Consider the following 72,089-nt stretch of genomic DNA (forward strand, 5'->3'; position numbering starts at 1 on the left):
GATAGAGCTCAAAGACACCTCAAAGTTCTTTGGGTTTCCATCGCTTCTGGCCTATCAACATTTGTCGAGCCAGTAGAAACTCCACAGATCATCCCTCTGTGACAATCAGTTTCTCCTACCATGCTGATTTTCTTTCCCTTGTGCCCACATCTTCATCACTCTATCAGCTCCTGCTACCTGAAACATATGATGTTCGTATGGTTGCAGTTTTTATAGTAGTTTGTGTTCTGTAGTTTCGTCAGCTTAGTTTGGTATTGGCTATCCTATTCACACTTTCTTGGAGCCCTTTTGAATTGGTAAGCATTACCATATGTAATGCCCATTTATCAGGCTTGCGCGCAGTGCTGAGGCTTGAAATGGCTGTGTGGCCATTTTAGAGTCAGGAAAAAATCATGCCTCCTCTCAGTCACTCTGTGTCTATGCCCTGTCTGGCTCAGGAGGCTCTAGCAGCTCCATTGGCCAAGCGGCTCTCAGTCAGTGATTATGTGTACCTCTTCTGTGGCAAATCAGTAAGAGGGCTTATTCAGGGATATTCCATGTTTGCGTCTATGTCTCTCCTAAACTAGAAGTGTCTCATATGGAGCACGAGCTTGGTTGCTGTAAAAACAGTTGAAGCAATTTTACCCATCGTGCCTTTCTCACCATACTTTGTTAGTATCCTGCCCAGTTTAGGAACCATACCAGGGGAGAATTAGGAAAGAGCTTTGCAAGTGTAGTGTCCCTACCAACTGAGAAGGGGTTTGGTGGGAACGTGGAAGAGCACACTGACACACCCTACCAATTCCTCCTCGAGGTCTCACGCTCTCCCTTTTAACTTTATTGTACTGGTGCTGCGTCTGTCAGCATTTGGCTCTCTTTAGTCTCCGGTCAGGACTGTTTCACTGTCCATACACTCTGCTTTGTTGGACACACCTGTCGATTTGTGGTATTAGCGACACACCTGTCAATTTGTGGTATTAGCGGAAAGAGTGTTTGTGTCTCTCTGCCCTCTCATGCCACCATTTAGTTCTCTCTTCTTCCCAGCGGTTTCTCCAGTCGGCAGACAGACCTTCCCATGTCTGTCTTCGGCATGCTTTGGTTTAAGCACTTTTGTGTTGGGGTGTCTCCTCAAGCCTTCTTGGATATCCCTCCTCAGACTTACAAGCAGAGTACAGACTTCCTCCAGTTGGCCTCCCACTCTGCGCACCTCGGGCACCTCCTCGAGCATGTTACCAGCAGCCAGGCAAAGCAGTGCTCTAACCGAGTCACCAGCCTCCCTGCTCTTACTCGTCACAATACCAGCCAGGTACTTATCTTCTGTAGTTATATTACAATAGCATATGTTGGAGGAGTCTAGTTGTATGTCAACTGATAGAGGGGTACTGGGATTTTGAGGACAGTGAAAAGGGAGTTCCTCATTGGAAAGGGAGTCCTTATCCCCAAGGTGAGTGTTTCTCCGTATGACATACTGCTTACTGCCACTGCTAGGGGGAATGTTGCACAGCAGACTTACCTCTCTAGCCTCACAGGGAGAGCCCCCCCCCACCCTTGGGAGAAGTGAATTAATCCCACAATTCATCACAGTATGTAATAGCAGTGCCTGGCAAATACCTTTATACCAGCCAAAATGTTTGGCTTTGCCACTGCTTGTTATCAACACGAATTCAGTGAAGGACACACATAGTGCTTATAAATTGAATTACTTATTTAACAATTAAGTTATTAACTTTCGGAAGACTGCTTTAAAAAAACACTGGCAGGTACTTTGAGTGTACAGTTTGATGGTACGGCTTGATTAAAGTGAGGTCAAAGCGTTCCCATGAGGAGCTGTTTTGGGGGGAGAGGGGCAGGCACTGGGTGGGAATGGGCATAAGGATTAGCATGACCATGGTCATTCAGTGGGTGGGCAAATAACCAGACATCACCGGCAAGCTGTGTGTCCCTCCTCATATTCCATTTCTCCCTATCTGTAAACTAATGCAATAGTTTCCGATTAAAGGGGTCAGAAGCAACACCTAATAGCCCGAACTAAAAACGCATTGTAGAATCACTATAAAGTGAGTGAGAGAATGTGGGCATACTATGGGGAGACTGGGCCATGCATAACTGCTTCAGGTCAAGGATCTTATGGTTCTTTCATTCCAAAAGGTTTCTTGGACATAAGAGTAAGTGCCAATGATTGCTTTTAGCAGCACGTTGCAGCTGTTCTGTAATCAAGTTCTCTAATGTAGTCATTTAAAATTAGTTGCAAACATGAACCAGTGTACATTCCACCATTTAAGTAGAAAACATAATAATAATAATAATAATAATAATAATAATTTGGCATTTATATAGCGCTACGAACCCTTAGGTATCTGAGCGCTGCTTATTATTACCCACGGTGTGTGGTGCTCATTTATCGATCTCGGAAGGATGAAACGCTGAGTTTGGCGCTGCATCCCTGCGTTCGCAGGCTCTGCACTGATGTCAAAGCGAGCGCTCTACTCGCTGTGCCACTTGACCGGCACATGGCCCTCTAAAGGCTGAGTTATACAAAATAAATATGAAACTCTTAACACGATTCACACACTGGCCACACAGAATACTGACTCTATTGAATCGGACATAGAAAACAAATCAAATATGCAACAGGACCTTTTATGACATGGGAAAATCTAAATGGGCCATGACCAGTAAAGGTGTAGAATATGTTCTCATATCCTTAAAGCATTAAGATGCATTTTAGTCTAAAACAAACATCACACAAGTCCTAAACATATGTTTGCAATTGAGGCATTTTATTAAGTTAAGAATATACAATTGTCACAATATATCCACTCACTTGGACAGCATTAACAAGTGATCCAAGTCAGCACTTTTTAAAATCAAAGCAAAACACTAGCACAATCAAAGTGCATTATTAGCATTTTTCAGAACACTGGCGAGTTTATCAATGATTGTAGTAAGACCACGGCTGCTGCAAGGTTTCCCCTCCCCCAAAATCCAAGGCTGTCGTAATGAGGTGCTAAACTCCTCTCAGCCCAGGAGCATCTTAATGACAATTGCGACTGAAAGTGACCTCTCCTTTGAAAACACGGCCATGAATGGCGGGCGGGCCAAAAGAACATGGAACAAGCATTTGGAAAGGGAAATGCAACATGCCCGTGGAAAACCTTCCTGCATTTAGTTTGCTCTAAAAGTGTTCTATTTTGATTTAAATCGAAACATATTTTACAGTATTGTGATGGTCTTCTAAAGCGAATCACACTTTATTTGTTAAAGTTAAGCAACACTTTAAAAGAATGGTTTCACTTTTAATCTCTCATTAGGGTCATTTTTCCTACCAAACCAATTATTTAGCAAACAGTAAAAACAGGTATACACCTTTTATTTAAAGCATACTTTATTCCTACGTGATGGCAACTGTGTATTTAACCATTTACTGACAAGTTTGAATCCATTTTGTGGACTAATGCCCTACAAAGGATTTATACAGAAAGAGGAAAGCCCCTTTGCATTTTGACTGCACTTTGTTAATACTTCTCAATTTTATAGCACAACTAAGGTTGTGTGTTACCGAGCCAAAGGCTATTTGCAGGCCAAAGTACAGCTGGCTGAAATGTGAATGGAGCGTGGGTCGATGTAGCAGTTTGGTGGCATTCGTAGCAATTGCCATTATTTGGAATTTCTTCCGGTTTTATGCCAAATTACATGTTTTGTTGCTGAAACTACTAAAATCTCTCTTCATGTGTGGAGCTGTAATTACCTCCACTGAAATGAGTTACCAAAAGTGGTACTACATATGAAGGTATTAGTACGTGCTGTAATAACACATTTTCCCAATGGAGTTCGATAGGACCTGCATGTGGTAACAATATTCAAGAATGGCAGCATTTTGAGAAAAAATATATACAAAATTACAGTGAGACCCATTGTTCTAAAAATGAATTCCCTCAAAATGATAAATTCATTCATCACTATAAGCTGTCACCTTTTCCATTCATTTCATTTTGCTGACAATACAGGCATATGCCATAAACAAATGTATTAGCAATAGACATAAAACATGCACAATAGTTTCAAAGCTCAAAATGCATTAAGATCTAATACAAAAATAATGTACAAAATCGTTATTAAAACCTAAGACATGCTTCAAAATTCATAGTGCTCAAGTTAGGTAACACATAATAAAAGCTTGAATATTGAAATAATATAGCTTTTTAGACCTGCAGCGAGGGCCGTACCGGGCGTTATGAGCCCTGAAGACCGAGTTAATGGCCCGAGCGAAGCGTATGTATGTATGTACGATGTATGTGAGTTCTCCCCGGACTGAGGCAGTATTGCTAGAGTAAAGTTGGATTATTATCTGCTGGAGTTTCACAGGTGCCCCTCTTTTATTCTGGGAGCACCGATTACAAGCTTCCCATCGCGGGACCCAGATCGCACGCCTGGTAAAACCAGGCGTGCCTTCCAGGTCCCGCGAGGTGAAGAGGGAGGCAACAACGGGCCCGATGTAATCTGGCCGTTATTACCTCCCTCCCCATTCCCATTGAGCCCTATGAGGGCTTGAATGGTAATGGGGAAGGGTTCCTGCTTGGAGGACTTACTGGGTCCTCCTATCTCGGATTAACCCGGTAAATCCCCATTGCAGGAACCCGGTAATGGAGTCCGGAACGGTGGCAGCCATGGAGCTAATAGCTCCATGGCTACCGCCGTTCTCGTGATGAGGCCCAAAGTGTTTTATGGACAGGACCAGTTTATCGTAGACAGAAAAGATGTCTATATCATCGGATTCCATCAGAGACAGATATTCCAGGTCAGGCAAGATAGTATCGTAGATGTGTGTTCTTAATTGCACCAAGTCAAGATCGGACCTTGTTATCTGCTGTTTATATTGGCCCTAGATGTGGACAGAGTAACTGGGATTACTGCAGAGATCACTCTCATACTCGCCCAGATTAGGCAGCTTCAAAACAATGACTTCGGATCACTCCCCCATTTGTTCAGGAATCCAAAATCGTTTGCACTGCCCCATAATTTCATTCACAACAAGATGTAGTCTATGTGTGAGGTGCTTCTATTTCCTTCAAAAGTTGGTTTTGCCAGCTGGTCCTTTCTAAAGCGACCATTACAAGCCCTATGTCCCATGTCAAGAAGTGTAGTGGTACAACTGAGAGCCATCGGGTGGGCTCTAACCAGCAATGGTGGCTCCAAAGGAGGTATTTCCCATACCTCATCCAAATCGTCTCACGCCCCCTCTAGATCTAGCAGTCCAATATGACTCTGAGATTATGATTATTAATAATCCCATTTTCTATCAAAAATTGAGTGGTGATCCAACTGAAGGCTTCAGCAAAGAAATAAGTGCCATCTGTTTATCTGCTCGTGAGGCAGAAGTGATCAGTGAAAACAATTTTAATTTTTGACTGCCAAGGGCACCCGTTGTTTTGCATCTTACCAAAAATACATAAGGATCCCAATCATCCTCCGGGTCGCCCAATAGTGTCTTTATGTAGCTCCATTTTGGAACCATTGGGTCAATTTTTAAGATTATTTCCTGAAACCCTTGGCAGCCAACACGGATACGTTTCTAGCGGACACCACAGATGCCATTAAACATCTAGAAAATGTACCTTTTAATCCTGATTCCGAGATGCTTATCACGCTGGATGTAGAAGCCCTCTACTCTAACATACCTCAATTAGAGTCATTATACATCATGAAACATTTCTTGGAGAGTCGACCTGAGGTACAGCATATTCCTAGTGAATTTTTGATCCAACTGCTAGAAATAGCTCTCACCAGGAATTATTTTCACTTTAAAAACTCTTACTACCTACAAGTTAAGGGTACAACAATGGGGGCAGCCTTTGCCCCAATTTTACTACCGTATATAGGTGGCAATTCGAGAGTACTTTCATTTTACACAATTCCAATCCTTTCGCTGCAGCCAATCACTTATACAAGCGCTATATCGATGATATAGTAATTGTGTGGGACACTTCCAAGGGTGATTTTACTTCCTTCCTCCCCTGGATTAATGCTTTGAATCCCAATCTCAAGTTTACCATGTACAACGGCAATATTTCCCTGCCATTTTTGGAATTAGTCATCAAGATTGATGTGGACCATATTATTGTAGACCTATTTCGAAAAGACACAGATCGTAATACCATTTTGCGATTCGATTGTTTTCATCCCCATGCTCTCAAGGAGAGCATTCCATATGGACAGTTTTTGAGAGATAGGCACAATTGCTCCAAAACTAGTGACTACTCTACTCAAGAGGGCATAATTTCTGATAGACTCTTGGCCATAGGTCATCCTTCCTACCTGTTGAAATGGGCACGAAAGAGAGCCAGAAATCAACATCGTGATGTGCTACTCTCCAAGAATAAATAGACTGATATCATCAATCAGCGTATTGTGTATGCCACCACTTTCAATACACATCATAAAGATATCCAGAAAATGATTCACAGACACTGGCATCTCCTTCAGCTTAATAATCTTGAATTAAAGCAACCCTTGTTTACATTTAAAAAAGGCAAACATTTTAAAAATTGGCTGTGCCAGGCCGATTGAGGTAAACCTGCTTCCGTTCAGTCCAACATTCGTTCTCAGTGGGGCCTTCCACCAATAATGGGACATTTCCCATGTGGATTTTGCAGTTCATGCAATTCCACTTCTGCTTGTTCCACTGTTACTATCAATGGGAGAGTGTGGTAGCTCAAACACCACACCACGTGTAATTTCACCAACATGATCTACGTTATTGTTTGTCCATGTGAAAAATCTTACATAGGTAAAACATCCAGACTCATTAAAATTAGGATTTCTGAACACAAATCTAGAATCTGCACTAGGGCTAGCAGTTCAACACTAGTGGCCCATTTTATGGAACATTCACATAACTATGATGAGTTCAAATGGTGGGTACTCGAACGAGTAGTGGGCACAGATCACCTTAATACCGCAGCTAGACTTTCCCAACGGGAACAATGGTGGATGTACCAGACTGATAGTTACCGTAGGGGTCTCAACCATCAGGAAGAGTGGCTTCATTATGTTGCTTGAACCTATGTTCCTCTTTTGGTAGAGTCTAGCATTGGTTTACTCTATTTTTTATAAGAAGGTTTCCATTGTTGGACTCAGGGCTAGGTCAAGGCACTCAATCAGGGGCTTAGCTCACTATTTGATATTATGGGTGCACTTCTTCACGCTACTCTTCTATATTTCTTGCTCATATCCTCATTCATAGATATATAGACATTTAATCTAGGGATTGGCTATTTCAAAAGTAATATCTTTTGCGCTGCAATGTTCATATGAGGGTAGTCTCCAGTATAGTTTCTTTTTGGGAGATAAACAGAATGTTTTCCCCCTGATTAGGGTGTGCATCAATGTTCCCTCTAAGCTGTGTGCATGTGCGCATGCCCAACTTCCTTCTGGGTGCCGCTCAGTAGAATTTCAGCTGCACACACAGACAATCCCACCTATTCAAAAAGATTTAATAATGCACAAGGCACAGCAGGTAACTAAAATTTTCTTTTTTTTTTTAAATTAAGCTAAATTATATGAACTAGTATTGATATTTTGGTCTAGCTTATTTATATTGCACTAATATGCAAGCTTGACCTTAAAAACCCACAAACCCTAAAAGTAGAATACATCCACAATAGGTTAAAAACTAATATGAAAATGTTACTGCATGAACACAAGATATAGTTAAGAGATGTCTGCACACATTAACCAAATTATCTCCCCTCTCTACCCATGACTCCTATGCTTGGCTCTACCTATACCGTATGACTTGAACTTCCGCCCCAGGCCTCATTCAGATGTTACCAGACAACCTTGACTCTGCCTACCTTGGCTCTGCAAGAGGGTTACCAAACTTGTACATACATCCACTTGTTTTATGTTTCTTTTAATATGAATGACGTTTAGGAACAAGAATGTGTTACTCGTGGTGCCTTTGCAAAAGCATCACCCAGACTATGTAACCCCAATGCCAGCTCAAATATCAGATACTGAGTGTAAGTAACCAGACTACCTGAATGTGCAACCTCATCCCATGATTCCTATTCATTGTACATATTTCACACAAGCACTTTGAAGCACCCCCCGACCCCCATTTGCAAGTTAATGCATTCTAAAATTCAAATATTAATTTGCCCACTAAGGATTTTGAGTAGGCAAATGTCATGTCTACTTTATAAACGGAGAGCTTTCAATATCATTTACGTGGTCTGCAAGGGATAATGGGTATGAACTATGCCTGCCATTATTCGTATATAGTATTAAGGCAATGGATATTCAGATTACTAAAATACAATCTGCCACCTTTCCAGGTTTTCTAAGTTTCATGGGGCATAGACCTTAAAAAATGATATGCTAACTCGCTGCTATACAAAAACAGTTTCACTGAGCATTTTTATAATCCTACCCAACAATTTAAAGGTGTGGTATGCTGCAAACAATCTTGTACACATTTCATAGTAATTGTGCACTTACAGATTCATGGCATTTTCTTAAACTTCACATAATAGCATGGTGAGGATTTAAATATATTTTGCATTACAAAGTATTGTGGGTATGCAAATATCCCAATTAGTGTGTCACTGCTACAGTCCCTCACTTTTTACAGAGCCCTGTCAACTGGTTTTGGAGGCTAGCACAGGAGCCGGGTGGTATGGGATAGAGATGGAAGGGCACAGGAGAACACTCCTTTGGGGTGGAAAACAAATCCGCAATGTTCAAAAACTAAATCAGACGTTTTAGCAGTGAAGGATTTTTTTTTTTCTGAAGAATAGGATACTCTAGGAACAGTCTACGAAACTGTGCCTTTGGTTTCTTTCTCTGCTCAGCTGCTCAGGGCTTTTCAATATGATAATCTGTTTGTGTTTATTGCCTCTAGCATCCCCGTGTATCTTGTCCAACTGATAGCAGCAAATTTCATAAGAGGAATCCCTAATTTAACAAGAAAGCACTCAATCTGTTGTACCTACAAACATTGCTGCTATTGACTTAAAAGGCAAATGTATGTGATTTTCTTCAACAATGCTCCAGACAAAACCTCAGTATATAATATTTTCCTTCATGCACGGTATATTCACACAGAATGATACTATATAGTCTGTGTGACACGGTTCTCTTTTTCACTGAATTTTATCCACTGGGACTTAAATGTTTACTGACATTTAGACTGCATATAGTACTGGGTAATTATGCAGCTAGTTAGGCATGGTCCTTAGTAGTCTGAGACCACAGCCTATACGGAGTTTATTGCTCAGCACTTTGCATTGTCTATCACCATCAGGACTCATTATGCCTTTTGGGGCATTTGTGTGTTGGTTTGTTTTTGTTCTTAGAACGAGAGTTTCTGTGAACGTACAAGAAGTTCCACACAGATGGATGAAAATTCTTACAAATGCGACATTGCCATTCGTGATCCTACTGTCCTGGTTTCCATTTTTGGGCAGAGGATGAATTTGTTGCAATTTACCAACAGGGTATGTAATTTGGCCCAGTCATTGTTCTGGTCGTGTGTCCTGTCTATGCGCTTAGTATTCATAGGGAGAGTAGAGAGGTCTCAATTAAGTTGTGCTCTCTCCTCTCTTTTCCATGTCTCCACAGACTGACTCTTTCGAGTATCTGGTATTTGTCCCGTGTGGCTAGAAGAGTGATCCTCACCTACCATCCACATGCGGGTTCTATAAGGTGACATTTTTGAGCAAGCCTTTTCTCATTTAGATTTCTTTAGGGAACTATTTGGTGATTCTTTTAATGAGGGCACTAACCAAGTCTGTTATGACAGCTGAATTTCACACTTTGTCCAAACGGGCACACCATACAGATATGGGCCTCGGGTGTCCAAGCCACCAAGGAAAACAGTGAACCCCATGCATTTCCCAAAAGAGGACACCCGTGGGAATCCACAGAGGGTCTGTCTTGCGCAAATTGCCCCAGTTTTTATTAGCCACAATCCCCGACAAAGTGTGATATTTGGTAGGGAAAAAACACAATGTTCACTTTGTCTGGGGTTCTGGGTAATAAATTCTGGGCGGCTTTGCGCAAGTCAGACCTCTGTGCATTCCCACGGAACAGGCCAGCGCTGTCACAAGGTCCTTTCTGCTCTGGGTATTTCTCTTCCTCTGTGTTGTGATGGTTCTCTGGCAGGATAGCAGCAGCAGCATGTGTGATGGGTCCCCAAAGTTCCTTTTGGATGGGCAGCTTATGCCAGGTGCAGCCCAGCATTTATGGCAGTCTGGGGGCAGAGGCCCAAACCAATGCTCCACCCAGGCTGCATCTGTCGGGAGTCTCGGAGGCCTGTCTTGGCAGGGGGCAGGCCTTACATCATTACACAGCGCTCCCCTCTCCACTGGAGAGCGGCACACCTGACAGAGGAGGGCGAGAGGGGGGAGCAATGTCTGGGAGCGTTACCCGCTCACAGAGCCATGTGGAGCCAGGCCACGGCAGTAACAGGAGTGCCAGAAGGCAGTGGTGGGTTCTGGCACTCCCCAACCACTCTTTCAGCTCAGGCCCGCAGAGGTGAAAAAGAACTAGCAAAGGTGCAGGGAGGAGTGCTGCTCAACCCTCCTCAGTGGAGGTTCAGACCAACTGTCTTCAAGGTGTTGTGCTCATGCTGCAAACCTTTTCCTTTTTTAAATAATCCCTTTGTGGCATCACGTGCGGATGTCTTTTACTCTAATTTGTTGCATGCTTCTCCCCATTAAAATATCCTCAACCTTGAGAATAGCCATGGCCTGAGTTATAAATCTAGCTAGCTAGCAACTTGCTGCACACACCCACCACTTCCCACCCGACCTGAGACTGGGTGATCTACTCCTCACTGTTTCCTCCCCTGATTGGAGATCCCTTTCCCACCCTCCCCCTCCGAATACCCTAACAACAATAATAATAATATAAAAATAATTGAGCCTTGATTTCGATCTACAGTCTACCTGCCACAGTACCCCTGAACTCGTAGACACCTACACTAAAGAAGAAAGAATGGAAAACTGAGGATCAGGCAATGGGAAACTCACATTGGACCCCTGGTGAATCCTAAATTCGTTTCATGACAGTCCTGCTCTCTGTGGTTGCTGGATGAAGATCAGCCGGGGCCTCATCTAGGGTTTCTTCCTGACCCGGTGATCAACCCTGTACCATGTCCGGCTCCCTATATTCCAGTGGAGAATTGGTAGGGGTTCCCTGCCACATCCAACTTAGCAGGAGCAATGGGATCAGGATTAGTCTCGAAAGAACACTCTCAGATTCGGGTTCACGTCCTCTTCTCTCACTACCGGTGTCAGCTCAAACTCATCCTGGACTTGGAGCAGATGGTTCCGGTGCAAGGTCTTGATGTTTCTTGGCTGTCCTCATACCCACAGTCAGTAGACAGGCAGCACTACTAATTGATGCTGAATGTTGAATGGTTGAGACTCCCACTTGTTACTCAGCTCGTTCTGTCCACTCTTTCCCGGGCTGTGGATCAACACACAATCACCAGGTGGAAGACTTGCATCAATGTGCAAGATTCAAGGCAACTGAGGATCCGTGTAGCCCAGAATTGGTTTGAGGATTCGAGGAGCTCAAGTAGTGAGGATCCGCTTCAGCTCCTTAAATGCCTCCTGGCATTAGTCGGTCCACCTATCATCAAAGGGCTCATGTGGATGGTGTAAATGGTCTGAAGAGTTGATGGTAGTCCTGTGGCTCCTCTGGTTATGCAGGTATCCTTTGATGAGGTCCACAAGCGGTTGCACGATGTTGGCATATCCCACAACAAATCTCCAGAAGCACTTAAAGAATTCAATGAAACTCTGTAACTCCTTCAAGTTCTGAGGTCTTGACCAGGTGAGGAGGGCTTCCGTCATGGCGGGATCTACAGGAATGCTGTCTGCAGAGATGATGTTTCTGCTGTATTTGATGCTTGTCCAGCACTGTTTTTCCTGCACTGTTGTGCACTTGTTCACACTGACGTTTAGCCCTTGCTCCCTTAGGCAGTAATTCTGCCAAAAATGCCCCATAGAGTCCAATGGACTCTGAAAAAATGGGAACACACTCCGCCACCACCACGTGTAATCCACCGGTAAATCTGCCAGACCAAGTGGTGGTAATGGTAAGTCCAGTGGATTTACAGACAGAATCTCGCCCAACTCGTAATGACCCCTATTGTCAGGTGAGATTTCGTTCAATTTCTGATTTGGCCGTGTACTAAGCAGGGCTTGATGTAACATTACCATTACATGATTTCATGTTAACATAAAACACACTCAGCCCTATACATACTTTCTTAAATGATTTCAACATCTTCACAAAATCTCTCTTTTACTTTCTTGAAGCATTATATATCTGTAAGGCATTTAATGTCAAAGAGCCCACATACGAAATGTTTAATATCATAATACATCTTCTTTAAGGAGACTTCAATATAATCACACACTATCCATGTGAGGACTTCAATATCATCACATATCAACCCTGTGGGTACCTCAAAATCAGCACACACTATCCATGTGAGGACTTAAATATCAACACATATCAACCCTGTGGGGACCTCAACATCAGCACACACCATCCATGTGAGGACTTAAATATCATCACATATCAACCCTGTGGGGACCTCACCATCAGCACACACCACCCATGTGAGGACTTAAATATCATCACATATCAACCCTGTGGGGACCTCACCATCAGCACACACCACCCATTTGAGGACTCAAATATCATCACATATCAACCCTGTGGGGACCTCAACATCAGCACACACCATCCATGTGAGGACTTAAATATCATCACATATCAACCCTGTGGGGACCTCACCATCAGCACACACCATCCATGTGAGGACTTAAATATCATCACATATCAACCCTGTGGGGACCTCACCATCAACATACACCATTCATGTGAGGACTTCAATATCATCACATGTCATCCATGTGGGTACCTCAACATCAGCACACACCATCCATTTGAGGACTTAAATATCATCACATTCCATCCCCGTGGGGACCTCACCATCAGCACACACCATCCATGTGAGGACTTCAATATCATCACATATCATCCCATTGGGGACCTCACCATCAGCACACACCATCCATGTGAGGACTTCAATATCATCACATATCATCCCTGTGGGGACTTCGCCATCAGCACACACCATCCATGTGAGGACTTAAATATCATCACACATCAACCCTGTGGGGACCTCAACATTAGCACACACCATCCATTTGAGGACTTAAATATCATAATATATCATCCCTGTGGGGACCTCAACATCAGCACACACCATTCAGTTGGAGGATTCAATATCATTGCATACCATTTCTATGGGACCTTGAGCATAATTACATACTATTCTTATGTGGCCTTCTGTACAATGACACACCATCCCTGTGAGGACCACTATGTCATCAAACAACATCCCAGTGGGGACCTCAACAGGACCCCACACCATCCTTTTGGTGGACTCAGTACCATCATATCAGCTCTATCGGGACTTCAGCATCATTACACACTATTCATATTCACTTACCCGTGTATGGCCAATTGGGTGCTTCTGTGGCTTCATTTCCATCACCTGAATGCATTTTCCTTCACCTTTTGGGTATTTTTGGTGAAATTGGCCACTATTTTTAGCAGTGTTTCGTTCGGTATTTTAACCTGAAGATGGGATGGAATTAGCATTTTTATTTCCAGCGCTAATTCCACTGGACGATTTAGCCCCGGGGGAATTATCACTGGTTTTCATTACTTATTCCTCCAGCGCTAATTTCTTCAGGGTTAATTCCACCAGAGGAATTAGCGTCCATTTTCAATAACCCTTATATCAGCAGATTGATCAAAGTGGCGGCAATTCCATTACTGCCACTTTTTCCCCTTAGAGATCAACTTGTAATGAAACCAAATGAGTATCAATTAAACATCAACCTTGTGAATTTATTTTTAATAATCAGACAAAATGTGATGCCAACATTCAATTAATTCACATATCAGACTATAGACAAGATGACATCAGTCCACATAATGTGTTGTCTTGACAGTGTAGAATTCAATTTCATCACACACCACCCCTATGGGGACTTCAACAAAATCACAGAAAAATAAGGAAGTAAAGTAAGTCACATTGTGATTCGTTTGTTACAAAAGTAGCCAATGCTTGAAATGAATCTGGAAGTGTGTTGTGTGTTGTGCAATCAATGAGGGAAGACTTACATTGCATATCAATTATATCCAATTCTGCAAACATACAAAATACACAAAAAAACAGCGTAATTTCATGATTTTACAATTAAATGCAGAGTTCAGGCCATTTAAAACATAATTGTATTCGTGTATAAATGGTTCCCATGAATCTGCTGTCTGCTGCCTAAGCTTGTAGGGCATCCGATTTATCATGTGTGTTTAAATTCCTGCCCGTGTGTTGATGACTGCAATACCACACCCAGCCTGCGGGGGCAGAGCTGAGTAAAAAATCAACACAGGTCCCCACAAGGCCATTTTTTTAAAAGTTATAAAAATTGGCACAGGTGACTTTTAAGTTGTTTTAAATCATTTGGAAGGCACTGCCATGTGGGGACTTGGGTTTAGGTCCCCACAGTGAAATCAAGTCCCCACAGCGTGTGTGTGTTTTCATACCCAAGTCCCCACAAGGATAGTAACACACACACACACACACACACACACACACACACACACACACACACACACACACACACACGTGTACAGGACCATTCATTTTGCATTAATTCTCAGATCCATGCATACACTCATCAGCATTCATTTTTTATTCACTTTTACATTCCCAAACACGCATCAACATTCCTAGGGCATCATTAATTCTTCATTAATTTTCACATTCACATGCACACATCAGCATTCATACGACATTCATTCTTCACTCACTTTCACATTCACATACATGCATCAACATTCATACACGGTCCATTTTTCATTAATTCTCACCATTACACACATAGATCAACATTAATAATTCATGCATTCTTCAATCACTCTCTATTCACCCACACACATCAACAGTCATACAGCATTCATTCTTCATTCACTTTCACATTCTCACACACACACATCAGCATTCATATGTCATTGTTCATACTTTACTCACTCTCCTTTCACACAAAAAACTCTCCCCCTCACAACCTACGATCATCCTCGGCTCACTTCCTTGCCATCTCTCGTGCCCTTTGCGCTCCCTCTTGTTTCTGCTCTTTTCCTTACCTCATTCCCTTAGTCTGGAACGCTCTTCCACTCTGCATTACTACTACACTATCTCTATTTAAATCCAATTTCCTAGCTCTCCTAATTTCTGAAGAACCACTTGTATAGCATTTTACTCCACCACATCTCCCTGATCTCCTCTCCCCCACCTCTCTGTGACAACCCCACAGCACTTATACCTCACATCTTCTTCCTAAAACGTAGCACTTCTTCCACTATTCCGATCCCATATCATGCTCTACTGTCCTGGTCTCTGGTTCATGTTTCTAACTCCCCTGTCTCATCTCATCTTATATCCACATCCTCTCAACCATTGTTAAGGACACTGGCCCTCCGTAAATCAATGTTAAAAAATGTTAGAAGCATTCTTGTTGCAAAAATGCATTGTTCTCCCAGTCATAAATGGAATAAATAAATATTGCATTCATTCTTCATTCACTCTAACATTCATACAAACACACACACACACACACATCAGCATCATTCATTCCTTATTCACTCTCACATTCACACACACACACACATCAGCATTCATACAGCATCATTCCTTCTTCATTCACTTTCCATTCACACACATGCATCGGCATTCATTCAACATTCACTCTTCATTCACTCTCACATTCACACACATTAGCATATCTAAGGCATCAATCATTCTTCATTTATTCTCGGATTCACACATCATCAGCATTTATACAGCATTCATTCTTCATTCACTCTCACTTTCCCATACACGCGTCAGCATTTATAAGGCATAATTAATTCTTCATTTACTCTTACATTCACATACCCGCATCAGCATTCATACAGCATTATTCATACCTTATTCACTCGCTATTCGCACACATGCATCATACATTCTTATGACATTCATTCTTTCACATTCATGCATACAAGCATCAACATTCATATGGGACTGTTCATTCTTCATTCACACTCCATTCACACACACGCATCAGCATTCATATAACATTAATGTTTCATTCACTCTCGCTTTCCTACACACGTGCCAGCATTTATAAGACATCATTCATTCTTAATTTACTCTCACATTCACACACCCACATCAGCATTCATGCACCATCCTTCATACTTCATTCACTCACCATTCGCACACACGCATCTGCGTTCAATGACATCAATAATTCTTCATCCATTCCAACATTCACACACACACACAGAAATCTGCATTCATACAGGACCAATTCATTTTGCATTCATACTCAGATCCATGCCCACACTTGCAGAGGAGGAGCCAAGTACCTCTACCAGGAGTTCTGCCCCTATCCTGCCTATATGTTGGCAACCGGAAATTGCGACATGCGCAAAGCCCATAATGGTGCCTATATCGTGAAAGGTCTTTGAAACAAGGTATCCATTGAGAAAACCCTATATGTATCCACTTAGAAATGACGATCATCTGAAGGAAATTCTGGAAGAAGTGTGAAAACGAATGAAAGAAAAGACTGGTGATGTCACATGAAGTAGAGGTGACAAACCCAGAAGAGATGCAAATAAAGTAAGAATATAGATCTTATAGAAGCTAATGACGAAGTAGTGAAGTAAGCAAACATTTTGGGAGTCAAATGAAGATTACACATGCGAAGAATCACTGAAGAAAATGCAAAACCATTTTACAATTGTACAGACGCAGTAACGCAAGTAGACGAAGTAATCATAAGGCTGGGTACGTAGTGAAAAGATTGCTACGATGCGCCAATGTATGTATATATATATATAGGAATGTATAGAATCTGGATGTTCCACAGCAAACTTTAGCAAACTTGGACCCTGTGAATGGAAGTGTGGCACAGCAGAATAGGATAGCTGGCAGCAAAGGAAGATTTGAGAAAGGCCTGCCTGTCCCAGTGTCAAGAGTTGGGGCCGCCGAGAGCCCTGCCATGTACTCAAGAAAATGCAGTAACGTGAGAAGCAAGCTGAGTTCCTATTTGAGGTGGACCGAAAGTCACTGAGGGTGCCAAGATTTCTTCATTTATTAGTATTTAATACAACAAAGAGCTCAAAACCGTGGTCTCCAGCCACATGGTCAGATGAAAATAGACCTGGGGTGAGCTACACCGAGGCTAGGAGATAAGGCAATGCCACACTCCCTTTTATTCACAGGCATAGTGAGCCTCTGCAAGGCCAAGTTCAAAGGAGTTAATTGAATGGTAGACCGCAGCAGTGATGATGGATGTTGGGCTAATTGGGTGGAAAGGCATGACCAGGCCAAACCCCCGGCACGGAAGATGACTTGCACTTGGGATGGACTTAAGTGTCCACCTGATCTTAGAGATCCAATCACATCCCAGTATCCCATAGAAAGTATATGTAGATGTTCCCCGTTGACCAATCACAATTTCCCGTAGGTTTTCTTATTTGCCATGTAGTGTGATGTCATGTATGATGAATATTTAGTATAAAGGCACTGTTTTTTATGAAATATGTTGAAATAATTCTGTGTGGCATCCGTTGATGTCCGTTGTACTCCCTGTTTTAAAGACTTGTTATTAAAACAGCTTTGACTTTTGCCAAACGTCCTGAGTCGGTCTAATTATTGATGTATGAGTAAGATCTGCATCCCGATCCATCTCAGATTCTGTTACCTTGTCTTAAAGGACCCGGTCCATGGGTTCACTTGGTAGCAGAGAGAGGAGGGTTATCGAGACCCATCGAACAGTAAGCACTTAGAGATTGCGGACCATCAGGCGTCCTCCACCATCTAGCTGGAAGAATGCAAGGTTTCCTGTGGAGAGCGGCCGATATAGAAAACCTGCAAGTAAAGAAGATACAGGTGGGACGGGCCCCTCTGTCCCAAAATCCCTCCTGGTTTCCACAGGCTCTGAGCGGACCGAAGGGAAAATTGGCCAGTTGGAGGAGGAGACTATCCTGAGTGTCAAGAGCCTAAACACAAATGGTGAGTGGATTGAGGAGAGTGGAAAATAAAGTGGGGACAGAGGATTGTGGTTATAGTAAAGATTAACAGGGGGTTGATTGAGTAAATCTATGACGAGGAGTGTCTAGCTAAGCCCAGTGTCCTATGCTTAAAGAGCGTCTAGAAGGAGTTGTCTCAAAATCCAAGTGGGTAAACTAGGCTGCACACAGATAGATGTGTGAGAGGAGGCAATTCAAACTCCTATTGGAGTAGTTAAGAGCACTGAGGAAGTACATGCTGAAAAGTTGACTCATTTGTCTATTTATGTATTTTTATGTATTAGAGAAAGTGAAGTGTCGAAGACTGAAAAATTCATTATCTACTTGTTTTAGTCATTGTTGGCGCCGACCAAAATAAGTAGATTGGAGTAAAATTGATAACTATAAGCTTTGAGTGACAACTATTAGTGCACACTCATATTTATTGTTTTTCTCAAACGTATTTTGTGTAAATTAACAGTAAGTATCGACAGTCAATTGAAACTTGTCGAAATGGGGGATGTAACTCTACTGATGCATGTGTGCAAGCAGCTGACAAAACATGCACCCAAGCTTAAACAGTACAATGCGGAATGGGTTAAGGGTACCACAGATAAAATGTTCATCCCATTACCACAAGGGGGATCACTGTCAAAAGCAGTTTTATAGCAAATGACCACATACTTGCACGCTGCGTACACAGGGAAGAAATTGGAGAAAAGGTTAGCCAGTTTAGAGCTTTGGAAGATGTACCAGGAGGAACGAGAAGATCTGCCGCCTGAAGATTGGATGCTTAATCAGTGCAGGGAGGAAGGTGTCGAGCCTTCTGCTCCCCCTACCGCGCCTGAATTAAATGGCAATAGTACAAAAGATGAAGGATTGTATCCATTAAGGGAATTAAAAGCATTGATAGGATATAGTAATCTGATGCATGAACCACCTGCTTATAGCAGTGATGAGATTCCTGAAAGAGAAAGGGCTAAATGAAAGGAGGAGGCCTTTAAGGTCCTACAAGATAAAGAGGAGAAAAGTGAACGACCTAATGTATCCATATATATAGAACGAGAGATTAAGAGATGGAAAGGAGAAAGGGATAAAACTGATGAGGTTAAGCTCGTACAGAACGAATGGATGGGTGGACAGATATTGCTCAAGCTTGATGTGAAGAGCATCAAGGAAGAAAGGCAAGGGAAAGATCAAGAGGAACAAGATAGAAAAGACAGGCATTGAGAGAAATGATTGAAAGAAGATGACCATAAAAGGAATAGTAATTAAAGGTGAGAGCAAATGTACCAGGAGGAGCTACTCAGAAAGGAAGAAAGGGCAGCAGAGCAGAGAACGTATCACAACAGACAGAGAGCAATCGCAGAACAGGAGAGGCTAGAAAAGAAGAGAGAAGAGGAAGAAGAACAAAATTGATGAGATGAAAGAATGCAAAGATGAAGAGACGACTAAGTGCATAGAGCAAACAAAAGAAGGCAAGAGAAAAGACAGGCGGAGGACAGATTTAGATGGGAGGTGGAGAAGCAAAGGGAATTAGATGAAGAAATGGAATGAAAAAGGAGACAGAGGGCACACAACATTGATTGCATTGAGAAGGAGCTGATGGAACTGAATCCAGTAATATCATGGGGCAACATAGAGAAGTTCCTCCCATCGCAAGGAGCAATGCATGGACCGTCTAGGGTAAACCTAGATGAGAATTTTGAGGTAGGAAGCATCGGATATAGGATTGATAAAGCTTATCAGGAGATGAGGACAAAAAGTAAATTGAGAGGCAAGGGAAAAGAAGATCGATCCACAGGTGTCTAGTCACAAGGCGTGAAGGAAGCTGTTTCATCTCGAGCATAGAGCCTTGTCTTTGGACAGGCTGACTTTAAACAGACATGAGAAAGATGAAAGCCATACTAGTTGGGGACTAGATATGTCAGACGAAGACAGAGAAACCTTCTGTGAGGTAGAGGGAGAAAGTGCATGTGGTCCCTAAAGATGTCTGCAGGCGGACAAGGAAGTGCGATGGTCAGATTTAGACCAACCTAAAGATAGGAAGCCACACCCCATGGCGTACCCAGACTGACCTAAACGACGATCGCATAGTGAGAGGGTGGAATTGCCACCATATGTGAGCAGGTTGAGGTCATTTTCAGGTAGAAGGCAATCAGGAACCATTGTCCCCTCTATGAGTAGGCAGACGATGAGAGTGGATTTGGGTTCACACAATTTCCCTTTATTGGAGAAAGGAGGGGCCAGATCGCTGTATATCCCTTGGCCCCAAATGGACAAGGGTCATTTAAGATGCAAACTCCCTAGTTTAACGGCAGGTGTGGGAAAATGGATTTATGAGCTAGAAAATATGACCGGGGGAAATACGTTAGCCACACAGGATATTAAGGGTCTCCTAGCAGCCATTCTTGGGGAAAGAGCTGATGATATTTGGACGAGAGCAGGTTATTCGAGTTTTACAGTAAAAACACAGCGCATGACGGAGCACTATTTAATAATTGCAGGGCGGCTGTTTGGAAAGCGCTTAGGGTACAGTATCCTGATACGTCAGTTATGGGTGCAATTATGGCACGCAAGATGAAAGATGACGAGGAACCGCTTTCTTAAATTAAAAATGTTCAGGAACGGTGCGCCTTGGAAACTCGAGAGCCTTGGGGGAAATCAGTGCCAGTATTTTACCACATTTTGTGTCAGAACAGGTACAGAGACAGCTCAAGAAGTTAGTGGGAATGGAAGCAAAGCCATGGGCAGAAATACAGTTGACTATTTCGCATCATTGCTGTATGCCATAGAAGGAGCGGTACTGACAAGCGGAGAAGGGTTTGGAACGCAGTAAGCAATGGGTATGTCACAGGCGAGTAATCAATGACCAAGGAGGGAATGGGTTTATGCCGAGAGGCAGAGTTACAGGGTTCAGAGGAAGAGGTGGTTTCCAGAACAATCAGCATGACTTTCAAAATAATCAAGGCAGGCTTCAGAATATGCAGAATGATAACCAGAGTATGCAAGCAGGGCAATTGAGAAGATTCACTCCTATATGTTGGACATGTGGCATGACAGGGCACATTGCACAAACATGTGGGAGCCAAGGATATGTGCAGAATGGGCAATTCCCAAGAGGGGGATAGCTTATCCTCCAGCATATAGCTCACAAAATAGGGACAGGTTTGCCCAAGATCAGACAGTGAATCAAGCACAAGTGCCGCAAATGCAACAGGCTTTGCAACCATAGCAAGCACCATTGAATCTGCTGCAAGGGCTGTCACAGCACGCACCCATGCAGATACAGCAGAGTGCAAACACAGGGCAGTTGTTGACTCCTAGAGTAGGGGGTGTCACTATCGTGGGAGGAAGTCCTTTTACAGGCACGGGAATAAGTATGTATCCACAATAGGACAGCTCACGGGGTGACTTGATGTGTTCAGTACACCAAATCCTCAAGAGGAACCAAGGGTTGATGTTACCAAACGAGGCAAATCTTTTTCTTTTTTGATAGATACTGGGGCAACTCACTCATGTATATGAGCGCGAACATTTTCATTATCGGGATATGACATGAATGCGCAAGGCTTCTCTGGAGCTACAAATAGAGTTCCTTTTACTGATGAATTACCAGTCTCTATACGAGAGTGTGATATGTCTGTACTTTTATTGTATTCAAGGCAGACACCAGTTAATATTCTGGGCCGAGACTTAATGATGAAGCTAAATATGACGATTTCTTCACTGATGAAGGCATAGTGTGTTCCAAGCCAGGGATACATTATTTAAATGTGAGTAAATTCATCATGGTTTTTACAGGGCAGATAGCTCTGCGAGGAATGCCATTAGAACCAGAAGTTTTACTTAATGTGGTGTGCATTTTGTTAACATGGCTACCTGGCTTTGTGGGTAAGATTATGCCGATACCTGATGAATTTTTGTTCAGGCCACAGATACCAATGGATGAAGAGGGGTGGCAGATTTTTCCCTTACAGCTGCAGGCAGCCATAGTGTAAGCCATAGTGCTTGAAGGATTGATGACGAGGGCAGGCCATGGAGAACGGTAATTGCCACTGGTGAAGGGTATGGATTGACTGACGTCACAGATCTGTCAAACGATTAATTAATATTAGAGATGAGTATTACACATTGGATCAGAATAGCAGAATAGAGAGAAGGGAGATCCCACCGCGAATGGTGATAATGCAGCAGGGCCCCGCATTTTTCGATGAAGACATGGAAAAAGTGCCAACATCTTTAGGGACTACAGGTCCTTATGACGTAGGCCTATTGAGGGGAGTGGAAGAAGTTAAGATTAATTTGGAATCAGGAGAAATTTTATCTCGAGCAAGACAGTACCCAATGTCTCGAGAGGCAGATGAAGGTATTTTTAAGACTGTATCAGCTATGATGGAACAGGGCATCTTAGTGATGTCAGAGACACCATGTAATACTGCTGTGTACCCCGTGAAAAACTTGAAGGGGGGGTCTTGGCATTTAATTCAGGACATGAGACCAATTAACCAGATTGTAGAGTCAGAGTTTCCTCTACTTTCAAATACTTCAACGATTTTATGTAGTATTCCTACTGAGGCACGATATTTCACAGTGATTGACTTGAAAAATGTGTTTTTCTCAATCCCGTTGCATAAGGATTCTCAAGATTTTACGTTATTTTATGCTCTGCCAGACTACGCTGAAAAGCATTTGTTTATCTCAAGGGTATTGTGAGTCTCCATTGATCTTTCATAGGGACCTACAGATGGACCTGAGCAATATTGATTTGCCAAGCGTTGTGCTGCAGTACGCAGATGATATTTTAGTTTGTAGCATGACAGAAGATAGTGTAGACAAGATTTGATTCGGCTAATGACTAGTTTACCAGACAAAAGTTACAAGGTAGACAAGGAGAAATTACAATATTGCCCGGAAGAGGTGTTGTACATAGGTCAGTTAATCTCACATGAGGGAAAAAAGGTTACACCTGAAAGAGCTGAGGCGATCATGAAAACACTAAAACTGCACACAATGGAAATGCAGTACTTTTTGGGATTGTGTAACTATGTTAGAGCCTGGGTATTTGATTATAGTTCATACACAAGATCCCTTTGGCAGGCTTTAACAAAGGCCAAAGTGAATAAGAAAATAGAATGGACCGAGGAAATGGAGGAAGGGTTTGAGGAATTGAAAAAAATTATTTTTACGGTCCAGTTTTAGGAATTCCCATTTATTCTGAGTTCTTCCTGTTTTCACACATGAATGGAACAGTCATGAAAGCAGTGCTTACACAGAGAACTGCACTTAGATATAAACCTTTGGCATTTTATAGTGGGATTCTAGATCCAGTTATGGGAGGACACTTTCTGTGAGAACAATCGCTGGCTGCAGCCGTGTTCGCAATTGAGAAGTCTACAAATATCTTGATGGGGTATTCCATTACTTTATTTGTTGAGCATGCTTTGTTTGCTGTTTTAGAGATACCTAAGGGTACACTGACATCTCAGAGGGCTTCTGCATATGAGGTAGTTATATCGATATAGTAATTTAAAATAGTCAGGAGTAAAATAGTGATCCCTGCCAGGTTTGTGGTTCTATGACGAGATCCCAAGGGTAAAGGAAAATGCTCTAGCAGGGGGAGGATCTCTTTATTGACAGGTCATCTAAAAGTGAACACACTGATGCAGAAAGGCATTCAGGTTCAGCTGTGCTAAGGCACAGAGCAAATGGGGAATTTGAAGTGGTAGTAAGTGCAAGACTACCGTCTCACTTTTCGGTACAGGCTGTAGAATTTGTGGTGCTTATTGTTGCACTTGAGAATCACAGAGGGCAGGAACTGATGGGGTACAGTGACTCTGCCTATGTGACATCAAGGGCGCACGCAGGGCTTGCATGTTGGAAAAAGAGGGGCCAGCTCCGAGCGGATGGCACTACAGTGCAAGACGCTGCATTATTGGACAGGCTTATTAAAGCACTACAACTCCCAGAAGCCATTGCAATAGTTAAATGTGCAGCAAATACTAAGAGAGCTGACTTTATCTCATGCAGAAACAAAGCCGCAGATGAAGAGGCCAAAAGGATGCACATTCGCCTGATTTGTTTAGTTTTGATACTCTTAATGCAAACAAAAAAATGGTTGCGATTATGAAGGAAGTGCTCTACAGGAAGAAAAAGAGCTATGGACACGGAGAGGGTGTTCTTTATCCCCCTCTGAAGCATTGTGGTGACAGGACAGCACTGGTAAACAGTTGATGCCTGTAGACTTATTGAGGGTAGCATTAGAACAGCTACACTACCCTGGGCATGTAACTAAGGAAAGCCTTGCAGCAGCTATTATGGAGGATTGGGTTGTAACAAATTTGTTAGAACACGTTGCTTTTTATGTAGTAAATTGAATCGTATGTCAAATGTTTGCTGCTGGGCACACATTGCAAACAATTAGAGGAGTGATTCCTCGACCGAATCGTCCTTTTCAACATTTACATATCGATTATGTTGTCATGCTTCAAGTATGTAATGGATACAGTGGTTGAAGTGTACAAAAAGAAGTAGTGGAACTATGTTCCCTGCTGGCCTGCACCCACTCCTCACAAACCCCATCACCACATCCCCTCCCACACACAATACAAACCCCCAAACACTTGCACCTGCTGTTTAAAGGAACATTCAGTGCAGTGCATTGAAAGTCCAAGTTTCAATTTCTTCCTACACTTTTGTTTTAAAATGAAACAATTCCGGAATGGTTTCTTTGTAAAATAAAAGTATAGGAGCTGTAAAAGGTAATTTAAAAAAGTAGAGGAGCACCGCTCCCGACCGGTCCCGCTCACTTCGACCACTGAATGGATGGAGGTATATGATAGTGGTGGTGTGTCCCTTTTTGAGATGGATTGAAGCAGGTCCATGTACACAGCCTGATGCCACTTGCACTGCAACGTTTTTAGTCCAAGAAGTATTTCCTAGATGGGGAGCATGTGAGGTGCTAAGATCCAACAATGGACCCCATTTTGTAAAAGAAGTATTTCAGCAAAGTGGCCTCGGAAGCAGCCCGTTGTGCCTAGATTCTCTGGTGAACTGTTTCCTGATTTCTCCTGCTCCTGCTTTCACAGGACTCAATTGGATTGGATGTTTTTTTGACACGCCTACTGCTACGTGCCCTCTATTTAAAGTCACGCTTGTGCGCCCCAGCGCGCACGCCCCAGCGAAGTGGCCTCGGAAGTGGCCTGTTGTGCCTGGAGTCTGTGGTGAACTGATTCTTGATTTCTCCTGCTTTCACAGGACTCAATTGGATTAGATGCTTTTTGGTGAACACAATTAATATAGTGTCTACACTTATACTTCATGAAATACTTACGTTTGACACTATTTTTCTTGTCTAAACATTTATTTTGTTTGCATTTTACTAGGACACGCCTACTTCTACGTGCCTTCTGTTTGTGGCTTGTTGTGCCTGTTTGGCCTGGGGGGCGTGGGGCGTAATGTTTTAGTATTACTTTGTAATCTGATGTTTGCCTCGGTAACTGCTAAGCAGCTCACTAAAGGGCCCACTGTAGGTCTCTGAAGCGGATGACAATTGCGTACTCCTTTTACTATGGGTGAATAAACCGAGTAACAGAAGTGAAACACCCCTTTTTGTCTCTGTTCAATAGCTAATTTAATCAAAAGAATAGTGATGTGCCCGGTCCTGGTGTTTCTAAAGCGGTGCTATATGTGTGAATATATGTGTAACCATCGGTTTAGAGCTGGAAACTAATTGGGAAATGTCGCGCAAAAATGGCAAGGTGAAACAAAGCACTGCAGCAGTGCCATCAGCACTGATGACTGGACGCATGAGTGTTGCTTGAGAAGCTGCCTTGCCGCTACCGGGCTCATCCGATACTGATGAGAACTTAATCGAATGCGCACAACTGTGCTCACGCGGATGGGTGGTTTTAGCACCACCCATCATAGAGGATAAATTGGAAGAGTCGCTTGAAACCTCTCAATCCTTATTCGGGGAGGAGTGCCACATTGAATGTGATAAACACGGTAATAGAAATTTCGCAAATGTTATCATGACGAAGGATCTCAATTCAAGTTACCTATTTGCCAACACTCCCCCAATTTTTTGTACAGGGGAGATAACCCTGTTGGGTTTATCACAACATTTAGACCCAATATCAAGTTACTCAGCAGAATACGTTAACAATAGTATCGGGGTAAAGGCGTTAGGCACTGAGGAGGCTGTAAGCACAAATATTAACATCTAGATGCTTACTGAATGAAAAAAGCATTCTAGACTGCTAAATGAAATTGTGATGGCACTAACTTCTTTGCCTGAGCTGTGTAGGAAAGTTGTTGAAAGTACGCAGGCGGATGCTAATTCTAACGTAATTCCACCATCTCAGGTTCATGAAGTTTTATGGCAATATAGATAACACTATAGCATCAGTATTTTTGGTTAAGAATGCACACAACAACTTGGAAACCACTAATGTTGTGCTAACCAACACTGATAGTTCTAAAGAGGTACAATCAATTCGGAATGCATCATTGAAGAGGTAATCTCAAAGTACGAGGAACCAGCGCAATTTAATGTTGAATTATCTAAAAAGAATAAAAACCTAAGACAGAAACAAGCATGTGCGGCGAAAGCTTCCTGCATGTCCTCGCACAAGTTCATGCAAACTATGGATCTGCGCGATGCTATGATGGATTGTCAGAAAGATAAGGATGTCATTGTGGTTTCTGAAAATTCTTGTAAGAGCAGTAAAACTATTAAGCCATTGACTGGAAAAACACTTCCCACAAGAAATGATGTTGAGAATAGAGCTACGCAATGTGAGTACTCAGATGGTACTCTAAGGTTGTCCGACGCACTTAAACACAAAGAAACATACATAAGGATTGACAGTCATTTGAAATCAATGGAACGTGGGATGTTGGACATTTTTGACATCTTTTAAATTCCAGATGCACCTTCATGCACAAATACATCTACGTCTGCTGGTCCAGTGGGACCAGTTAATATGAATGATATGAAGGATGATAATGTAATCAACATTGAGGACCGTAATCCTCCCAGTCCATTTTGTAAAACTGACATAGGTCAATGTAATAAGGCACATTCATCTCATCCTGGTTCTTCAGACCCAGTATCAAGTATCGTTAGCAACGAGAAACTTAGCAAGTTGATTCAAAGACTGCACCAGGGAACGATCTGGCACTCGATATGGGCCTTTCAGTAGCATCAGTCTGTTTACTCATCGAGAACCGACTGAATAAAGAAATTCAAGATGCAAAACACAGTATATCAAGTATCGATGCGGCTCTGTTGGGTCAAGTCAAACCCGATGACATTCTAAAAAACAGACCCCATATGGCAATGGTAGATATGTCAAATACTCAGGTGGACCATGAGCCAACTGTCGCAAGCACATGGTGCCAAACACAAAAGTTCACAGGGGAAAGTGAGTCACATTTGGGGTTAGCGTCTCAATTTAGGGACAATGACATAAACAATGTAACTCCTAACTGTCTTAGAGCACCTGCTTTCCCTAATGAGCCAAGTCTAATACTTTACTATGTATTTGAAGATGGTGGTCCAAGATCACTCAATAGGCCTTACATATTAAATCTATTTGGTGATCATCAGCTGATATACAGCCGGTGGATTTCATCCATAATTTTAGATATGATTATGTCAGGCTGATAATTTTCTCACCTTTGGTTCGGTCTTTAATTATGAAGGATGTTGGTTCTTTACAAAAGAGGGGTTTTGATGTAATCCCATATGAAGACTTTACGATTAAGAAACCTGAGAATAATTCGAATATAGGAAGAGTGGATAAGCTAGGAAGAGGCGAAGAACCCAATCCACTCCAAGAAGTAAGCCCTTCCATTATCTCAGAAGCTCGATCGCCACTAGAGGACATGCAAGAATGGCGTTGGTTAGCTCTCGCCTTAAGCGAGTCAATTTAGCAATTAAAATCAGTTAGCAAGCCCCTTTAGCATTGATATCCCCTATGACCTTGTCTCCTTGAATACGAGAGGCTTCTCCCATATAGTCTCAAATAGTAAAATCTGTAAAATTCTAGAGCAGTTTGATTTCATTTTGTTACATCAAACATGGACTATAAGTAAATTGATGTGGGACGCTTTCACTGTTATATGTTTGCCTGCCAAAAGTGGTATTAGGGGATGACCCAAAGTTGGCCTTGTTCTGGCATATCGTACTGATACATCATTTGTGATGGAGTCTAAATTGATGATTATGGCCTGCACTATCACTGCTACTTTTAAAGTTAAATCTAAATCCTGCACTGTCAATGTAATGATGATAAACATCTATTGGAATGTTGCCGAATTCTCTGATGATCAGTTGAAAAATTTGGTTGGGAATTTAAATACTAGGATTGGCTGGATACCAATACCTGTAGCCTTCTTCTGCTATCGGAAGACTTGAATGCGGATTGCAATATGCCAAGTAGCGAAATGCAATTGGTATTGGCTACTATGGGGTCCTCTACTTTATCATCCACAAACAAAATGTACAGAGGTAGCTTATGGTTAGCATTTGCAAGTAGTTGGCATCTGCAACCTGCGTTTAATACTACTCCCACTTGGCAAGCAAGAAGAGTAAGCTTGATAATAGTTAACATATTTGTGAGCGAACATTTACAGGACGTCTCGAGTAACATGGGTGAAGATTTCTGAAACGGAGAACTGCTTTGTTGAGAGGGTAGAGGTGAGTACCTCAGGTACATGTGTTAAATAAACTCCACATAAAACTGTGCAATTTAATTCCATGATGCTACACGATTTTAACTCATATCCTTTTGAACTTAAAATGGAAATATACTCAGCCATTTCATTCAATGACTATCTTGGATTAACATTGCAGCAATCTAGAGTAATGAACTCCTTCCAGCAGTGTCGCGATAAAACGAACAAGCATACATTTGACATTGAAATAAAATGTTGCAAAGCCCAACTCAGAAAGGAAATCCATAATTTAAAAAAAGGCAAAGATACACTAAATGAAATAAACACTAAGGTCAACCATTACAGACAAACATATAAAAATGGGGTTATCTGCTATTGCTAAAAAAGATGGTGAAAAAATGTTACAAACTATGAAGGGACACAAATCACATAATTTCTGGACTATAATAAATAGCTCTGAAATTGCTCAGATTCAACTGACTATGAATCCAATTGACACAAAGGTTTGGAATGAGTATTTTGAGAATCTATATAAGAGGCCAGGGGTTGTTATTAGTGTTATGCAAGGGGGTAACTTACAGTGGTCCTTAGATATCTCTGCAAGTAATATCTTAAGACATATCAGAAAAGCCAAATCCACAACTACCCCAGGCCCAAATCATTTATCCTTTGCTACCTTGAAACATAATGCATCTATGTGGGCAGGGTTACTTCATTTTCTGTTTGAGGATATTGTCAGTAGCAAGAGAATTCCAGTGTCCTGGAAGATGTTGTATGTCTTGTTAATTTTCAAGAAGAGTAACCGACTGTGTCCCACGAATTATTGTCCTATTACAGTGATGAATGTTGAGTCCAAGATATTTGCTGCAATATTACTTGATAAATTGAATTCATGGATTGATGAGCAAAGCATTTTAGATTACCGACAGATCAGTTTTAGGAAAACGATGGGAACAGATGTAGGTGAGCTACTTGTTTCTCAATTATAGAGCATCTCTAAATCTAAATGGCAACAGTCACTTTACATTGCTTCCATGGACCTAACAATGGCGTTCACTATGGTCGACAGGACCACCTTCTAGAAGATTCTGCATGATTTAGGGATTGATAAAGGACTACTTGAGCTTATAATATATTTATATTCTGATACTGTGATGAGAGTCAGGCTCAATAATAGGGTGTATTGTCTAATGAAATTCCAACATTCAATGGACTGGAGCAAGGGTGTACACTTGCGGCAACCCTTTTTAATTTGTATGTATCACAAGCAAGTAGTGCCTTAAATGCGAGTGGCTTAATTGCACCGAAGATCTGTGGTACAAACGTCAAGTGGGTCGCATACGCTGAAGAATTTCTACTCTTTGAATGTACAAAGGACGATCTTCAAAGATTGATTGTCACATTTGAGAAATTCATTGACGAGAGGAAACTGATAATAAATACCCTCAAAACGGTAATATTTCATACATGTGTTAGAACTATTAGGCCATCAACACTGACGTGGGGATGTGGAGGCCTGAGGATTAAAAACCAATCTGTTTTACGATATTTAGGTTATATATTTTCAAGTTCTCAATCGCTTAACTTTATTAAAAAACTATTTAATGGTGAAAGCAACTGAATCTTCTAACCAAATAAAAGCAATTGAAAGAAAATATGGAAGAACCTCGTTGGCGCCTTGCATAAAATGTTATTGTATGAAGGTGATTCCTCGCCTCTCCTATGGCTTAGAGTTCTTTCAAGATGTTCTAACACCATATTTCAAGAAAATAGAGCGATTGTCTGGTGAAATGTTTTGTTTTTTATCCCTAAATGTATACCCATTGAGATGATACGTTATGAACTTGGCCTGCAATCAATTAAAAGCATCATGTATTGGAAAAAGTTAGCTCTATTGAGAAAATGCCTATCGTCTGAAAAAGATTCCATGTATTATCATTTAAGCAACAATCTAAAAGGGAAATTCATATGTTCTCTTAAAAATGAAGGTGGAAAACTATTATTAAATTTGGGACTTTCAACTGCTATTCTTATCAGGAATCCAGTTAAGGTAAAATCATTTGTTAAAGTCTTTGACTGGATTGAAAATAATGCTTTTATTTGAAACTCCAATTTGTATTCTCATACCATTTTGTTTTGGAAGTGGTCTTCAATCCCGGAAAATTATATAGGGAAATATCCCTCTCGGTCCTTTAGGAATAGTACCATGAGGTTTACATTTAATGTACTAAATACACAGGAGATCATGAACATTCGAGCAAAAGGTGAGGAGGAGATAAAATATTGTTGGTTTTGTCAAAAATTGGAGTGAATGAGTCATTAATGCATCTATTATTGATATGTCCAAGCTTGATGCTTCAAAGATGGAATACTTTTCGCAATTTGTTACCAATATTTCTTATGTGAATAGAGAAAAGTTATGGTATGAAATGCTACATGGGAACTCTGTTGTAATGAAAATAAGAGTAAATGCATTTCTGAAGAATATTTTTACTTGATTGGTGTAAAGTATAGGATGACAAATTTGCTCGACCGGTGTTTGAATTCTGTTTTATATTGTAATAATTTAAAATTACTGTATATTTATACAAAGTTTCTTTTCAGTGATAAATTAATGATTAGGAACTGAATTTTTAGGTTGTTGGTAAATTGTGTTAATTGTATTCAAATATGTTCTACAGCTGTAAGATTAAGTTTTGTAAAGGTTTAAATAAACCAAAAACAATAAAAAATTGAAGCATTTGAACAAGTTAGTCTATTGCTTAGTATTAAACATAAGTTTTCTTCTGCTTATCATCTGCAAGCGAAGGGGATATGTGAGAGACTCAACAGTCTTCTCAAGAAAAGAATCGCCAAAATTAATTTGACACTAAAGAAGGGGTGACTGCACTGTCTGCCCCTAGCATTATTATGCATTAAGGAATCAGCCTGGGGCGGACCACCACTGCACGCCCCATGAGCTAGTTACAGGATGGCAAATGAGAACACCCCTGTCACCTCCAACGAGGAGTAGAAGTGATGCCCAGGCAACTGCAGAATTGTTAGGAAATGAGCTACATGCATATCTAACTTGTATGACTGCTAGTATCTGTGTCATTTCAAATCAACTCAGGCGTAAGGGGTGTCGGTCTCAAGACACAGATGAAGACCATTCAGCAACCGAATCTGAAACACTTTTATCAGTACCAAAACTCGTTATTTGTGATCCTGTTATAATACGCTATTTCACTAGGAAGTGGCATGAGCCCCGATTTAGTGGTCCTTTCATTTCAGAGAATGTTACTCCATCTGCAGTAAAAGTCCAAGAACGACGTGCATGGATTCACCTCGCTGACATCAAGCCATATGCTGGTTATATCCCTCACTATTACCCACCCCACTAGTCCCAGTGATGTCGCTGTGTACCCCACTGTGCCCGTATGTTGGTGTGTACCCCTCCCTCCAGCCCCTCCAGTCGCATTGATGTCATTGTATGCCCCACTGCCCCTGTTTATCATTGTGTGCTTTGCCTCCCTGTTCCCCATGATGTTGCTATGTATCCCACTAACCCCGTCCTGTCTCTATAACCTCAATCCTCTGTTTCTCTGTCCACCTCTTGTGCCCTTCCACAAAGCATATGTGCTCCAATGTCACTATGTATCCCTCTACCACTGTACTGTCGCTTTAAGGCCAGCCCTCGGTCTCTCTGTGCCCCCAATGCCCGTGTATCACTGTGTACCCTGCCCTCCTGTTCCCGTGATGCTGCTATATATCCCTCAGTATTACTTGCCCCTCTAGTCCAGGTGATCCCACTGTGTACCCCCGCTCCAGCCCCGTGATGTCGCTGCATGCCCAACTGTACCTGTGTATCGCTGTGTACCCTTTCTCCGTCTTACCCATGATGTCGCTATGTATCCCTCTACCCCACCATCCAGTCACTGTAAGCTCTGTCCTCTATCTCTCTTTTCCCCTTTTGTGCCCATCCACAAATCATATACACTCTGTGGATGAACTATCTTATCACACCATACCATATCACTATGCTTACTCTCTAGTCTACACCATCACACAATTAGAGTACAGCTATACCCCTCGATAAAATCGGCCTAGCTGCTCACACAAGCACACTACCCCATAGACACCTCATCACTCTAATAGAACGCAGCTATATGCCATGACAAACTGGCCTAGCTGCTCACATAAGCGTCCTACAGGCCTAACGCAACCAGAACCCAGTATGGGTGTCCACCCACCAGACTGCACACATTCAACTGATATCTCCACCACCACACCTAATGCTAGGATGCAGCTCCCATCAGGCTATTACATCAGCTGCACACATAACTGGTGCACCCACGCACCATATGATACTACCCCTCTCTACTCTCTCCGCTAGCCTCGACTGCAGTCCCCGAGGGCGTTCAACCCACCAGCACTTTGAGGTCATACCAATGATATATAGAGCGCTATATAAATGCCAAATAACATAACATGACACACATCAGCATCATTCGTTCTCCATTCACTCTTGTTACCACAATGTCCCTCTTCCTTGACCCAGTGCTTACTTGTGAGATGATCTTACCTCATGTGTAAGTACTGGGATGAGGAAGAGTACAACTAGGGTTAATGAAGATTACTGGTAAGTAATCACAACATATGTCCATGTAGAGAAGGAGTCAAGTATCCCCACCTCAACCACTGCACCCATATTTCCTATATGTTGGGAGCCAGAGTGTGAGAAACGTGCAGTACCAGTGAAAATACAGATACTGCGGAGAGACCTAGAGGCAAGGTTCCTATTGAGAAAGCCATACCTGCATACGAGACAGTATGATGGACATTTGAATTAATTCCCAGAAGAATCAGGACCAATGAATGAAAGAGCAGATTGGTGATGTCACATGAAGCCAGACTGACATACATAGAAGAGATGCAGAGACACGAGAATGAAGATATCTGTAAGGCATCAAGAAAGTATCAAAGATAGGTGACATCTTGGGATCAAGATGAAGAAACTTATGCTACAGAAACGATGAAGAAATCAAGTTATTTTACACATGTACAGATGCAAAGAAATGCAAGCAGACGAAGTATTCTTGAGGCTAGCTTTATACTGAATAGATTGCGGCATGCGCCAACTTATATATATATTGAAGTTAGTAAAGAATGGATGTTTCCACTACATATTATAGCAGAGCTGGACTAAAAAAGGAAGGCCTCTTTTCCAGTGTGTCACAGTTTAAAGCAAGTGAACGAACTAACAGGAGTAAAACTCAGAAAGGCAAGGCTGGACGAGACCCAAGAAGCCAAGGCCATATCAGTCTGGGGTGAGAAGACATTGGATACAAATCATGTGAAAGAATGAAACTCCTGTTCAGAAGACATGGACAAAAACATGGAAGAAGTCAGGGGTCTATTAGAAAATAGTATTTTAAATGCACCAGAACTCGATTTTGTGGTCTTCAGTCACGTGGAAGGATGAAGTTGGACGAACATGACGACCACACCTACACATGAGGGCAGAGCATGCCTTCACTCCCCTGAATTCTCCAGAGCAAAAGAACACTCCCAAGGCAGACCACTCAGGTGATGATAGATGAATATGCTAATTGGTGGGAAGCTATGGTTAAGACTAGCTCACCAGCACCTGGAAGAGCAGCCTGCGTGCTGGTAACATATGTGGAAAAGTACTGACGAAGGTTAGAGTGCCTACCAATTGTAGGGGCCCAAGTGGTTAAGGGTCCTATAGTTTGTGTAACCAATGGGACGTTGTGTATTTAGTGATGTTCATAGTGACCTGTTTAAGGGGAGGGCTTAGTTGCCCCACCTGATGTTAACAAACCAATCACTTTTCTTCACTTTCTCAGACTAGTATGGATTGTATGCTTAGATGTTCCCTTAGAACCTATCACAATAGCCTCTAGGTTTTTGTAGGATGACTTTAGTAAATACGTAGGTTGATGTCATCAATGATAATTTTTTTGCTATAAAAGAATGCTTTTTTTAAGATGCATTGTTTTAGATAATTGATATTAAAACAGTTATCTTTTTGCCAACTACCTGCTCTCAAGGCTAGATCACATGGTAGTGGAGAGGATGGTTAAAAATCCATCAAGATAGTAGGCTTTGGGGTCCTGGAAATATCGCACAACCTCTCCCATTCTGCTGAAAGGACGGAAGCTCCCTGTAGATAGCAGAAACATTTTTAATTATCACCTTGCAAGCTAGGTGAGAGGGGTCCCTTGTTTTCAGGCAGAACCCTCCCACCCCCAGCATCTACAGGAAGCTGAACGAACAGAAAGTTGAAACAGCTGTTAAAGAGGCGGACGATCCAGAGAGTCGGAAGTCGAAAAAGCGAATGGTGAGTAAAAACTGAGTGAGGTGGCAAAAATTGTGAATGGGCAGTGAGTGAAGAAAGTGATAATGGAAAAACGAGTAACGGAGGAAGGTTGGGGTAAAGTAACTTGAGAACAATGAGCGTTGAATATTGAGTAATTGACTTGAGGAGAGGCCGAGCAATTAAGAGGTATCGTGAGGGAAGGTGCCACAATAAAGAGTGAGCCCAGTTTCCTGCATCGTAAAGACGTAACAGAAGGAATTGTTTCTAGAGCCCTATTTACGGGTGACGTAGGCCATGAACTTGGTTAAAGACAAGTTTAAAGAGAATGATTCACATCCCTATCGGGGTATTTTTAGGGGTAGGATAAGTCTTGAAGAGAAGACTGCGATATATGTGGCCGGTCGAGTATGTCCGTTTGTTTGTTTTATGTGACTGTATATGATGAAAAAACAATAGAGGAATTGATAGATGTGAAAAGAAAACACGAGATTTAAGAATTAATTACTTATTTAGTGGAAATTGAATTGATGGTGTTTAGTGAAAAAAGTAGATTAAAGTAAAAAATTATATATACAGGGTTTGGAACCTGCTACGATTTGGTGCACGCTCATATTATTTTGTTTTTATGAAATATATTTTTGAAATTTGCAAAGAGTAAGGGTGAGTATCGACACTCAAGTGTGATGTGTCAAAATGGAGGATATTACTCCACATGTACATCTCTGCAAACAGTTGCCGAAACACGCACCCAAACTTAAACAGTACAGTGCAGAATGGGTTAAGGGCACAAGATGTTCATGCCATGGCCACAAGGGGGATCACTATTGAAGGCAGTTATGCAGCATATAATGATATAATTGTATGCAGCATAGACGGGAAAAAAGTTAGATAAATGATTAGCGAGCTTAGAGCTCTGGAAAATGTACCAGGGGGAAAGAGAAGAGCCACCTCCTGAAGACTGGATATTGAATATATGCAAAGAGGAGGGTGAGGAGCCTTCTGCTCCCCCAGCCGTGCCTGAAGCAAACAGCGATAGTAAGAAAGATGATCGGTTATACCCATTTGGAGAGCTTAAGGCAGCAACATGAACAGCAATCCGGCATATGAGTCGCCTGCGCAAAGCAGCGACGAGGTCCCAGAGAAAATTCCTGTACATACTTAGATATATGACGGGAAATAGAGAGATGGAAAGGAGAAAAAGATGAGACTGATGAGTTAGCACTTATACAGAACTAATGGATGGGTGGTTAGATTTTGCTCAAACTCAATGGTAAGAGCATCGAGGACGTAAGGCAAAGGGAAGATCGAGACGAACAGGACAAAAAGGATAGAGAGAGAGAGAGAGGAAAGATTGAAAGAAGATGGGGTGAAAAGTAGGATAGAAAAAAACGGGAACAGTTGTATCAAGGGGAACAACTGAAAAAGCAGGAAAGAGCAGAGGAGCAGAGAAAGTATGACAACAGACAGAGGGTAATCGAAGAACGAGAAAGGCGAGAAAGATGAGAAAGAAAGAGAGAGGAAGAGGAATATCAGAAAATAAGGGATAAAGTAATACAAAGACGAAAAGACAAAGAGATACAAAGGGCAAATAAGAGGAGAGATATGAAAAGAAAAGAGGAAGCAAGAGTAAGAGAAAAAGAAAGGAACTAAGAGAGTTTTATGATGAGTTAGAACGAAAAAGGGCAGAGAGAGCACGCGATTTTGAACTGGTGGAAGATGAACTAATAGATCCTAATCCAGTAGTGGTATGGGAAGACATAGAAGAGTTCTTCCCAGCACATGAGCCAATAGTAGATCCATCTAGAGCAAATCTAGAGGATGTGTTTGACTCTAGAAGCATTGGGGACGCTATTGATAAAGTCTATCATGATATGAGGACTAAGAAAGTGCAGCAGGGGAAGGGTAAAAATTATCGACTCGAGAGTACGCAGTTGTATGACAAAGAAGGAGCCTCATGCAGTTTTGAGCCAAATGAGCTGTCTGATTCTGAATAGAGATGAAAAGGAGAGAATTTACACGAGTTGGGGACAGGTTATGTCAGACGAGGACAGGGAAACCTCCCATGGGGAGGAGGAAGGCAATGCATGTGGCCCTGAAAGGTGTTTTTCAATGGATAATGAAGTAAGATGGTCGGATCTAGATCTGCCCAAATCTCGGGCATCAGAATCATTGACACGGCTAGATCCACCTAGAGGGTGATCCCATGGTGGGAGGGGGGACTTGCCACCTTATGTGAGCAGGTTAAGGTCACTGCCAGGTAGAAGATGGTGCAGAACCATTGTCCATGCTATGGATAGACAGACGATGGGAGACAAATGTGAGTTTAGGGTCTCGCAGTTTCCTTTGCTAGAAAAGAGAGGAGCTAGGCCACAGTATATACCTTGGCCACATATGGATAAGGATAATTTAAGGTGTATACTCCCGAGTTTAACTTCTGGCTCTGGGAAATGGATACATGCATCAGAGAAAATGACAGGAGGAAACACATTAGCTGTAGGGGACATTAAAGGTCTCCTGATCGCCATCCTTGGGGAAACAGCTGATGACGTTGGATCAAGAGCATGGTATTCTAGTGTTACCACAGTAAACACTGCTCATGATGGAGCATCGTTCAATAACTGTAGGGCATCGGTCTGGAAAGCGCTTAGAGTACTGTATCCGGGCACGTCCAACATGGGAGCTATAATGGCAAAGAAAATGCAGGAAGGGGATCATCCTCTTGTTTATATTCAGAATTTCCAAGAACAGTGGGCTTTGGAGACACGCGAGGCTTGGGGGAAATCCATACCTGTACTGTATGATATATTGTGCCAATGGCTGCCAGAAGCAGTACAAAAAAAAGCAGCTCAACAAATAAGTCGGCATGGTTGCAAAGCCATGGTCAGAGATTCAGCTGACCATCACGCATTATTGCAGGCTGTTGCAAGAGAAGAATCGAAAGAAACACAATGCTAGGAAAGGTGAGGAGGCAAAATTAGTGCAGAAAAAACAATTAAAGTACGCCATTGAAAGGCCGATGTTGACTAGTGGAGACGGATTGGGTTCGCAGCAAGCATGACGCAAGTGAATAACCAAAGGTAGTTCAATTAAGGTAATAATGGATTTGCATGACAGGGAAAGGGAGCCTTTCGAAGTAGAGGCTTTCAGAATAATCAGGGAAACTTCCAGAACAATCAAAATGGGTTTAAAAACACACAGAACGATAGTCAAGGCATGCAGGAGGGAATTTGTGCAGAATGGGCAATTCTCAAGAGCGGGGATCACAAACCCGCCTGCATATTCGCAGCAGAATGGAGATGGCCTTGCTCAGAATCAGACAGTGCAGCAAACACAAGCACCGAGAATGCAACAAGATTTATAAACACAGCAGGTAACAATGAATCTGCTACAATGGCAGTCACAGCATTCACCCATGCAGATACAGCAAAGCACAAGCACAGGCCAGTTAATGACTCCTAGAATAGGGGGTGGTTCTGTTGATGGAGGGAATCCTTTCACAGGTACGGGGATGAGAATGTATCCACAATAGGACAGCTCATTGGGAGACTTGATGTGTTCGATACTATCAGTGACGGCCAATCCTCAAGAGGAACCGAGGGTTGACGTCAATATAGGAGGAAAATATTTTTCTTTTTTAGTAGACACCGGTGCAACATGCTAATGAATACAAGAGGGGGAATTTTCGATGTCTGGAAATGCCATGAATACTCAAGGTTTCACAGGAGCTACAAGTAGAGTTTAACATAAGGGGCCTCATTACGAGTTTGGAGGCAGCCATGCCCTTAACAAGGGCATGGCTGCCTCCAAACTCGGGTCCGGGGACCTTGAATGAGGAATTACCGGGCCATTCCAACCTTGGAGGACGCGGTAATTCCTCATTCATAAAACCCATCCCCATCCCGATTTGAGCCCCCATAGGGCTCAATGGGAATGGGGATGGAGCTAAAAACGGGCCTGTTAATAACAGGCCCGTTATTAGCTCCCTGGTCTCCTTGCGGGACCCACAAAGGACGTCTGGTCTGACCAGACGTTCTGAGCGGGTCCCGCAAGGGAACCTCGTAATAGGGCGGAATGGGTTTACCAGCGCCGTTAAACCCATTCCGCCCACCTCGTAATGAGGCCCAAGGAATGCATTATTTGAACATGAGTGAATTTATTATGGCATTTGCAGGACAAATGGCCATACAAGGAGTACCGTTAGAACCAGAAGTTATTCACTATGGGGTACGTATTCTATTAATATGGCTGCCAGGTTTAGTGGGCAGAACTATGAGAATACCTGATGAATGTTTATTCAGGCCAAAGATACCTATGGATGAATTGGAAGAGCGAGTCTTCCCTTTAGAATTATAGCAGCCATAGTGCGAGGAGAAATGGCTTTGCTTGATGAAAATGATTATGAAGGTAGACAATGGTGCACAGTGATTGCCACTGGGAAATTTTACAGATTGACTGACGTAACTGATGAGGATATGTTTGGAGCTCATCCGTCAGATGACGAAGTAGTATTTGAGATGAGCATTACTTATTGGGTAAGAGCATTTAAACGTGAGGTTCCTCAGAAAAGGATGTTAGCACAGAAATGCCCCGAGTATTTTGGATGAAGACATGGCGAAAGTGCCAGTTTCATTATGGACAACAGGCCCCTATGACGTAGGCCTATTGAATGGGGATGGAGAAGTGAAGATTAATTTGAAACCAGGAAAAATGTACCTCGAGCACGACATTATCCTATGTCACGAGAGGCAGATGAAGGTATTTTGTAAGACGATATCTGCTATGATGGAACAGGGCATCCTAGTGATGTCAGAGATACTGTGTAACACCGCGATTTATCCTGTGAAGAAAGGGAAAGAGGGGTCGTGGCATCTAGATATTATTGTCAGGACACTCTTTTCAGCCACTATAAAAAGAAGTTAAGGGAAGCTATTTGTTCTTGAGCCACAGGAGTTTGTTGACATTGGACTGAGACATGTGTAAGTCTTGATCATAAAGGAGAGCATGCCAGATTTGGAGTTCCTTTTCAACGACTGGAAGAGGGAACAGTTTTCCGATTCCTTTCTCACTGAATTGCTTTTCAGAGGTGCCCTTGGTGGTGCCCAAGGACAACGTTTCACGGATCGTTCCTGCAGTTTTCCTGTTTATTCTACACGCATACCCTGCGTTTGTGGGGAGAACTACTAGCGTTCATCTGTTCCTGCAAGATCCAATGGTGAGGAGATTGTTTGCAGCTATTATTGAGCAAATCCTTCAGCTTCCTGAGTACAGTGGGGAAAACATAAATGCCCCTATCAGCGGATAATGCGCATAGATTGGTCAGCTTAGTGTTCTATTATTTGAAGAGAAGTGCCCACATCTTATTGGGAGACCAACTGATGGCCGCACGTTCCTGAGGGATCTGAGAAAAAATGCAGCACTTAATGAAATACTAAGAGACATAGGACCTCATTATGACCCTTGCCCTCCCGTAATGAAGGGGGCCAGTACGGGACCGGCCCCCTTCATTACGGGAGCGCTGATTACGAGGTTCCCTTTGTGGGACCCTGTAAGGATGCCTGGAAAAACCAGGCGTCCTTTCCGGGTCCCGCGAAGGGAAGAGGGAGGTAATAACGGGCCAGTTATTATGTGCCCGTTATTACCTCCCTCCCCATTCCATTTTGAGCCCTATGGGGGCTCAAATAGGAATGGGGAATGGTTCCTGCAAGGAGGAATTACTGTGTCCTTCTATGTCGGAATGACCCGGTAAGTCCTCATTGCAGGAACCCGGTAATGGAGCCCGGTTTGGAGGCAGCCATGGTGCTAATAGCACTATGGCTACCTCCAAACTCGTAATGAGGCCCATAATCACGCAGGTGATCCTTTACTCTGAGAGAACGCTGGGACCTAAATGAGACTTTCGAAGTAGAAGATCCAAAAATCTAGCACATATAAAAACACCCAATCCACTGACAAATTTTCCTCTGATTGGTCGAGTAAGGAAGAGTTATGCTGTCATGTTTCATGAGATAATTATAGAGGCTCATAAGAAAAGAACAAGACCTGAGAAAAATGTAGGAAGGATGATCATGAGCTAAATGATTACCTGGATAGTACAACACACTTGTAGAATAACATATGGTATCAGCATATGAAAGAAGTGGAAAGAAGACCTCAAAGGAGGAATGCTTTGTATGTGCACTCCTGCCTTATAGCATGGGGAAATCTTAGATCTTCATAGCTATTGAAATAGATGTCCTCACTGCACATTGCATATAACACCTGGCATTCTGTCGTACAGGAGGCCAGTTCATGGGTCGAACAGCCTATCTCAAATGGGCAACTGAATGGACAGATCCAGAAGAAGACGACTATGTCCAAGATACAAAGACAAGGCTGAGAGATCATACTAAGAATCACGTGATCTGATGCTAAAAGTCTGGAGTGAAAGGAGCTGGAATCAGATCGGAAGTAAATAGAAGACTTGAGAGTCCAGGAAAATCTGCAGAAGACATTCGTAAATGGAAAAACAGAGGCCAGATGCAGATTTGGGGAACAGTGATATCACCAAATGGTTGGGAAGAAGGTGTAGTGATCTGCAGACACTGGATAATAATGGGTCACTACCAGCCAACTATTGAGAATGCACAAATGCTGTGTAAGCATTTATGGTCCAGACTTGCTAAGCTACTGACCTGGGTCGAAGACAGAGGAAGACCCTTGCAGATAGTGCCTTTGGAGAGTGAAAAGCTGTGCTTCAGAAACAATGGCACAAGAAAAGTTTGAGAGAATTAGAACTGTGGTCGAATCTTTGAGCCACAAGGAATAAAAATTGGGACAGCAGTGATCATGGATCACTACTGGGCTTGTGGCTCTAGAGTGTATATGAATTTACCCAAGGATTGGGACGGAGTATGCTAACTAGTGAATGTTCATGTTCCAGTGTTGGTGATTCCTAAAAGAGATTCGAACCTTGACAGCTTCCCAAAAGCAGATGCTCACTTGAGGAAGAGGAGATCTGTGGAGCTGATTATTCGAATGAAGAGGGAGAACTATTTATTTGCCAAGTCTGTAGAAGCTTTTGACTCCATCCCATATGAACACAGATTGTTCAGCCAGACTTTGTCAGTATTTACATTGATCTTCATGCAGAGAATCCAGGTTGGAGCAAATACCAAATGGCTGCAGATTACCAGATGGGAATTGCTGCAAACAATCAACACTACCATAAAGGGATTCAATGGTATCAGATAAGAGATGAGAGCCATACTACTGATGACCCTTCAGAATAGATACTTCCTGGACATGATTACAGCTATGGATGAAGGTTTTTGTGCAATAATCGGAGAATCATGTTACAAGTTCATACCTTCTCATGATGACAAGCATGGCACCTTGACAGAGGCCATAGAAATGCTGATGAAACTACACATCCAGATGATAGACAAAGTAGAAGACATTGCTGATGGCAGCTAGTTTGGATCGCTCTTTTCTTGGGTTCCACAATGGATGGCAGACATGTTGAAGTTCCTTGGAGCCCTAATCGTGTTGGTGTTGCTTGGATTTTGTGTGATCAAGGTAATAATCACACAATGCAAGAAGACAGCGAAGAAAGCCATAGGGATGAAAATTATGATCGATGTTGAGTCAGGATGCAAGGCCAGAGACTTGACAGATGGAGAAGTCACAGACTTAGTGAAGGCCAGAACCCATGCACCTGAGGGAACAAAGATCCTGTATCCAAAGAACCATAAGAAGTATGTGGGAAAGTGGATCTATTGCAGCCCAAATGGACAGTGCATGCCTATGACTTGGAACAAGGATGGGCATGCATAATCAGCTGGATGCATGAAGGAAGTTATAAAGATATGGATCTCAAAGAAGCATTTCTTCAGACAATGATGTCCAGATATGAAGGATGATGGGAGAATGGTCGATGAATCGCCCAGAGGGGGGAGTGTAGTGAAGGAGCCAAGTACCCCCATCTCAACCACTTTTCCCATATTGCCTATATGTTGGGAACCAGAGTGCGAGACACATATGGTACCAGTGAAAATACCATTACTGAGGAGAGTCCTGGAGGCAAGGTTCCCATTGAGAAAGCCATACCTGCATACAAGACAGTATGATGGCCATTTGAATGAAATCCCAGAAGAAGCAGGACCAATGAATGAAAGAGCAGATTGGTGACGTCACATGAAGCCAGACTGACATACATAGAAGAGATGCAGAGACAGGAGAATGAAGATATTCTATAAGGCATCAAGAAAGTATCAAAGATAAGTGACATCTTGGGATCAAGATGAAGAAACTTATGCTACAGAAACAATGAAGATATGAAGTTATTTTACACATGTACAGATGCAAAGAAACGCAAGCAGACAAAGTATTCTTGAGGCTAGCTTTATACTGAATAGATTGCTGTATGCACCAACATATATATATATATATATATATATATATATATATTGAAGTGAGTAAAGAATGGATGTTTCCACTACGTATTATACCAGAGCTGGACTAAAAAAGAATGGCCTCTTTTCCAGTGTGTCGCAGTTTAAAACAAGTCAACGAATTAACAGGAGTGAAACTCAGAGAGGCAAGGCTGGATCAGCCCCAAGAAGCCAAGGCTGTATCAGGCTGTGGTGAGCAGACATTGGATACAAATCGTGTGAAAGAATGAAACTCCTGCTCAGAAGACATGGACAAAAACAAGGAAGATGTCATAGGTCTAATAGAAAATAGCATTTAAATGCACCAGAGCTCGATTTTGTGGTCTTCAGTCATGTGGAAGGATAAAGTTGGGCGAACATGACGACCACACCTATGTATGAGGGTAGAACATGCCTTCACTCCCCTGAATTCTCCAGAGCAAAAGAACACTCCCAAGGACAAGTTCACAGCCTTAATTAACAACACACCAGGTGATGATAGATGAATATGCTAATTGGTGGGAAGCTATGGTTAAGACTAGCTCAACAGCGCCTGGAAGACCAGCCTGCATGCTGCTAACATAGGTGGAAAAGTACTGACGAAGGTTAGAGTGCCAACCAATTGTAGGGGGACGCGTGATTAAGGGTCCTATAGTTTGTGTAACCAATGGTACGTCATGTATTTAGTGATGTTCATAGTGACCTGTTTAAGGGGAGGGTTTAGTTGCCCCACCTGATGTTAAGAAACCTCTCATTTTTCTTCACTCTCTCTGGATCGTATGCTTAGATGTTTCCTTAGAACCTATCACAATAGCCACTAGGTTTTTGTAGCTTGCCACGTAGGATGACATTAGTAAATACATAGGTTGACGTCATCAATTATGATTTTTTGCTATAAAAGAATGCCTTGGGTGATCATATGCTGAGACGTCCGTTGATGTCCGTTGATGTCCGATGTCCGATGTACTCCCTGTTTTAGTTTATTGATATTAAAACAGTTATCTTTCTGCCATCTACAGTTGTTTCGATTATTGATTTTTGAGTAACTTCTGCATCCCCATCCATCGCAATGGTATTGCTACCTCATCTTAAAGGGCTGGGGTTTCCCAGTTTATCCATATTCCTGGTCCAAGTACTTACTTGTGAGGAAAAGTTACCTCAAATGTAAGCACTGGGATGTGCATGAGTATGACTAGGAATAATGAAGATTACTGGTAAGTGAACCCAGCATTCACACATATTCTTCATCCATTCCCACATTCACACACACACCCAAATCAGCATTCGTACAGGACCATTCATTTTTCATTCATTCTCAGATCCACCTACACACTCATCGGCATTCATAAGACATCATTAGTTCTTTAGTCACTCTCTATTCATACACACACAGTAGCATTAATTCTTCATTCACTTACATTCAACCTCGCATCCAGACTGCATTCATATGCTCTCACATAAGCATGCACACCCACAACGGGCCTCATTCAGCGTTTGGCTGTCTGGAAATAAGGGGCCTGGTTGCACCATAATGGCACACTTTCCGAACCGCCACACTCCAACTCTGGCTTCCTGGGCTGTTGCACCCGGCAGGTCTGACCTAATGGGCACAAAGACCTCAGTAGGCGGAGTTGTCACGGCAGCAACGACACCGTTCGCAACGATGCCGGTGCTTCCATGTCCTCATTCCCATGGAGTACTCTGGGACTCCATGGGACTGGGGACTTGCACACATGATAACCCGGAGGGACTTGTAATGTCCCGGTGGCACCAGGATATCAGGCGGCGGAATGGTCTTACGAGTTTGGCAGAAACCTGCCGGTAGCACCGGGATGTTACCGCTGAACTCGCAATGAGGCCCATTCTCTCATTATGCACCCACTAACAAACACAAACACTTGCATATAGACACACAAAAAGATGTTTTCAAAAGGTTCTTAACTGCTGCCTCACTCCATTTTGTATTGGTTCGTTGCAAGCCTGCTGCAGTGATATCAATGTTAACTAAACATCGGAGGTTCAAAACCGCTTTGGACGAACCCAGGCTCAGATGTTTGTCAGGACATTAAAATGAACACCTCCAATGGCAGCAATATAGCTCAATGGCTTGGAAGATTGACAGCAGATAGGTGCTGTGGTATTCAGCCAGTGAAGGCAGAGTTTCTTGCCAAGTGACACACACGTGAGTCAACGCCACGCCGCACTTACCATAAACAACTGCCATGCCAGGCTCATCATCATATTTGGTGCATGAAAATATCAGCTATTGTGGAGCACCAAGAGACAGTTTCTGTTTGTTGTGTGCCCAGTATGCAATTTAAATGGCCAATATTGTAATTTATATTATATCAGCCGGGATTCAGAAGCGGCCTTGTGTGATGCAATGCATACTGCTCTGCAGGAGTGCAGGGATGAATATTGGATGAATCCCCTACTCAGCTCAAGCTACTACAAAAATCGCAGTGATCCCAATCATAAATGTAGAAAAAACACAGCTCGAAGGTATACTTCATTTTTCTTGTGTAGTAGCTCATGCCAAGGGCAGACTTTATCTTCAGGACGGGTATGAGCGGATAACAGTAGCAACCCAAAAATCGTATAAAGATTCCAAAGTAAAGGAATGTGAAATCAAGGTCCTATAAAAAAAATAGACATTTTTAATTTAGCAATACAAATGGAATCTAACAAGAAATACTAGCAAAAACCCAACCCTGTGAAGAAAGTTCAGAAAATGCAGACTGTCGAATGGCACTCTGGCTATATGAGCTAGTGTATCAAGAGCTTAATTGGCACAATGTCACAATATCAATGCCAATGTTCAAGATTGTCTTGGAAGGAAAAGGCAGAGAAGGGGGGCTTAAACTCCACTATGGTGCACTATGGTCCCAAAGGTGGACCTGAGGGAAAGGGCCTCGTCACAGTACCCTATTCTTGTCTTTGGGGGGGGCATGACAGCATTAAGCTGGGCTGCTTGGTGCTTTAGTTTCAGTCGAGCAAATGCCAAGGTAGTTTGAGACAATGCAGTCCCACTTACAGTCGCCCTCGAGGCCACTGAATTGTTCAGGCTCCGAAGGGTTGATTCGGTGTTCGAGACAGCGAGACAATGCCTCATTACAAGGTTGGTCGTAACCATGATGCGAACCCCATAACACTGATTCCACTGTCTGACATCCCGGTAGCAGCGAGGTATCATAGGCAGCGGCCGAAGTTTTATTTCCTATTCCCATGGCGTTCCATAGGACTCCATGGGAATGGGAAACTTGAAGTTCTGGTACCGTTTGTAACAGTGCCGGGGAAAAACATGTTGGTAGGGGCCTGAACTCCTGGCAGGTCAGTCCTCCCGGGTGTTCCGTGCCCCTACCAGCAAACTCACATTTTGGTGGTCCAGAAAGGGTGCCAGTATGACGCTAACCGCACTGAAATTTCCGGACCACCAATCTTATAATTAGGTCCAATGTCTTCCAATAACTCAAGCAGAAGTCAAGTTAGCATCAAGACCATGGGCCTAATTACAGGTCGGACGGTAACCCTGCCGGTGCTACCGGCGGGTTGCTGCCGGACCCGTAATAATTTACTGCAGCCTGACTTCCGGGTGCCACCGGCTCATTTTGAGTCCAGCAGCCCTGGGAGTCAGGTGCTGGTAAATTGTAAGTCCCTATTCCCCTATGGAAGTGGGGACATGGACACACCAGCACCATTGCTAACAGTGCTGGTGCTTCCGTGAAGGGTTTGCCTACTGTGACTGCTGCGCCCGGCAGGGTCAGACCTGTCAGGCTCAGTGGCCACGGCAGGCAAATACATAGTTTGCCAGTCTGGAAACAAAGGTGCAAGTGAGCTTACCGGCACCCTTGTTTCTGGACCGGCAACATTGTAAGGAGGTCCAATGACTTCTGATTGGTTGTATCAGTGTTCAAAGGATGAGTTTGAATGATTCCAGTAGGTAGAATCAGAGCTCAAATCATTTGCTCTTTTGAAGCATGTGCATACTTTTGGATTGCTTGAGGTGGTCTACCGCAATGGGGCGTGCCACCATCTGGATGGCTCGAGATGCAATGAGCTGTTAGAAGCTTGCTTGGAGTGCCAAAAGCAGCACCATGGGTCCTGTGTCGACTCAAAGGACATCAAGCATGGTCAAAAGGGCTCAAAGATGACTCAGGGTGGTAAAAACGTATTCCAGCCGCTCTTGGACTTCAGGGTTTCTGGGAGTCCCACTCCACGGGCTCCATGACAAGGTGAGTCCTTCTGTTGCCCTCCCACTCCATGGATATTGGCTGACAAATAGAGGGGATACTTCAATCCCAGTGCAAAGAGGCCTGGTTGCAGTGCACCCACCAAAGGGAGGCCTTGGTCTAGCAGCAGTCACCCCCACACTGTTCCCTGATCTCCTCTGCATTGCATGCTTTCTGTATTCATCTCTATGGCAGAGGGCTTTGGAATGGACTGAATACCCAATAGAAGTTCAAACGTGTATCCCCTTCTTCTCATGATCTTGGAAATAGGAATCAAAGACTGAGGGGGTGCCAATCCTCTTTTAAAGACAAATGTCCACATGTGATTAGTCCAAAGCAATCCTTGTGCAATGTGTCCAATCCATCTTGTTGTAACAAGTGCCCTTGGCCTATGACATCACACCCCGAGTATCTTGCCCAATGGCAATGGAGGTGATAGGAAAAAGGAAGAGAGCTTTAACAGACTCAAGAGGGTGGGACCCTTCTCTGGGCTTACATTGACTCTATGGCTACTCTAACTCTGCCCCTTCCCATGCCTACTGACTACGAAGGGACCCAGTGATTAACATCTTGGTGTGTATCTGGTTTTGTTATGTCAGTGCTGCCTGTGAAGGAGATTTTACTCTTCTTGCAGGTGAATCAACGGGGCAGCATCCTGGCTATTGTTTCATAGAGAAGCTGCGAAGTCAGACTGTCTAGCTTGGTCCTGTCATAGCTGGCCCTGTTCATATAGCTGACTCTGGTGACGCATCATATTCATGTAGCTGTATAATTGTCTGTCTGTATTAGTCACAATGCCACAACTAGGCATGGGTTATCTCTAAAGATTTACGTGCCACTAGGCAGTCTAAGACATACATTTATCAGAATGTAGACCTGAGGTGCAGACAGTTAACAGGCCACCTTTGCCTGTGGGGACTTGCTGAACCATTCAGAGCTGGCATTGTAGATGTCAGGAGACTGGTTACAGCAAGGCACATTTGTGCACTATAATTATGATAAGGAGCATTTTGTAATGAGGTTTCTGATTAGCAGTCCTCCCTTTTAGAAACAGAATTACCTGCGCCATTTCATTTTCATATTTTTTTTTTAAAACACAGCTTTCACACCCTGGCCTGGTTGTATTCTGTCACGCCAGACATATAGAAAACTTCTCACATGGCATGTTGGGGAATGGGTAACTGGCAGAGAGATCACCTTTTTTCTCAGCATCCTTCTCTCCAATATAATGTTTTCAATTGACACAAATGTCTTCTATAATTTGCACACACCATGCCTTAAAAGTCTTTCGTCACACCACAGTCAATTGGGCTGTTACTGCATATTCACTCTGTATTGCTTCAGTCACTGTGGCAAAATATCACGTCGAGGCCATGGGCAGGAAACCTGCCTGGACCGTATGATCTGGTCAAGTTGGTTTGGTTGGGATACTGTCTTGATGAGGACAGGCGGCCTGGAAAGTGGGCAGGTTGCAGCAGGGCAGGTAAATGCATAGGAAGGTGTCATGGACTGCCCTACTGCACTGAACAATTAAATATGTTTGATTTCAGCTGCTTCTGCACTACAATGTATTAGGACATGTGCCCTGATTCTGTGTCCTAGTTGCCGGGAAAAGAAAGTGGTGGGGAAGGCCAGCGGGCATGGACCTAAGATCAAGAGTTTAGCAGTGAACTCGCAAATACCTACAAATGTAAAACCTTCATCCTAAAATATTGTCTTTTTCTCTTTTTTTACATTAAAAAAAGCCTCTTAAAAATGTATGAAAGATTAATTGAAAGGCACATGATGAAACTCTCTGTTAACAGTGACGTTGCAGCTTTGTCATTCTGACAGCAGAACGCTGCCTGCGAGCTCTTGCACTACGTATTATTCTAGTTCGCCTAATGTTTCAACTGGTCCTGGGAAGTAAAACAATATAAAATGTCATATGTTGTGCGCGGCAGGTGTTAGGCGCTGCAGAATGAATCATCAGATCTCGCCGTCCACACCACTTCTATCGATCCCTCATACTTCTGATTGGTAACTTCCATCTCAAGGTCCTAACCACCAGCAGGCCGCAACAAGATGGCCACCGTGCCCCAGTCACCGAATCCCCATGCCACCATGAAAGCCCCCACACTGCCTGGCCCTTGTGCAGCCCCCTCCTGTTACAACACACCCACAGGCAAAAGGTAACCCCATTGCACCCTTGTGTATTGGCAACACCTATTTGACTGTGTGTGTTGGTCTTGTTCCCGAGCGCTGCTTCAGACACGTGCTCACCCACTGCCCGACAAGTTTTTTCCCTTCCTGCATTACCGTTGGCACCTCTAGCAGCCTCAAACCCCAAACGAATACTTGTGCCTCTTTGCATCCCCTGACGGAAGCCAAGATTGCACCGATCAATCCACTTGTGTGCCTCATTGACGCAACCTCATGCACGTGCAGACCAGACACTCACGACAAGCCCACGCAAAGAGATGCTACTGTGCTTTGCACTGGCTCTGCCCAAAACAAGCATACGCAGAAAGCGACAACCACGCTCCTTTACACCCAGAACAAACCGACACAGAAAACGGCTTTTGCACCTAGCCCTGCCCCAAACAAGCCTACGCAGAGAAGGTGACCTCACTCTGCCCCACCCCTAAAAAGCCCATGCAGAAAGCAGCTATTGCACTTAGCCCTGCCCCGAATAAGCCTACGCAGAGAAGGGCTACCTCGCTCCGCCCCACCCCAAACAAGCCCATGCAGATACTGCGCTCCTTCCCAGCACGAACAATCCCATGCACAAAGCAGCCATTGCGCACTGCCCCACCTTTAACAAGCCCTTGCAAAAAGCGGCTTTTGCACTCTGCCTTGCCTCAACCCCAATTAAGCCCATGCAGAGTTCGATTACTGCACTCTGCATGGGCTTGAGCAGAGGTAGAGCAGTCTTTGCAGTCCACACTGCCTCTGTTGTCCAGTCTGTCTACCATTGAAGGGGCCCCTAGGGGACCCTCACGAATGGAAACCAGGCACAACCACCACACACGAACTGATACGACAGACACGAGGTTGTATTACCAAAAGCTAGGGTTTATTGCAAAGCAAATAGTCACAGTTGGCCAACTGGGTCCCAAGCCCAGCGACGTGTGTTTCCAGACCCCGGGGGATGCAAGAGAGTGAGAATCGTACAACAGTTACATATAAACAAAGTAAGCGTCTTACAATCAGTGGTGACACATTCAATGCCGCCCATAATGTATTTCCTTTGAATTGGGTTCAATGATTGACAATTGTGACAAATATGACACCTTCAGACATTTATTTAGCAACAGTTTGCAATTTCATGCGCCTGCAGACACAATTCTTTGTTATAAGAACACACTGCTTCTGTTCTCTGCAAGCAAGCTGCATGCAGGAGAGAGACACATTCCAGGCCTCGCTCTCTCCTAGTTTCTATTTGTGTACTGAGGGTCAACTCGCTCTCCAGGGCTCATGGAGGGGGGCCGTAAAGGAGAGCATAATTCAAGCTGTTAAATGTTTGTTTCTAACATTTCTACTGTATTAGCAAGACTAGCTGGCACCTGTGTCATGATTAAATGCCTTGCTGCTTACTTCCAAGGACTTGTGAGGGAGGAGACCGGGCATTTCTGTCTGGGTCGTTGCGTTATGTTTCAACAAGTCTCTCGCGGCCTTGCTCTATAATAATGTACTAGTGGAGCTGAATAACTTTTCAGCAAAGCAGTTTTAACAGAAAGCAAGAGGCAAATGTTAGAAAACAAAATGGCGATTTCAATCACTTCAAAATGGCTGCACTTTAGTCAAGCTTATGGCTATGTATTTCTAATGCTAAACACATGAGGCGGTTGGTCTTTGGCCAACAAAGTACATTGCCTCCATCATTGAGGGGTGTCTACTTTTTCTGGACTGACACCATTGTAGCAACTTTGTGGGAGGACCCATAAAACCTACCTGAGACCACGGAGCGGTCGCGGAGCTTGAGCAGAGGTAGAGTAGTCTTTGCAGTCCACACTGTCTCTGTGCTCCAGTCTGTCTACCATTGCAGCAACTTTGTGGGAGGACCTATAAAACCTACGTGAGACCGCAGAGCAGTCGCAGAGCTTGAGCAGAGGTAGAGCAGTCATTGCAGTCCTTGTCAGGACTGAAAAGGCTGCAAGCGAAATGAATACGGACCTTGATCAAACCGCTTTACAGCTGACGCTGGTGAAGCCAGCAAATGAAGGCGAAGATGCCGAGAAAAGACTCCTAAGAAGCTCACGCCCAATGCATCAAGTTTGTGACCCAATACCACCCAGACAAACTGTCAGAACACGCCTGCCAGGGCTATCAAACACCCGCTCGACGCCATCACATGAAAACTCCATTAACACAACGGGCGACCAACTCCGACCCGCCAAATTGCCATCAAACTGTGAGCAAACAGCAAAAGGTGATGCACCTTCGGAGGCCGACTATCCATTAAAACAACGTGCTCAATTAAGATCAAAGCCCACGGAGAAAAACGCTACGAGCAAATCTCAACCACCAATGGAAAAGCCCCAAGACGGGGAGCATATTGAAACAATGGCCTCCACAGCCCCATGGGACCAGCTCCCTGATAGCAGCAACCTAGTGCTGCCGGTCGGTGGACGAACTGCGAGGGAATTCGCTCAACCAGGCCCAGCCGGCGAACGTGAGGCCAGAGGAGCTTCGCAAAAGCAAATCACAGGAGAAACAGAAATCTCACCCGCCTTGGAGGAGCAGCTGGCAGTAAACAAGGCGACGCCCCGCACTAACTCAGTGGACCCATGCCAGCTGGAGGAACTCCCAAGGCTGCGGAGAGGTTCCGGCAAAGCAGAGCCTGAGCTATGGCCCCTCCCTCGGGACTCGCTGAGAACGCAGAGCGCTCAGGCGCCTGCCAAGCCAACATCATCGGTTGCAATCGAGGTCCAAATACATGCAGCACAGGATGCTGGGTTTCCAGCCTTTCCAGAGACCCGTCTGTGGCACGCAGACCAGCACAGGGTTCCCGCCCCCGAGACACAGAGAATTGCATAGATGCGTGAGCGCCCTTAGAGGAGCTTGATAAGTCACAGAACACACTCAACGCAGAAGAAAAGCTCCCAGGGAAAACTTTGAACCAGGTTACAATTGCGAAAGAGAGGAAAAAATGAGCAACAAACAACTACCACGCAAAAAAAAAAAGAGGGTGAGACCCTACAGCAAAAGCTCACAGAACATTAAATACAAACATTACCTCAGACAAAACAAAAAACAAAACACGAGAACAACTAAAAACAAAAAAGGACAAATCAGACCCAACAAACGAATCGCAAATAAAAACAACATTCTGCAATTTTCTAAAAGACTTTTTTTCAAGATAGAGAAAAAGAAAACATGATGTTCTCACAGAACTGACGGATGACAAGATCCTAGAAGCCCTAATGGATCCCCCGCCAGCCCTAAAATCTTGCAAAACAGTCACTAAAACCTGTGAGATCACAAAACAAACAAAAAACAAACCGGATCCCAAATTCCCTCTGCTGCAGCATCCCAATGAAGATCCCTCACAAAGGCCTTCACCAAACAAGAAACGAAATTTTGACCCAAAGGTGACGCAAGATATGAACACTCGCGATCCAACGATAAATGCTGATGATCCTCCACCTTCAGACGAAACCACGCCGCTTCCCGCCGACGCTCCATCAGAGGCACAAATGGAGGCAGAAGAAAAGAGAGATTCCAAATCTCTGTCCCCCAACACTCTCTCCCTTACCCCGAGAGAAGAGCAGCACAAACGCAATGATCAACCTTACTTACCTCCTTGCTCTGAAGGTGAAGTGGACTGGCAGATTCCAACAATCCTAAGGCACGCAAGAAAGATCTCTTCATCTCAGCCACTGAAAGAAATCTGACTCTCACAAAACCAGTCCCTTGAAAGACCAACATATGAGCAAGCCCAAAGTACACCAGCCAGAAACCATTGTAAAAGCTACCCGACACCAAATGAAACCCAAATTTTAAAAACAACATGTTGACAATAGTGTCGGATGTCACAATTGCCTTAGCACCTTTTGGGAAATTATATGAGGCCTTAAATGATAAGCTGAAGGACCACACAACCCTTTTTGCACTGATGCACACCAAACTGATCTATTTGGAAGGCCTCATCACTGCAAAAGAAAGAGACCCGAAAGTAAACGACGCTTCTTCAACTTTAGCAGAAAATTGCCAAGCAAAGCACATGAACAATCCAGGTGGGCCCAATAAACAACAGTCAAGCATGGAAACACAAACAGACACTCCTCCATGCCATCCACTTTACAGATTCACAAGCAACCAACAAGACCCACCAAAAGCAAAAAACAAACCTGAAAGCTCAAAAGGTGCGTCCACCAGTAAACAAAAACAAGCAAATCAAGCATGTATTATCATCAGATCACTGATAAAAGCCAGTCCACTTCAGAAGGCCAGTCGGGTCTTAAAGGATCATCCTGAAACCTTGAGCCAAAAGAACCATATAACCGACAAGGTCGGGAGCACGCAAAGCAAATTTCTTGTCAGAGAAAAGACGCAAAACGATAATCTGTTTGCACCGAACCAACATAGAAGGACCATTCAGACAATCCAAAGGTCTGCACAACAGGACGTACAAAAATCCCCTAGATCAGTGGAAGATTTCATGGCAGATAAAAACTCCATGAACATAACCCTACATCTCTTGCCTGAATCAGGGCGACCAGAAAGAAAACCGTCTCCTAAAAACGCAGACGGAACAGCTCATCCTCATCTCCACCTAAATCACAGGAAAGCTCAAGATTTCCAAAAGGCCCAGTCCATACCGAACAACATGAATCGGGGACATCCTCACAGCAACATCAGCAAGAGCCAAAACAAATACTCAGAACAGCAGACAAAAGAAACAGCTATCAGTCCCCAGGAAGAAATGCACAAAAAAGGAGTTAAGGAGCTAAAGCACGCAGCAGAAACTTGCTATGCTCCCCTCCACGCCGTCAAGAGATCACGACCGGAACCAGAAAAAATCCTGACCCTCAACGGCGAATTAAGAAATTGGTGCCAACAAAAATCTTCAAGTTAGAACAAATCGAAAAAAATTCAGAAGCAGTAACATTAAACTGAGGAACAATCATCAAGATCCTAAGAAACATCAGGGACCTCAAACACTTAAGACCAGATAACATCACTCTTGTGGAGCCCTACCATAAAGCAGAAAAGGCAAAAGCTTATTTACACATAAAAGAAGCAACAACAGCAATAATGACAAAGGAGGGCCTAGAGGACCTACTTCAAAGAGGATATCTTCTAACAGAGTTCGAACCAAAAACACCCACCACTGATCAGCAGACCTCACAAAAATTTAGCAAGAACACATAGGGCCCACTACAGGTCTAAAACTGAAGCAAATCACCGGCCAGAAAATAACTTCCCAAGCTTCCAAAGCCAATATCAGGGAAGCAGGACCCCAGACAAGCAAACAAAGGAGCAGACCCAAGAGTCCAGACGATTAGCCAAGGAAAAACCTTACTTGGCAAAGGAAAACATATGCGCTAATGAAACAGAAATGAAAGGAGCACTTGAAAAAAAAAATGAAACAAAATGTCCTATCATTTGCCCCAATCAAACAGCTCTGGGTCTAGCTACCAAAATCAATAAAATCGCCAGCAAACAAATAGCAACCACCAATGGGACAAGACAAGAAAGAAAACCTGAGAAAGAAAGCGGAACAGAAAACAACAGCAACAACACTAAAAATGGCCTTGTGGAACACACGTGGATATAAACACCTGACAACAACAGGAGAAACCAACTTGGGTGATTTCGACATCTTAGCTCTCCAAGAGACATGGCTGACAACCGCACCATCAATGGGCGGATATGCAATAGAACTTTCACCGGCTGTAAGGGGCCCGTTAGGCCACCCATCAGCCGACCTCTTGATTGCAGTCTACTCGGGCAGTGGTTTGTCCATCCCAAAACAGCTGTCCTCCTCGCAAAGCCATCTATCTGTGCTGGTGAAGTGGGGCCGACCCGAATCAACGACAGAGAAAATCCAGGAAACTTTCATTGCCATAATAACAACCTACTGGAACCCAAACTCTATTACGGACAAGAAATTCTTAAGGATCATAGAATCAGAAATGGATGTGATACAAGCAAACTCCGAAATCTCGCTAATAGCCATTTGCGGTGACCTAAATGCGAAATGCCCGAGCCTAAAACCCCTCTCTCCAGTGAACAACCTAAAATTCCAGGGTGACTCCAGGGGCCAACAATGGCAGAAACTTATGGACTCGAGAAATATTCACAACACCAAACAGATCTCTCCAAAAGTGTTTCAAATTCCAACATGGGAGAGAAGTAGCCAAAAAGCAACTATCGACTACATTTTTGTCTCTGAAGCAATGCTCAATCTCATCACATCTTTCGAGATAGTAAGATCTAATGCCAGCGATCATAACATTCTTTAAATAACCTGGGCCTCTCAAAAATCCCAAAAACCAACAATGGCCGAAAAAGTCGAAATGACAAACCAAAGAAATCGCCTATGACTGACAGCAGAAAGAATAGAAGAGCTGACATCAACCTACAAAAAGAAGCTTGTAAAAAGTAACAACACAAGACTGGCAGAAATTGACTACCAGCCCCTACTGATACCATATCAGGCCGGTCCTTCAAAACATCGTAAGGGTGCACAGCCAGACACTCCCCTCTACAACAAACTGCTTGTGGAGAAAAGGCGAGACCTACGGAAACTAAAGCGTCAGGCTACCAAATCCAAATTAGTCCTACTAAAAAAAAAGTTCCTAGAGGAGTCAAAGAAATATGCGTCCTGGATTAAATTCTATCGAATACCACTCTACCAACATGACTCAGAGGAGATGCTAAAGAAGGTCACTGGAAGAAACTCCAGAGATTTCTGGTCCCTTATAAAAAACAGCTGACAAACAACAAGGTCCAACGCTACCTAACACGGTGAGCGCCGAAAGATGGAAGACCCATTTCACAGCCCTATTCCAAACTCCAGCTCAGGCACCCACGCCTTGCAAGCCCCCTTGCACCACCCCCTGGGAAGATTTTTCAAACAAGGATGACATGGAAAGAGAGATTCGAAAACTAAAAGTCCTCCAGAGCTCCGGGCCCGGATGGGGTAACAAATATCAATTTTAAAAACCACCCAGTTGAATGGGCTTCATTCATCAGCCTTGTCTTCAAAGAATCAAGCCAAACAAAGACAATACCAAGATCTTGGACCTCCGCGATAGATGTACCAATCTTCAAAAAGGGAGATAGATCTGACCCTTGAAACTTTCGCCAGATAGCTTTGCTGGATACAATCGGGAAAGTCTATGGCTCACTCTTACTAGAAAGCTTCCAACGATAGGCAAAAACCTCTCCTAGCATGGACCTGTTTCAAGCTGGCTTCACGAAGAACACCGGAATGACAGTAAACATCATGTTGATGAGCATCATGAAAACCAAAGTACGAGTCCAACAAACCAAGGTCTTTATGGCTTTCGTCGATCTAACACAAACCTTTGACAAGATCGACTGCGGTCTACTATGGTCCAAACTGGAATTGCCCGAATCAATTCCTGGAGCCAATCAAAGCACTCCATTCGGAAACCACAATGAGAGTGAAGCTGAACCAAAACGGCGCCCTGTCAGAAGAAATCTCAATCAACTGAGGAGTAAAGCAGGCATGCCCTCTAGCACCCGCTCTATTCACTGCCTTTCTCGGAGACTAGAAAGACTCATGTAAAGAGCTCAGAACTTTTCCACCAAAAATAGGTGAGTCCACGGTACCAAGGCTTCTTTACGCAGACAATATTATCCTTTTGGATCAGACACGATCGGTCTGCAACGTCAACTGAAAAACCTGGCCAGTTACATCTCAAAAAAACACCTTGAGATAAACATAGAAAAAACCAAGATTATGATCCTTGAGAAAACAACAACAACAACAACAAAAAACTTATCGTTGGAACCTTGAAAACACCAAAATCGAGGTAGTCAAAGATTTCAAATATCTAGGGGTAATGATAGACAGTACGGGCAACGAGGCAAAAATGCAGAGCCATTTATGGGAAAAGACTTGGAAACTCACCTCCCAAGCACAAGCTATGGACAGAACGTTTGGGAGTTTCTCACTGATCCCAGTGATGACGTTTTACAAGGCTAAAGTGGTTCCATCACTGACATATGGAGGAGAAGCCTTTCCCACAATTCCATCGGGTCTCTGGGCAAAGCTGGAAGGATACTTCTGGCGGGAAGTGCTGCGCTTTCCAAAGTCAACTGCTATGCCGGCAATAAGGAGAGAACTAGGCCTTCTATCATTGAAAGCAACAGTAGACTCGAATGAAATGTCGCTATATAGGAAAGTGACCATCCCAGCCTCAGCACCACAATACAAGCTGATAAACCAAGAAATACAAAAAGGAGGGTGTAAAATGCTATCAGCTTGAGCAGCAAAGAAAAAACACCAACTGGAACAAATCGGATGCTCCGAGGACGACTTATTCCAAAATCAAATAAAAATCAAGAAAAAAATTGATGAATGTGACTGGATAGAACCCCAAGACCAGTCAGACTCCAATAAACTACTCGCTCATCTCCAATGGCACAGCAAAAAACTCAACTAAACTGAATAAGTCATCAGAAGGTTTCCAAACAAAAGACATTCATAAGGGCAAGGCTAAACCTCCTTCCAACCAATGAAATTCAAGCACTATGTCAAGGGTTTTGACCCATGTTGAATCAATAGACTGGGTAGATGTGGGGTTGAGCTGTCGCCGCCCATTATTCTATCCCAGAACAAACTAAATCAATAGACTGGGTGGATGTGGGGATGAGCTATCGCCGCCCACATTCACGCCAGAATCCAGGAGAACTGCGCAGTTGGCACAAGACCACTCCAAAGATACAACCTTCTTGTGGGGGGGTTCCACATCACCACTCTACTGAAGGATGCCATCAAAACAATGTTAAGTAAGGGTCCTATTCTATCAAGCAAAAGACCACTCTATTGAAATGCAGTAATTCAAGACAGATCCCAAAAATGGGTGCAGTACCAGCTTTGTCCACAAACCGGCGCTAGCGGTCTAAACTCTGACAGGGAAACTGTATTTAGGAGTTGCAAGAGGGGCAGGGACTTCAAAGCCTGTTGGTTAATTTAAAATCTTAGCCACCTGCTGTTCCCAGAGGCTGATTTCATTAACAGCTTCAAGAGGCTGGGAATCCTCTCGCCTCAGAGATTCACACCAGGAGGCAGGATATTACATGACCCTGTTGATTGATTGAGGAGAGACTTCCAGGCAGCCTGCTGGAGCCCACACAAAAGACTCTTTCCCTTGAATGGGGTATGTTAATTTTGAGTATTGACTGTCAACAAAGATCTGCCTGTGAGCAGAGACATGTGTTCCCTGGCCCACCCAAGCTTCTGGAGGCAGACCCAAACACTTTGGGGAGTTGAATTGAAGGCAAATATATGTTTCATAAAAATACTGATAACTCTTTGTAACCAGATGACAGAAATGTGCAATTTGGGGATCCTTAAAATGAAAACTGTGCCCATAATTCAAGACCAAACTCCAATTTGTGTGATGTTCTGGTGCAAAACCCCGCTAATTATGAATATTGTAGACACTGTATTTAAGCTAGAGACCTGGAAATTTACTGGGATATTTGGAGAAGGGGGGTGTACATTTGTATAATTTTTGATGAAAAGCCAATGTTGCAAAACCCACTAAAATCGAAAATAAGTTGCCATTTCTTAACCCAAGCTCCTACAAACTCCAGAGTCAGAACAGGGACTATCTTAAGTAATATATGATGTGTGTATGTGATGTCAAACAACTGTGTATCTGGGAAATATGTATTTGGATCAGAAATAGATTTGTGTGTAAAGATGACCAGGGGAGTGTCATTTCTGCAAGTCATAAAAATGACATCACTCTGACACACTATCCCTTCCCAAATCAGGGACCAAAGAATCTATTGACCTATCAAATCAAGAGAGGGGCAGGCTTAGTGATGCTACACACACACCCACTTCCAAAACACATAAAAAGAGACTGCTGAGACAGGCAGAGAGATTCAATTCCATTTTCTGTGGGAGGCTCTGTCGGGAGACTCCAGACTTCACATCCATCAATCTCCAAAGACCAGAGCTTTACTTCAGAACTTAAAGCAAGGACCTAAACCCACAAACTGAGAACTCTTCTCAGCAGGCCTCAGCATCCTTAAAATCATTTGCAAACTATTCCACAGCCGGGCGAGCTGTCCGAATTCTTTGCCAAGAACTTTTGCCAGTACCCAGAAAGCAGTGTTACATCCAGAATCCACTTGATCCGGACCAGAAAGCAGAGCAGTATCCAGGGAGGCTAGACCAGCAGAGCAGAGCTGACCCAGACGCTGTGAGCAGAACCGCCCGAAGTCCAGTCCAGTTGACCAGATCCGTGACGAGGCCCATTCATTTCAAAATTAGGAGTGAGTATCCGCCAGAACTGTGCAGAACCCAATCTCTTAGTTAAAATAATCTAATCCAAACTATTTTAACCTAAGTAGAACTGCCTCCTAGTAATCCTGTCATCTGTCATTCTAAAGCTGCGAGCTGTCATCTGTCATTCTAAAGCTGCAAACTGTCACCTGTCATTTTGAGTTTTACTTTAAATCTGAAAAACTACCTTTACTAAATCGTCCGTATCTCTGGAACCGTTTGTCCTAGGAACGTGGTTTAACTTTCATTTAAAAGCTAAGATTCTAGGCTTTCCAACGAACCTAAAACCGACTTGCTATACGTTTGCCGTAATCACGATTCATGCACTTGCGAATTTTACCGTGATTTGCGATTTGGCCTGATTTCTTCTCCAGTAAAAAGGTCAGCAGCTCCTTGCTTTCCTTTGCTAAAATTCGTTTAACCTGCTAGTTACTCATAGAGCATTGCTAAAGTGAGCCTGAACTAATATAAAGTAGCCATCACCTACCCCGAACCTCTAGAGGGAATTAAAAGCAATTTTAGCACCTTTTCACTTCCTTGCAAACCACACTAAAGTAATTCGCCTGTGTTTCAAACTTCTACCTGTTTTCCTCTAAGCTTGCTGGGGGGAACTGAATTTCGTATTGTATTTGATTGCATTCCTGAGAACGGTGTGCTCCTCCTTCCATTTCTTACATTGCATAGGGGAGGGGGGGGTGAATTGCCAGAGAAAAAGTGATTATATTATCTTTTGCTAAAATCATATCAAGTTATTTCTGTACTGCATTTCATTTCTCATTGCTTTTCCCTTGAAACCAGATAAGTATTTTCGCTGCCTTATCCATCCTATACCAACTCCTCATTGATTGTAAAGAGGTGTGCTAGTGTCAGATTACCCATTGTTGATCAACATTATATTCATAAGTGTGATATCAATTATTAATATATTATAAAAGTGTGATATATATATATTGTTTAATTTTTCAAATATACCTTTTAAATTTGCAAAACAAACCTACTTCTTGGCTCAGTGGGGTCAGGGGGATTCTAAGAGGGGGGTGTTTACAAGGGTTGTCATCCAGAATACTGAACTAGACATAAAAGTACATCAATAAGGGTTTTCCACAAGCATCCCAGACTAGGCATTGACTTAGCTGTAGTGTTGATTGAATATCGCTTACAACTAAGGGGACTATCAAAGACCACTGTCTGCAGACTCTGCAAGGAGACCTCTAAAACTGAATCAGTCTGACATCTGCTGACGAAATGCCCGGAAGCCTTAGCTCTAAGAAAAGCATATCTAAACCCACTCCTTGAGCCATTCTCTATGTGTGAAGAAGAATCTTGGTGGAACCGTCTAGTGAGTGGAAAAAAAAACAGCTGGACAATTGCGACGGCTAAGATTCTCGAAGCCGCCCTGGCCGAATGCCTTACAGCAGAAAACCAACCAGCTGTGCCAGAAAAAGTCCAAGAAGAAAATGTGGATTTTTGAACCACCGGATTAGCCGAGCACGGAAACATTTTCTGAGACACCTGGAAAATCGCATTAACAGCAAAATGTTGTATAATCAATACATTTGATAAAAAAACATTTTTTTTTAAACTGCACTCTGCCCTGCCCCAAGCAACGAGCAGCTATTGTGCTCAGCCACGCTCTAGCCCCGAAGAGGCCTATGCAAAGAGCAGCAACCACGCTTTGCCTTGTCTCAGCCTTGAATAAGCCCACGCAAAGAGTGGTTACCTTGCGCTGAACTGCCCTGAACAAGCCTATGCAAAAAGTAGCTACTGCGCTCTATTCTGCTCCAGACCCGAATAAGCCGACAGAGAGAGCGACGTCTGCACTATGCACAGCCTTGTTCAAGCCCACACAGTGTGCGGTCTTCACACTTTGCCTGGTCCCAGCCCTGCAATTACCCACAAAGAGAGCTGTTACTGCACTCCTTCCTGCTATAGCCCCTGTTAAGAAGGATTTCTGAACTTTGACCTGGAGGGGCAGAGGTTCAGAAGGCCAACCTAGTTTCTTGCAACAGGGTAACCTCTGGACAAGCCAGACCAATCAGGGTAGCTATGGCAGGCGGTCAAGACTAAGGGCCTCATTACGATTTTGCCGCCAAAATTGGGTCCGGGTTCCCAGAATGGGGAATTACCGGGCCATTCTGAGTTCGGAGGACCCGGTAATTCCTCCCTCCAGGAACCCGGGCCCGGACCTTCCCCATTCCCATTTCAGCCCCCATAGGGCTGAATGGGAATGGGGGAGGGAGCAAACAACGGCCGATAACGAGTGGCCCATTGTTTGCTCCCTCTTCTCCTCGCGGGACCCGGTAAGCACGCCTTGTTAGACCAGGCGTTACTTACCGGGTCCCGCGAGATGAGCTTGTAATGAGGCGGAACAGGTTTAACGGGTCCGCCTCCTTTAGCGGGTCCTGTTAACCCGTTCTGCCTCACTTGTAATGAGGCCCTAAGTCTCAGGAGGGGTGAGGGTGAGGGTGACTGAAGGACCTCAATGAGCACACAGAGCAAGAACACTTACAAATTACTCCAGACAGGTGTTATATTAAAAATATAGACACATTTATTACAAGGCCTTTGTAACATAGACCATAGCAAAGAATAACAGTAACACTAAGTAAACCAATACATCACACTCAATACAATATCAAATAAATACCATTGGGGTCCAAAGGGTTAACTGCACGAAATACATTGACAACCTAGAGGGGAAGGAAAAAGGCAGTGCAGGTAATCTTTAGACCCAGTTACACAACAATTATACACCTAACTAAAAGGCAGTCCAAGCCCTACGAAGAGAGGAGCATTTTGCTCAATAGTGCATGCACGTGCTTGTGCCAATGGGCAGGCTAGGGTCTCTTCAAGGGTCTCGACGAGCTCAGGAAGGTGGATGAGGCGATGCAGAACAAGTTCCCACTATTCAAGATGGACCTCCACTTGAGGGCATAGGCAGTCTGAGAGTGCGGGATGGATTCACTATTTTGCAATAACTGTGGAAAGGAAAGGGGCCCTCAGGGGCCACTCATGGGTAAAAATGGGCTCCTGCGCTAGCGGCCACCGGTTGGGGTAAGGACTACTCACCGGTCCCCGATGCAGGCAGACCCAAACTTCGCCAGTACAGTCCACTTCGCTGGCAGGTTCAAATGTGGTAAAAAGGACGTCTCGCCACCTTGTAGTTCCCAAAATACAGCGATGATTTCCAAATGGGACAGTTGCAACTTCTCCTCTACGGGAGGACAAAATGACAAAGTTTCACTGCAGCAGGCTTCAGGGACAAGAGGGTCACAAATGCAGCAAACTTACACAGGTCGCTGCCGCGGCGGGGCAACACGGTAACCGCGTTTACTCTGGTCCTGGAGCACTCGTCTCACTTCAGACCTGGGAATGCCAACTGTATGAAATTCGGTGTGAGGGTGCTGTGGACACAGCTAGCAGTATACCAAGTTCCGAGGGCCTCCTCGAAACGTCAGTGGTGACAGAGCAAAGCAACTGGGTAAGCTGGTCAGTCCACTGGTTGGCCCAGGGACACTTCCTAGAAAGCTTACTTGCAGGGTTTGATGAAGGTGCTGAGAATAGTTGGTCCCACTATTCCAATGGGTCGAAGCTTCTTCGCAGACCTTCTAGGATGACCAGATGCAGACGGGTCCCACAGGACGACAGCGGGCTCAGGGTGCCAAACCTTCCAGCGGGTCACCAGTGGTTCCTCGACTCAGCTTCGTGTTGCAGGATACTTGGCACCTATCCTTTGTTCGGTTTGAACTCAGGAGATCAACATGGTAGTGGTGTTTTCAGCCTCCTCTTATCCAAAGTTCCCTTTGCGCCAAAACGGAGAGGACCCAATGGGAGATCTGCTCGCAAACACACACTCCATACGTGGACCAATCCCGGACCACGGTGGTCCCAGGCATTCAGGGTACTCCTGACTCTCTGGCACCCAGGATGTGTATTGGGATCAGACATCCCAGCCCACATCCTGGAGGCACACACACAAGACATGCAGAAGCCTGTGAAAGCATTGGGGTTCGCGGGAAAGTGCATGACCAAATAAGGACTGGCCCGGGTCGGCTCGACCTGGGGAAGGTGAAGGGGCAAGATGGCCAAAGGACAGGACAAAGAACCTCTTGGCATGGCCATTTTGGAGCCAGGCCACCTATTTGTGCCAACGCGGTTAATTCGGTTAACATGGCAAGAAAGGGTTAAAAATAATGCAAAACGATAGCTGCCACCAGTCCTGTCCATGACACAACTGCACAGTTCATAAAAAAGTCCAGAAAGAGTTTCTAGGGCCTTTGGAAATGACTAGAGACGCAAGTGTCCTGTATAATAAGATACATTGCACACTTGTTACATGTTGTACAAAAGCTGCAACATGAGGAAAGGACTAAGGGAAACAAAGTCTCCCAGTACTGACTGTCTTAAGGGCATGTCAGTTTCCCCATAAGAAGTGAGCAAAAGCCCAGAGGAGTGCAGCTGAAGTCTGTGCTTCTCTGGCAAAGTCAGTCAATGGTGCCTAAACAGCAGCAAAAAGTTTGGGGGTTGACACATGGAGGGAAAATTACATACAATTATGAAATCTTTCCTAACAGCCCCTATCAAGCCATCCCCCATAGACAGCACCTGCCCAACTACTAACGGGCCTGACACCTCTACACCAGGGAAACCTTCTAGAACTACACCAGCCCCCATAGCTGATAGGAACGAGAGGTTACGATCCAGGCTGCGCAGAGTCACCCCCTGCCATCTCCCAGCCTCCTTCCTAAGACAAAAACTCTCAGCTCATTGCCAGAACTCCCTACTTGCACTACCTTAATCATGAAGACAACACATGCTTCCAATAAACCAGCTAGCATAACTACCTACCTTATGCCACCCTGCCACTCACAGCCAGAATTCATGCATGAACCCTGACACTACTGTGAGCTGCCCCCATACTGAGGATCTCAGCAAGCCTCTTATTGAGCACTGCATAGAATACGACACCTCTACTAGTGCACTCCCACCATTTCGCCATTGAAGCCCTTACCGCTTTACCACCCGCCGTCCTGACCCATCCCCCAGAGTGCAATCCCCCCTCTACTTGGAGTCCTCATTAATGCTAGGTCACTCCTGGCTCATGCGCTGGATATCAATTATCTTATAACTTCACAGAAACCAGACCTTCTGTCCTCACCGAAACCTTGGGTACACAATAGCCAGTGGCCATACAGAACTCAGCTTTAAACACTGTATGGCCTCACCCACCCCCTGCAAAGACAGAATCCTGGACTGGATTGCTGATCTGAACAGCCAGATCCTTAACACTGCAAACACCCCCTGTCCATGGTCACCAAGTCTCTGGCCCAGCACTCTCTCTAGCCATCTCAGATGGTTATTCCAACTTGAGGTGCAAGAGACTGCTCACACGAGGCAGATGCATAGCATTTATGTACAGAAACTCTCTCCATGGCAGACCCTGTAGCACTTCTACAGAAGCGCAATGCGAGCGTCTCTCCATTAAACTCACCACTTCCCCCATAGACACTATCACTATACATATCCTCTTTCGCCAACCAGGCCCATCAGCCACCTTCGAGGAAGACCTTGTCCACTCTATTGGCGACAACATCAGGCCCACATTCAGACTTATCCTCATGGGTGACCTCAACAGAGATCTCCACGATCCCCTAGATGCAGCAGGCTACACAATAGCCAGTGGCCATACAGAACTCAGCTTTAAACACTGTGTGGCCTCACCCACCCACTGCAAAGACAGAATCCTGGACTGGATTGCCGATCTGAACAGCCAGATCCTTAACACTGCCAACACCCCCTGTCCATGGTCTGACCACCACATACTGAGCTTCTCCCTGCCTGCATGGAAAACTCCACCCCCTCACTACCCACATTTGCAGGTAGCTCCCACAAAATCACTAAAGAGTTGATTACTCCTTCACTTTCACCAGTGAATCTCTATTGCCTTAAGGTTTCAGACCCCCAAGCGTAGCTGAAATGTATGCCAGTACCATGACCAATGCAGTAAATCTGGTGGCTCTACTCCTCCCCAGAAAATCCAAACCAACGGCCCACCTAGACCCTTGGTTAACAGCTGACCTCCAAGTATTACTCGCACAGAAGAGACAAGTGGAAGCCATTGTAAGAAAAACCCATCCAACCAACATAAAATGAGATGTAACAAGATTGCCGTAGATTACAAACTAGCCATCTCGTCAGCCAAAGCAGATGTTTATAACTCCAGAATTGCCAATGCCAGTACCAACACCAAAGAACTATTTAAAATGCTTAGAGAATTAGAAGCCCCTGTCCCTGCCCCTGACGGCCTCAATAATGATGAAACCTATAAAGATTTGCTGTAACATCCAAAATAACATGCGCACGGAAATACGCACATTACAACAAATAATTGCTAACAAACTATCCTTAATCTCCCTGTCTAGTACACTACCCATCTCTAGAATGCACACCACTCCCCCACTCCACTTCAGAAACATCTCAGAATCTGAAACAGCCAACATCCTCAGAAACCTCAAACCCTCCAACTGCAAAGGAGACATGTGCCCAGTAGCCATAATCAAAGATTGTTTAGAAGCCCTTGTCCTTTTCATTACTAAATTTATCAACTACTCATTCTCTGTTAACTTGGTCCCGGAAAGCCTTAACGAATCCTGGGTCCTCTCCCTACTGAAAAAAAAACATATTTGGACCCAGAGGGGCATAACAACTACCGCCCAATCACCACTATTCCCTTCCTGCTCAAGATCCTGGATAAAGCTGCATACATTCAGATACAACACTACTTAGAAGCAAATCAATTCCTAGGTGTTTCGAAATTCTGGCTTCGCCCAGGTCACGGGATGGAATCAGCCCTACTGGATTTAAAAATTCAACTGCATACCTACAGAGATGAGTGCACCCCAGCAATCCTCCTACTACTGGATCTCTCGGCTGCCTTCGACCTGGTAGACCATGATACCCTTTGTCACCACGTCACCACCTCTGTTAACTTTTCCCAAAAGGCCGTGGCATGGGTTGCTTCCTTCCTAGAGGGTAGATCCATGAGAGTCTTCTGAGACACAGTGAGTGCCCAGCCTATCCCCATTCCGTGCGGTGTCCCGCAAGGTTCTTGAATCTCTCCTTCATTGTACAACATTTTCACAAACCCCCTATTCCACCTACTAGACGACATCGGCATATCCTACACCAATTATGCCGATGACACGCAAATACTCCTTTCCCTTTTGGGATCCTATGATGAACACTTCCTCAGGCTCAAAAAAGTATACACCACCATCCAAACCTGGATGGCCATGAACGTCTTATGCCCGAATGACAAGACTGAGATCTTGCTGGTAGGCTTTCCCTCCAGGCTGCAGAAGCTCAGCCACCAGTACACTTCCTTCAGAATTGATGGAATCCTGATCCAAGTATCTACGTATGTAAAAACTCTGGGCATCTATCTGGATGCCTCTTTATCTCTCACCACCTGCCTTACCATTGCAATAGCAATCACATGGATGAGACTGGATTATTGCAATGTCCTGTTTGCTGGGACTTCCAAACGGAACATTAAAAGGGATTATTCAAAATAACTCTCTCTAAATATTCCGAAAAGAGACCGTATCTCAGCCACCAGACAAAAGGCGCTTTGGCACCCCATTAGGGAAAGGATCATTTTCAAAACTTTGTCAATTACCCACAAATGCCTAAACAGCACTGCCGCACAATATCCAGCCAAGAAAATCAAACATTCAAGATCCAGCAGACTGGTAAGATACCTCCATGCTAATCGGCTGGTCCTCCCTAAAGTGAAAAGAGCCAAAGGAGGTGGAGTGAGCTTCCCATGTGTGGCCATGAACCAATGCAACGCCCTCCCACAGAACTAAGAGCACAAGACTCCTACTGGATCTTCTGCAAGGCCCTGAAAACCTGGCTATTTGCCTAGTGCTCCCACTCAAACACAACCACTGACTACCGCTCCAGTCTGTACCATTTACCACATTGGGTGTGTCAGGGGTATATTGTCACTCCTCTGTTGAAGATTTGTGTACATGTTACTGGCACGCAACAGTGCCCTGGTTCCTTAGGGTTTAGGCGCTTTACAAATGTATAAATAAATAAATAATAAAATATCAGGGTTGACACTGGCGAAAAATCTAAATGGACACTTTTCCCACAATCTTTTTAGGATTTCTAGAGGTTGTTGGTGGAAAATCTGTAAAGTCCTTCATGACAGTGGGCCTCATTACACGGTAGGCGGTAAGGGTTTACCGGTACCAGTATTTTACCATTACCGGTAAATCCTTACCGCCTTACTACGAGGTCCCTTTGCGGGTTGGGGAATTTAACGCCTGCTTTTTGCAGGCGTTAAAAATCCAACCCGCAAAGGGACCAGGGAGCTAATTACAGTACCGCAATTTGCGGTACCGTAATTAGCGCCTTCCCCATTCCCATTATGCCCTATGGGGCAAAAATGGGAATGGGGAAGGGCAATGGAGGAAGGAGGAATTACCGCCTTCCCAACCTTGGAATAGGGCGGTAATTCCCCTTTCCTCCAAGGTGGTACCGGTAAATTACCGGCATGAACCGCCATGGTTTACCGCCTACCGTGTAATGAGGCCCAGTTACATCTAAACTGAACACTGAAAGCCAACCAGGAGAGCCCTCCCTTTTGCCTATTTGACCCTCTTAACCATTCACCTGAGCTGACCCCGCTAACCCTTTACAAGTCTTGGCTCTGCACTGCCAGGGTCACCCCTACTGGCCTTCTACAAACCACGGGGTCAAGGATCCACTACTGTATGTGTTACACTTCTAACTACTCAGAGATCTGTGCACAACCAGCACCCATCATGTTTAATTCCAGCAGGATCCACTCAGCCCGTCATCCTCCCAAAGTATATAAACCCTTAGAAATGAAAGGAATGTGAATTATTACTCTGCATACAACTGAGTGTTATTGTTATTGTTGGTATGCTTATGCATTACTATTAATTGCAGTAGCATTCGTGTGTTCGTATTACTCTCAATCAGTCCTAATGCCTTTTCCTTGACAGAACAGCCAAGGATAGGTGCTATTTAGGGCAGCCAGACAGAAATCACTTGTGTTGCGTGCAATCTTTGGGATTCTGGAATTCACAGTAAAAGCAACAGCGATCCCACAGAGATGGGGCATACCAGTCAGACGGCCTGTTTGCGGTTTCCGAGCTCGGGGGATCTAAATGGGTCATCAAATCAGGCTGGCTCATACTTCCATCGATTCAAACGAGGACAATGTAATCTAAAAGGCAGATTAACGGGATTCTCACCCGGCCACTCGAGTTGAAGTGGAAATCATGTTTTGGTCATTGGATGACTTCATGCTGAACTCATCTGACCAGTTCATGCACTCATCAGACATGTAATCTCAATGAATCCTGACACGTGCAAGTAATCCACATAATTTGAATTAGATGTAATCGCCCTAAGTATTCGAGGATGCAGCAGTCATGAACGCATTTAGGAATTGGTAATTACTCGGAGTTTGTTTTTTTCCCCCGAAGATTATTTTACAAGTAAACAGTGTGGGACTGGTGCCGGGTCCTGGGATGATGTTAACTTGGAATGTAATGATAGCGCTCACCGCTTCCAAGTCCAGCTTAAACCCACTAAGGACATGTGGGGCATTATTAGAGGTGCCTGTTTCCATGGCAATATTTGCTTATTCAGGAACAGTACATTGCTGATTTATCCAGTTTAACAACAGGGGTCTGATGCTAGATGTTCAAGCACGTCACTTTGAGTGGGGTGACAGCAAAGTGCAGGCAAGCATACACTCTGCCTTCAGTTTAGCACAAAATGGAGCCCTGCTTAGTAGTAGCCCATCTTAAACAATAGGTTTCTGTTCTTTTTGTGTATTGGCAGGAGTATTGGAAAGATGGAAGGCTTTTAAAAAATAGAAGCACTGATGCAATTCCTTTTTTAAATGTGTTCTAATTTCTTTATCTGTTGGTGTTAGAGATAAAGAAAAGCATAGTAAACAAGAGTCGTCATTCTGCTTATTGCTTGTTAATGTAGGTCAACTTCTGAGCAGCAAATAGAAGCCCTGATGGCGCATGTCACAGGAACTACATAGAGTGGCATGGTGCTTCTAAAACTATCTACTATGCAGTAAGTATTTTAAAATAATAATAGGGACCAGAACGTTCCCCTAACAGGACAATATTAACTAAACACGTAACATATTTTTCAATGTTTTTGCAGTGGTCCACAAGCCTGGCCTACAGAGAAAATCCCTGGATCTTTATGTATTTGTATTGAACATATAGATCCCTGAAGAATGTCCAGCATATATGACACTATAGGAAAGAAACATGTTGGGTCTAAACTAGGACAATGGTGATATACATTGGTTTTAGTAGAATTGCTGTTTATCTGAGCATATTTAGATAATGGTGCAAAGACATAACATTAATGCAATTTTAAAATAAAGATTCAACTTGAGATGTGTTTAGCTCAGGATGAAAATTGTATGAGAGTGCATATAGTGAAGTGTTAGCCTAGACGTAGAGTAAGAGTGATGAGAGCTGTGATTAGGCACTACCCCTCTCACCTTCTCTTGCTCATCCATCAGTACACCTGAATCGTACCTCATAGTGATCTATTGGAACTGTGTTTCCAGGTGAGCATCACTTACAGTTCCCTGTCTTTAGCACTTTAACCCAAGGTTCCTGGATACAGCCATCTTGTAATGGACAGTACGTCTGAGTAGCTAAATTGCAAAAACAGGGCCTGTGATTATTTGAAAAAAGGGGCACAATGTCATACATGCTACCTTTCGATTGGTCATTCTATCCGTGGAGGTTTGTGACTGGTAAATACTGCATTAATGAAAGAGCTGATGCTGTGGTAAAATTCTTTCACACAGACAGTGGTGTATTCATGCCTCAGTGTATCTGCTGCCAGTTAGCCAGCCAAACACAGTAAGAAGCTCTGTCGCTTCTGGCGGTTGTGGCAATTCTTCAAACGAGTGTTCACATGTTAATTCTAATGAAATATGAGGGCTAATTCTGGTATCAGGTGATATTGTCCCCACCAATAATATTGCTGTATATATGGTCGTAGGGTAAGGCCATAGGAGATATTATTAGTGGGGATAATTGATGGGCTTATTGGGACCGGGGGTTGCAGGGGTGTCCCCGCTCCATTAAAAAAAATTATGGAGTTTGCGGGGGTATCCTCTGCAGGTTCCATGGCTTGCTATCAGCGCAAAAATATGACGATATATTTGTATGGTGATATTCTTGTGGGGATATTAACATATGGAACCCTAATTCTCAACAGGGAAGGTTCCTATTGCTCTTGTAATAATAATAATAATAATAATAATAATAATAATAATAATAATATTAGTAATACATTATTTATAAAACACTATTGCCACAGCACTGTACATAGAATATTTGCATGCAATTGTTATGGCTCAACCGAAGTTGGTACTCTTTTATCAACCTCAGGAGGATGAAAGGCTGAGTTGGCTTGGCCAGGATTTTAACCTATGATTCGCAGCTCTCACACAGATCTCAGCAGTGATCTATCACAACTGTGCCACTTAGCACCAATTGGCACTCATTGTGGACTTATTGAGACTCATTCATCACAACAATCCTCCTGTTCATAATTTTGTCTACTTTCCGTTTGCAAGACTTTGGTGCTTCCTTATTTAGTTTCACAAACTTCAATCTCCAGAAGTGCTGCTTTCACTTTTACAAGACCAGAGAGGGAGGAGGCAGATTACCTTCTGATGATCCAGGTGCCGCTAACAAGCCTCCTTCAGCACACAACAGGTCAGAATTTAAGCAGCTGTCTGCAGGAGCACA

Source organism: Ambystoma mexicanum, chromosome 1p, assembly GCF_040938575.1.
Source record: "Ambystoma mexicanum isolate Mex_15411 chromosome 1p, UKY_AmexF1_1, whole genome shotgun sequence".
NCBI lineage: Eukaryota > Metazoa > Chordata > Amphibia > Caudata > Ambystomatidae > Ambystoma > Ambystoma mexicanum.